General features: G+C 42.7%; 1 protein-coding gene across 1 annotated transcript; it reads right to left on the bottom strand.

Moving 5' to 3' along the window:
* Positions 1-27,011: 27,011 nt before the first annotated feature.
* On the bottom strand, positions 27,012-62,241 carry Emb (embigin). The gene is made up of 9 exons (XM_051183088.1): positions 61,965-62,241; positions 52,544-52,633; positions 42,310-42,502; positions 42,018-42,106; positions 34,462-34,589; positions 31,145-31,424; positions 29,221-29,254; positions 27,887-27,941; positions 27,012-27,250 (listed from the first exon to the last, which is right to left on the bottom strand). The coding sequence occupies exons 1-9, from the start codon at positions 62,071-62,073 to the stop codon at positions 27,236-27,238; spliced, it is 993 nt and encodes a 330-aa protein (XP_051039045.1). The 5' UTR covers positions 62,074-62,241; the 3' UTR covers positions 27,012-27,235.
* Positions 62,242-72,089: the final 9,848 nt, after the last annotated feature.

Here is a 72,089-nt window from a genome sequence, read left to right as displayed (position 1 = left end):
AAGAGGTTCGAAAGCGAATATGCTCAGCCATCTCCTCTCTTTTCTGCTACTCAGCACTGCAGAAAAATAAAAAGCAAGCAAAGAGACAGTATGCAAATCAGTGGGCTTGAACATGTTCGCATAAAATTTTATGAAAAAAAAAAAAAAAAAAGCAGTGGTCTGAACTAGACCCCAGATCACAAATTGCAAATCTTTGGCGACACACACACACACACACACACACACACTTATACGATACTATATATAACAGCATATACTTTTCTAATTAAAGAGGGTAGGAGAGCGCTAAGCATCCACAAAGGAAAAGCCTCAGAACCCCGTGGAAAAGAGGGCCGATTGGCTGAAGAGAGGTGAGCCTCACTCAGTTGGGAGAGCCTGGGGGCACAGTAGGGGATCTTAAATTTAAGCCAGGCAGACTCTGACAGCCCAACCCTTGGACAGACCACGGCCTTCGCGTGCCTCTGACTCAGTTAAGGTTTGTAGCGAGGCAGTGACTCTGCTGCGTCTCCACCAGCAAGCGGAACAAGGAAATCCCATCCTGCCACTCCAACCGAGGGCGGTGGCTGTAAATCTTCAGAGAGAACTTATTGTTACAACCTGCACAGGGCATTTTGAAACTGCAGGACTGATAACCACGCTGCATCTTTCCAGTGGGATAAGTGATGCTCGGGAGGTCTGGGAAGTGCGAAGATAGATCCTCCCTCTGTACAGTTTGCAGAGCTGTGGTTGAGCATGGCTGATTCCCCAGCTAACGCATTCGCCACCACAGAGAGACGTGGGGCAAACATACTGCAATACTAAGTGTGCCCAGCAGAGGCTGCTGGTGCGCAAAAGAGAGCTGAATGTAACCAGAGGTCCAATTTGCAAGGAATCAGAAATAAGCTACTTTTTAAGAACTGTGAGACTCTCTTTTAACTTTCCACTACATTTAGTATTACTTTACTTTTGTAATTTTATATTTTATTCGTTATTCTGCTCCTCATAGTCTTCTAATTTTATGCATTTCCTGTCATTTGTCATTTTTTTTTTAAATTCTTCTTAATCATACACATATTCTTTTTCTGCCTCCTGGGTTTCCCCCTTTCTCCCCTATTTATGTTGTGTGGCATTATGACTTCCCTTGCTTATTTTTATTTTCCTTGTAGCCTGTACATTTACTTTTGACTTCCAAGAATTTCTTTTTGTACATTTTTTAAACTTCTTACAATATAATCACATTATTTGTAAACGAGAACATGTTCTTTCTTCCTTTCCTCCTGTAAACATTTATTCTTACCTTGCTGCACTGGCTGCAGCACTTTTATTTTTTCAAAATTTCATAATTTTAATTCATATATACATCAATTCACCAATTTTTTTTCAGAGTTTTGTAATTCTACCCCAATTCACCAGTCTGTGAGTTATATCATTTTGTGTACTTTCAAATCCTGTGTCACGGCTGACTCTGGTGGGAAATGCCTTCCATGGGACTAAAATCTAGAGATAGCAAACAGCTGACCTTTGACGGGCACACCAACCTACCCTACTTCCCCTTAAGCTACACACACCACCCCTTTGCCAGGTTTTAACACTTTGGGTTATCATCTGCCTGCCTTCATCTTCCCAGAGGCAGGGATCACCCAACTAAGAACATTCTAGAACTCATGGAAAGTTGTTGTTCCAACAAGCCTATCCTGAACGTGCTTTACGCTGCCTTACCCGGAACCACAATAAAGGTTATTACGTATGTTTTCCCATCCTATCTGCCTCCTGACCGCCCCTGCACCCCTGTGAGGCCCTCCATGACAAGGCATACACGCTCCTCTTGGATCTGCAAGTTTAACAAGCTAAGCACTTTTTGCCAGACTTATTTTCATTTGTGTGTGTGTGTGTGTGTGTGTGTGTGTGTGTGGTTGAGTGTTTCATTCACACGTGTGTGCATTTAAGGCATCTGGTAACCATGGAGGACAGAAGAGGGGGTTGGATCCCTTGGAAAGGGAACTACAAATGGTTGTTAGCCATGGTGCGGGCCCTGGGAATTGAACCCGGGTCCTTTGGAAAAGCAGTCGCTGGTCTTAACCACTGAGAAGTCTATCTCCCCAGCTCCTCAAACAATTCCAGTGGCAATTGTCTTGGTCAGCTTGCCTCCCCGTGTCCCAGCTATAATAAAATCTACCTTCTACAACAATAGACTTTATTGGTGATATAGACTTTATTGGTTGTTATATCCTACAACTAAGTTTTGGTTTTATTTCATTGTTACAAAATGCTTATTTAACTATAAGATCTACATAGTTGATCTTTTTACAAAGGCCTGTTATATACTTACAATCATTTTAATATTAGAGAGTTTTTTTTTAAATCCCTGATTTTTAGTATGTATCCATTGCTTATACTGTCCATTTTACACAAGTAGTAATTTAATGCACATTGGTTCTTAACCATTGTAGCCCCATTTCAAATTCTAGTCCTGAGGTAGAATGTAATTTTTATTCCATACCTAACACATTTTTACTTGAATGCTATTTGTCCAACGTCACAATCTTCTTCTAGTGTCTGACCTCCCTGGAACCCTTTGCTCAGATGTGTCATTCAAAGCGTCACACAACAGAGTCTTCCTTGCAACTTAAGCTGAAAATCTTTTTCTTCCAACAATTACGCTAGGTCCATGGGCACTCGTTGAAATGGCTGACGCGCATAGATTATTTTCTATATGATTACTTAGTTATGCTTCTATATTTGTTATATTTACTTTCAATATAGCTGCTGCTTCTTGGCTTACTTATTTTTAAAAAGATGAATAATTTTCTATGTTTGTTCTAGTGCCTATCTTTGTACTTTTTCAATGGCACCTATTGGCCAACAGTGCTTTATTCATTAACCAATATGAGAAACATATTTACAGGATGACATCTCCCATCAAACGTTTGTTCTTGCTCCCTTTACCTGTTACCATCTGGTTAAAAAATTTGTGGTGCTGTTATTTGACCATAGCTTCTGTCAATATATACTACTCAACAATTACTGAGTGTGCTCCTTCCTGTTCCATTTTCTTGGTTTTAGACATATGATTTAAAGACAAAATGCTTATATATTATAATTATTCTTTAAGCCTCATCTCCACTTTTTTAAAAAGATTTATTTATTTATTGTGCAGACAGTGTTCTGCCAGCATGTATGAGGGCATCAGATCTCGTTATTGATGGATGTGAACCACCATGTGGTTGCTGGGAGTTGAACTTGGGACCTCTGGAAGAGCAATCAGTGCTCTTAACCTCTGAGCCACCTCTCCAGCCCCTCTCATCTCCACTTTTATTTTAGCCTTGGCTCATCAATTAAAGTATTCAATATAAGGGCTAGAGAGGTAGTCAGGATATATAATGTGAGAAAAGAATCTATTTTCAATTAAAGGGGAAGATAGAAATAATCTCTCAAACCTTGAATATTTAATTTTTTTTTTTCACCAACAGGCTCAACATTTGAAGTTCGTCTATATCGGTGGTTCTCAACCTTTCTAATGCTGTGACCCTTTAATACAGTTCCTCATGCTGTCGTGACCCCCACCATAAGATTAAGATTATTTTCATTGCTACTTCATACCTGTGATTTTGCTACTGTTACAAGTCATGATGCTAATATCTCTGACATGCAACCCCAAAGGACTTGAGAACCACTGATCTAGATGGTGAATCCTTTGATCCTATGTTCTTTTCCCAAGTGTCCTGACAGGTTTATTTCTGTCTCGACTTACATACTGCCTTTGATAAAAACTGATAGACCAATTTCATGAAAGAGATTCATGTATTTACTGCCTGGTTGGTGTGTTTATTAATTGGGCCTGGAATCTGGGGCTCTTTCTTTCCTTTATCTTTAAAGTGTTATGATTTTACTGAATCCCATCAATGGTTTGATTGCTCTGAGTCAGTTTTTCCAGGACTTGGAAAGTCCTTCTGATTGGTCCATTCTGTTTCACGACTTGGGAAGTCCTTCTGATTGGTCCATTCTGTTTCACGACTTGGGAAGTCCTTCTGATGGGTCCATTCTGTTTCACCCCTGGCCCTCCTGATTGGTCCATTCGCCGGGAAGTCCTTCTGATTGGTCCATTCTGTTTCACAACTTGGGAAGTCCTTCTGATTGGTCCATTCTGTTTCACGACTTGGGAAGTCCTTCTGATTGGTCCATTCTGTTTCACGACTTGGGAAGTCCTTCTGATGGGTCCATTCTGTTTCACATTTGGGAAGTCCTTCTGATTGGTCCATTCTGTTCCACGACTTGGGAAGTCCTTCTGATTGGTCCCTTCTGCTTCTGGACTGTAAGTGGTACTTCTCTTTTACCGCTACGCCTTTCTTCCTCTGCAACTTCAGTGTGTTTATCTAATCTTCTTTCTCTCCTCGCTCACCATCACTCTCATCCACTTCATTCTGTTCTTGCCTAGATCTCCATTCCCTTGGATGGCTTCCTACTTTCCTTGCTGAAGCAGCTTATAACTTAATCTTTTATTTCATCGTTTTCTTTTTCTTACTTTTTTTTTCCCTTGAAATAAAATAATAGTCATTTCATTTCTTCAGAGTGGAGGGACATTCCTGTCTCTGTTAAACTTTGTAATTCAAGATTATTGCTTTTCATTATAACCACAAAGGAGGGGAAAGAAAAACATGCTTGGGAATATTCATATCAAAGCATCAGTCACAGTATCATTCATGGTGTGCAGTACGCAGGGCAGAGGGAATGTTTGTTAACTATTGATATTGTCATGTTTATGTCTTCTTACAGTACCTTTGTGGAGGTTAGGCTGTCTTTCCTCACATTTCAAGGACAGGACTACTACTGGATTTCTTTAGCTGATGATACCTGAGGACAGTTTTTTGCTTGGCGCCCTGTGGGAGCCTCTGACTTCTTTTATTATAATAAATTTCTCCTTACCTTACTCCTTGGTTTCTTCCTTCGGCTTCTGGTCTCTGCTTTTCGAGCCAACGCTGTGTCTTCCTTTTTCATCTAAAGCATCGCCAGAAGAAGAATCTTCTAGAGACAAAGGCAGAACACCGATATACAGGGCTTATTTTCAATATGCTAGCACTTAAATATTCATTTGCTGATAGTAATTTTATTTCAGTCTTAGTTTTCTCAAGAGGTCAACCCATCTCTCTGATGAAGAAGAAAGAAGCCTGAGAAACAGCGTTGGGTTATATTCTGTGGTCTGTTTGCTTGCTTGTTTTCCACTTACAGGTGATTTGAAGCGGCGGGGACCACGTCCCTGTCCTTGGGCTGACTTCTCACTCTGTGTGCTTCTCCTTATAGCTCTTAGTCATTCGCGGTGGTCTCCAGAATTCGTGGGGAAATTGGAATCCAGGTGATCACTGCTACTTTGACACTCCAGAGTCAATCATCACAAATAAATCATTTAAAGGGCAGTAGCTGGGTGTCATCTATGAAAGTGTACGTATACACATATAACATCTTACGATGTGATTGAAAACCCTTCATTCACAATGTGGCACCCGTTCACTTCTGGGGATTCACCAGGTATCATCTCTCACTGACTGTCTTCCGTCTCAATAATGCATGCTGAAACATATTTTACTCTTGCCTAATGGTTCTCAACTCTGTGTCTTCTGCCCTGCCCAAATGCCCTCCCTTAACTTACTTAATGGATTAAAATATTATTTTTCCAGTAGGCCTTCACCTTTCCCCATAGTCCAGAGTTCTTACTCTGAATTAGAGAAAAAAATCAAAGCAAGAGTCGTTTCCCCATCTTGAGGTTGGAACCACTTAGATATGTTGACTGTGAGTAACATAAAGGAAAAAGAATACCATTTCCTTTCAAAAGATAATTAGTAGAGAAGGAATGAATTCAACTAAATCGCTCATCTATGACTCATTAAAACTGAGCTCCCACGACATTTTGGAAACATATGGTGCCTTCTTCCTGGGCAAACACTGTGATTATGAAATTTCAGTTCCTGCAACATTTGACAATCTCCCAAAGAGAAATTTTAAAGATGCAGAGAATTTCAATATCTAAAAGGCCCATTTTTTTTCACAGCATGAATATTTTTCCATTCTTGATGACCCACTAATGCACGATATAATTTGGAGGACATAAATTTCAAAGTTTCAAAAGAAGACACTCTTTTTTAATAAAGTAGATTAGTCTACGTTTTCTAGCTTATGACTCTAGTGTGCTAGGAGTCAACTCCACCAACTCTTATTTCCATAATCTTTCGATGATGCCTGGACAGCTATACCAGAATAAGGAAAAGCAGTGTTGAAGGAGTCTGATTCGCAGACAGGCCAACCATTCCCTAAGCAGCTATTGAATTTCATTCCTAACCATTTTTAGAATGAGAAGCCTGGCCTCTCCCGCTAAAGTAGATGTGTGGCCACAGTGAATGGATGCTGTTGATATGCTAACGTAAATCACAGAAGGATTTTGTCATATGTGTTAACTGTTGGTCATCTATTTTACCACCCCTTCTTGAAAACACTGATGTTTGGCATCCTTTGTGTCCGTCCCACTGACCCGTTAACGGTGCCACCCTGAGCTAACTGAAGGACTGAAGGAAACATAATCACTTTGATTGTCCCAATACCCTTGCCACAAACCTGCATGGTCAGCCAGCCTCGATATCAAGATACCAAGCATATCAAGTCATCTTGGAAATCAGACTTAGTGCACTTTAACAAATGAAAAATAAGGACCTGCTTCCTGGCCTCTTTTTCTTCTCGTACTTTTCCTTTTAATCTGCTTTGCCCTGAGGCAAGCATAACACACCCCTCATTTGCATAGCCAAGTGGGAAGATAGCTCTTCAGAAACAAAGCCTGTCTGTCAATTCTTTTCTGAATACCCGGTACTTTATTGAGGGGACAGATTAACCTGGAAAATTTATAGGAAATAACCAAAGGTGTAAGTAACATCACAAGATTATCTTTCTGTTTGGCTTCAGCTGTAAACCTCCTCCTCCTCTCCCTCTCTCTCTTCCTCTCCCTCTCCCTCTCCTCCTCCTCTCCCTCCCTCTCTCTCTCTCTCTCTCTCTCTCTCTCTCTCTCTCTCTCCCTCTCCTTTTCTCTCATAGTCTCATTGGAGAGATATTTGTCTTAGTTAGTGTTGTCATTACTGTGATAAAACACACTATGACCCAAAGAAAGTCAGGACAGGAACTCAAAACAGGGCAGGAACCCAGAGGCCAATGCTGACGCACCGGCCGGCCTCGGAGAGGTGCTGGCTGCTGGCTTGCTCCCCGTGGCTTGCTCAGCCTGCTTTGTTTTAGAACCCAGGACCCCCAGCCCAGGGATGGCTCCACCCTCAGTGGGTGGGGCCCTCCACATCAATCACTAGTTGCCGCCACTCCTATCTTATGAGGACATTTTCTCAGTTGATGTTCCCTCCTCTCAGATGACTCTAGCTTGTGTCAAGTTGAGATAAAACTAGCCAGCACAAGTGGAAATTGTGTTTCTAAATCTAGTCTGTGTAGACTGCCAGGAAGATGTGGAAATGTTTATCGTGAGGTTGTGCCATGCAGCAGGCAGCACACTTTCAAGTTCAGACTGATTTCTGTTAAGGTGGTAATATACTGACATGTGCTAACTATGTTAGAAGTCTGTGCAAGCGTTATATTGAAAATACAAGCATATTTTCCTTTTAATGAGACTCAATGAGAATCTCAGTGTAACAAGAATATAAAAAGAGTTCCGTGTCATCAAGAGACTTTCTAATTTTTTATTTGCAAGCAAAGATTAAGTGTATAACTAAGGGAACAAAATATTCAGGATGCAACATCTGATTGTGTGGCTACTATCAGGGTGAGCTTTGTAACTAAGAATCTATTAGACCATCTCTAGAGTGGCGTTAGTAGAATGTGGCTTATGGCCACGGACTGAGAGCTAATTTCCCTGCTTCAACTATTGGGTCCTTTTGTACACTGCAATCAAAAGGATAATTTAATAATATAAATCTATATTCCATGTTCAACACTGTCCAATGACTTCTCACAACTTCAGAGCTGACTGATAATGCTCAGTGCATACCCACTTGGAAACTGAAGCCCTGATGTCCACAGATGACTCGAATAAACACTGTCTAGTTTCTCTTAGAGGTAAGGGTCACCATGTGGGCCAATTCCACACAGTGGAATTTAAATAGAAAACCTTGAGCTTGTTCAAAGACTGAAGTTTGCAAATAAAGGAAACTCATTTCTCCTGTGTGTTTGTGTGTGTGTGTGTTTGTTTTGTTTTTTGTTTTGTTTTGACACAGGGTTTCTCTGTAGCTTTAGAAGCAATCCTGGAACTCGCTTTCTAGACCAGGCTGGTCTAGATACACCTGCCTCTGCCTCTCGAGTGCTGGGATTAAAGGCATGCGCCACCATCGCCTGGCTTCCTGTGTGGTTTCTGATGGTTGGAACATCCAGGAGATACCAGAGCCACTTCAGTCCCCAAATCAGAAGTCACATTCTGACAACTGACTGGAAAGCCCCAGGATCCTGATCCTGGGTTATGAACCTGACCGAGATACTTACACAGTCATGCCTTTTTAAATTATATATTCATGTTTGTGGCTATGGGGTATTGGGCCAGGATGTATGTCTGTGCACCAAATGCTTGCAGTGTCCATGGAGGCCAGAGAAGAGCACTGGATCTCAGGAGCGGGAGTTATATACAGTCCTGAGCCACCTTGTGGATGCTGGTGATCCAACCCAGGTCCTCTACAGCAGCAGCCAGGGCTCTGGAGTACAGAGCCATCTCACCCAAGCCCATCATGGCGTCTTTATGGGAATGAAAACTCAAAGTGTGCCTTTCTTAAAGTAGACTACACATGCAATTTTGTTACCTGAAAGCTATACATACCTCGATTTTTCATGAAACTGAGAAGAAAACTTAAAATCCTTTCTGTGGCTTGACGTCCCCACATGATTCTTCCCTCCTATTTCCAGTCTTCACCATCATTGACGTGTAGCTAAACTGGCCTTCCTGGTGCTACTTAACAGGCCATGTAATTATGTCTTCGGTATTTCTTTACTTTGTCCCCTCAGAATGTAATCTTCTCTCCCTAGATAGTTCCAGGAATTTGATATGATCTCTGTCTAAACCCTTGCCAGAAAAGGTTTCTCATAACTCCATCATACACAAAAGCACAGCCCAGCCATGCATATCCTACCTTAACTTTTTGACGTTAATATAGTAACTGACCCAGTTAATATAGTAAACATTTATTTGGTCCTTCATTTATCTATCTCCTCTTCTAGGTGGTAAATTTAATCGGGGTAAGTACCTCATTTTGTTTAATATACTACCTCTCATACTGAAACTGTTCCTGGCAGAATTAAACTACATAGATATAGAAAGATAAGGAAGGAATAATAATAGCGCTGATAGATTCTGTAGAGACATAGATAGATGAAAAATGACAGATAGATAGATGGACAAATAGATATATAAATAATAGATATAGATGATGCCCAGATTAGATAGATGTATTGATATGTATATAGATTGATGGATAGATAGATATCAAGTAAACATATACTTGCCTACATAATTATACTTTAAAATGGGTAAATGGATAAGGAAAGTATATGTTCTACTATCCTCATAGTATCATGTACTATATATCCAAATTACAAGCTCTAGCATAATATGATAAAGTTTTCCTAAAGGTTTTTTTTTTTTTCAGATTTCCATTCGGTAAATTATTATATTGCTGACTTAATTTTTACATACAAGAAACAGGGGCAAGATTTGTTTGATTAAACCTTAAATTTAGTTCCATTTGATTAGGGTATTAGAGGTGTCGCTATTGTTTGGTTATGTTATTTCTTAATCTGGTGGTAAGAGAGTGAATGGGAAATTCATTGGACATTTTTGACGCAACGTAATATGCACTTCGGAATTCTACAATCACACTGACCCTACAAGACATTAAGGTCGTTTTGATATGGATATTTCATGGACAGGAGTGTAATTTTTGCTCAATGGATCTTCCCATAATCAAACACACAAGAGAGATGTCACTATTCAGAAAAACAAAGAGCCCAGGGGCATGCCCTGGGCTGGTAAGAACGGACTTGGTTCACAGTGTAATTAGTTTTGCATACTTGTTCTACAGCCTGAGAGTGACACTATTGGTTCTCTCAATCCTGGAAACAGCCTGGATATAAATAGAATAAAAAATAAAAAACCACAACGACAAAGGAAAACTGCCGTGTAGGGCTGCGACTCTAAGATCATAAATTATCTTCTGTGCTGTATTTGTTCCCAGTACAGTTAAATCTTGCCTAGAATCTCCACCAGTGTCCCTTATTTCGTGGATTATTAAAAGAGAACAACTCCCACATGGTAGGATTAATATAGGCGAGAAAAAGCATAAACCCCTCTGAAAATCCAGAGGGTCCATCTCACTGTGGGTTTGTATGGCCGCGCCCTAGGGACAGTTCACACAGGCAACCTGGTTAATGATGAGATGGTCAGGGAGTCAAACCCAAGGGACCTGATGCTTAAGAGCAGTGAAAAAATGCTGGGCATGGTTTTAACTTGAGATTTGAGAAGCTGCTCATTCAGAAGCCGCTGGGGAGAGGTCCCATCTTCAGATGTACAACCTATATGAGAAGTTAAATAGTTCTTCACCTTTCTACCCAGCACCAGCCTGTACGTTCTTTGAAGGAAGAATGGCTTCGTTTACATTTGCACTTGCAACGCCTAGCCTGTTGCTGAGCAAGTGAGACACAGTAACCATCTGCGGAAGACATAAACAAAGCTTTTGAATCCCACCATCCTCATTTCTGTGAATGGAAAGAAATAACATGTACAAAATATACCTTAGTTATGCCGGCTGAACCTCAAGTGGTGGCCAAGGCCTTACAAAGCGAACGCTCAAATGCATCAGTATACTGTTATTGCCAATATGCCTGGCAATGAATGAAGTGCGGAGAAGGGCTCTACATAGTTTAAGTTCACAATTCTCCTCCCCACATTTTTGCCATTCCTACTCTGTCTTTCAAGATTATTAAATTAGGGTTTGGGGTAGAAAAGAGTCTAGGAAGAAAGAGGAAAGAAGTCCTGTTCTCTTGACTAGGTTATTATCTAATTCCAGGGAAACAAGGTAGTTAGTTTCCCTTATAATCTCTGTAAACCTCTGAACTGACATTCCCAAGTGTAAGTTCCCAGGATGGCTAAGGCTCTGACAATAGAAAACACTGGCTGATGCTCATTAGATACCGCTCAGCACTTGCCACATGCAATTTACTCAACTCCACCACACTCCATCGTAGTATAAGAGGGAAATTGAAAGAAAATGAATATATAAGTTCCTATTTATGATCTCGGTTCAAAGGACTTAAAACATTTTGGTGCAGGTTCCCAGAATCTGAAAAAAAAAAAAGAAAAAGAATGAAAGGGAAAAGAAAAGAGGAAAGAAAGAAATCACTGTGCCATGGGGGTTCGTTTGTTTGAGATCACACTTTGTAAGTCAGTCAAAAGCAAGGGCATCCAGCTCTTGGCTGTTAATAACTATCATTTGGAATGAGAGGCTCCAGCCTAAGTTCAATCCTGTGGGCAGTGGTTGCCTTTCTGAAACATATTATTATATTAATTTGAGCCCATTTAGTCTGTGTGCACAACTGTAGGGACAGAGATATAAAAGAATCAGACCTCTGAGCAAATCGATGTAATTAAAATGGAAAAGCTAGAGTGACAGTTAAATTTCACACGGCTTAGAGTACATTAAGAGCAAAAAAAAAAAAAAATTAGGTAATACCTATTCTTATTATATGAGGAAACATCTGTCGCTTCTTCCTACAACCCGCTTTAATGAACAAGTTTGGGGATTGTGAACTAATTTCCATTCCACTGTTAAAGCAAGAATGACATCATAGGACACAGACAGCAATGACCTACCTTCTAAGTGCCAGGACAGAAACTAAAGCTTAATGGCTGGCGATCTGTTTTCTTAATTGTAACTTTACCCACGTAAGTAAATTTGGATCACTTCTGCCACATTTTTGCGCTCCTTTATAAGGCTGAAGAAATGGGGGCCTTGATATTAGCAAGGCAGAATAAAAGTCGTCATCACCGTAGCCTTTGAGAAACACAAACCAACAAGGATTCCTGCATGCACCACGATAGCGCGTCTGCACGTGTAGGTAACATGTCACAAGCCAGAAACCGAACTATACTTTACCTGCCTCTTTCCAAAGCTGGCGCAGCTCAGCACCAAAAAGAGGTTTGCTGCTCTCTGACTTCTGCTAGGGGCAGGCAGTGAATCTGTCACTGGGTCCTCAGCTTGTCAGTGTGTCCTTGAGTGGCTAGGTTCTAAAGGAACTGCTACCGTCCAAACGCCTAGAGCAGCAAGCAGCAAGTCTTAGAGGCTGGAGCATGTACAGAACCGAGGCTCTCCCCGCACCCCGATAAAAGAACAGGATTGCTGAGGGACTCCGAAGGCCACCGTCTCTTAGGATCCTGATAAATTGTGTTTGTTTGTTTGTTTATCTATTTATTTATTGCCTCTGTTTTTGTTTCGTCTTGTTCTGCTTTTCTACCTTCACCCTAAGCAGTAAGGGAACTGACAAACTCAACCACCAGAGGGCGCCAGAGATCACCGGCTCCAAGAAAAAACGGAGGAAAATCCGCCTAGGGCAGCTGAGGAGAAAGGCTCCAAAACTGGTCAGACTGATCAATGAGGATCGATTTATTAACCATCTTGATGGGCTCCGTTGCCATGAGTAGGTGAGACGCTTTCCAAGGGCTGGCACTTCCAGGGAGTGAGTTTGTGCATCCCAGACCTTTCTTTCATCTCAAGGCTTGGCTGCTCTTCGCAATACTTGCAGAGCTGGACCTGAGGTTTGTCTTCCCCTGGTTCATCACCACCTTCTATTTTATTTGTTCTTGACTCTCTACCATCCCTCGCCTTCTCTTAACTATCGCCATCCCCCGTTGTTTCTACTGTCCTTGCTCCCCATCATGAGGGGGATGTCTCTCCCGCCTCATCCCTCTTCACCGTTGACGCATGCACCCCTGCTGCTGCAGCCTCCACCATCCTCACTGCATGTCACAAACACAGCCCACCCTATTGCTGTCGGGATCAAAAATAAGCAAGTAAAGGCCACTTGGAAGAAGCGTTGTATGCTTCTCATATCGCCAAAGGGCAGCAGGAGAGTTTCTATCAGCTGAGTTGCAAACGAAACAAACAGCCTTTTACGGGGGAGTGGGGGGCTAAGACAAGGGTGTTTGGACCAATCAGACATGCAAATAAAGAACTATGTTTGCACCCATCACAACATGAAAATGGAGACTGTGTCTGCTTCCCTTGAAGGCCTGATCCTGGCCTAACAAGGAAAGAGAAAACGGCTGTAGCATCGTTTAGTGATGGCATGAGTCTGGCATAAGCTATTGAAAGTACCCGTGGCTAAGACAATACCATCTAGGGCTGAACTTAGGCTTCAACAGTAAACAGCTGTGGCTGTGATGTAGCTTCCTCAAGGCATCCACAGAGCATCCAAAGCAGCAGAGGGCAAAAGCACAATTTGACTCACTCTTGCCCGTGGAAACTGAAACTCAAGGCATCACGGTTGCCAACACTTTAGTTAACTCAAAAGAAATGTACACTGGCAAGATGGCTCAGTGGTTAAGAGCAATGGCTGCTCTTCCAGGGGACCAGGGTTCAATTCCCAGCACCCATACGGCAGCTCACAACTATCTGTAATTCCAGTTGTAGAAGACCCAACACTCTCACGCAGACATTCATACTCCAGTGAATGTGAAATAATAATAGTAATTCATAAATAAATTAAAAGAAATGTACACATTAAAAAGGGACTTACAAGAAAGCCACCATTAACAGTTACTTAGCAGGATTTACTAACCTTTAGGTTCTGCCCAGTGTCAGAGGTAGAGGTGAGTGCCTCTAATCCATCCCTGGGCTTGGGCTTCAAATGCGTAGAAAACAATTGGCAAAAAAACGGAGAATTAGGAAAGTATGACCGAATTAGAAGAACAAAATGTACCTAGATAAGCCTAAAAGATGTAAGTAGGCCTGCCAAAGAATCCTACTCAACTTCAAAAAGGCTCATGAGCACAAACAGGTAAATAATTTGCGAAACAAAATGGGTGTTATCAACAAAAATAAGTGTTATCAACAAAAATATAAAAATTATTTTAAAAAGAGAGAGTAAAAAAATAAAAACTAACTGAAAATTCACCATTACTGTACTGGAACAGACTTGATTAGAATCTCATTCCCAGCCCATAGCAGATCACTTGCAGAAGCCTGTCCTCCTCTGCCTCTATTCCCTGAGGACTCTGCAGAACCTCTGGCAGACCCAGCCCTCCTCCCTTGCCCCATCCCTTTGTGTCAGCTGCCAATACCCTGAGGGACTCTCTGCCTGGAACCTGCTGGCCTCTCCAGCCTGGGAATCAGGTAGGCTTCACTCTCCCTAATCTCCATTCTTCCTGCCCTCCAGTCTGTCAGTCCTGCAGTAGAACACATACAGGGACCTGCCAAACCTCATAACAGACTCAGATTTCCTCCTGCCTGTGGACCCTCTAAGCCTCTTCCCTCATGTATCCCCTGACACAGAATCCCTTTTTTCCCAGGACCCCTGGAGACCACACCTGGCAGTGACTCAGAGGCACTCATCCCCACCAGGCAACCCACAGCCGGGACTCTTTCCTGAGGTCCAGAGACGGCAACCAAAACCACGAACAGAACAGCTACTCAGAAAGACATGATGAGCGATAACCCTTACAATTACAATCATCCCAAACCCAGGTGCCTAGACATCAATGCAAAAACATCACCAGTGCCCAGAAGCCATCAACCCTACTACTGTAAGACTTGAGAAATTCAATATAACTGAAGCACAAGACGTGGACATCACAGCCATTATGAATATGTTCAAGGCCTTTAAATTGGATATAAATAAATCCCTTAACAAAGTCTATGAAAATACAAGTAGTAGAATGAAATGAAGAAAACCATTCACGATGTGAGAGTACAAATAACACCAAAGAAACCCAAGTTGAGGGACGTTAAGAGTAGTTTTTTCCACCAGCCTGGATCCAGTGTGGTGCCAGCCACAAATAACACACTGAGATCCTGTATTAGATATAATGCTGTTGGCCTATTACTAGTTTCTTATCAGCTAGCTCTGTCTTAATTATTAACCCATTTCTATTAATCTAAGTACTTCCACGTGTTCTCATCTTCCCGGAGAGAGGGCGTGGCCATTCTACTCTCTCTGTCCTCCATCTTGAAACTCCTCCCTCCAACTTCCGGAATCCTCCTTGTCTCCTAGTCCCGCCTATCTTGCTTTCCTATTGGCCAACAGTGCTTTATTCATTAACCAATAGGAGAAACATATTTACAGAATGACATCTCCCATCAGAGGTAAAACTCGAAATGAAAACCTTGGTGATAAGGCTCACTGACAGAGTACAAGAGATGGGAGAAGAAATCTCGGACAATGAAGATAAGATAGGAAAAAAAAAAAGAATACCTCAGTCAAAGAATATGTTAAATCTTAAAAAAAAAAAAAAAAAAAAGAAAGAAAGAAAGAAAGAAAAAGGGAAAAAAAAGGTAAGAAATCTGGGACACTATGAAAAAAAATCTACAAATAATAGGAATAGAAAAAAGGAGAAGAAACTCAGGTTGAAGACACAGAAAACGCTTTCAACAAAATCATAAAAGAAAATGTCTCTAACCTGAAGAAAGAAAGGGATGCTTATCAAGGCACAAGAAGCATCTAAAAATGCTTAAAGACCCGTTCAACATCCTTACTCAGCAGGGAAATGCAAATCAAAACTACTTTGAGATTTCATCTTACACTAGTCAGAATAACCAAGATCAACCAAACAAATGGCAGGCAGGTGGTGCCGGGAAAGGTACAGAGTAAGTGGTCCAGTAATCCAATGCTGGTGGGGTGCAAAACTGTAAAGCCATTATGAGCATGAGTGTAGCACTTCCTCAGGAAGATGGGAATTGATTTACCTCAGGATCCAGCTATACCACTCTTGGGCATACACCCAAAGGATGCTTCATCCGACCAGAGAGACACTTTCTCAACTATGCTCATTGCTACTCTCTTCATAGTAGTCAGACACTGGAAGCAGCCTAGACGCCCTTCAGCAAATGAACAGGTTTTTGAAACATGGGACATTTCCACAATGAAATATCACTGAGCTATTAAAAATTAAATCACGAAAGCTGTATGTAAATGGTTGGATCTAGAAGAAAAAATAATCCGAAGTGAAGTAATCCAGACCAAAAGGAGATAAATGTGGCACGTACTCACTTACGTGTGGATGTTAGCTGCCAAGTGTTCGATGAGCAGGCTACAATCCGTATAACCGTAGGGGTTATTTATAGAGAGGGTCCAAGTGAGATGAGAGGGAAGCGTTTCCATTGGAATGGGGAACGGAACAAGTAGTTATGGATGGATGGGAGGCAAGAAGGACTGGAAGGGGGATCTGTTGGGGTGAAGAAGGAAAAATAGTAGCACAGCTTTGAGGGGTATTATGGAAACCCAATACAATAAATACATCTCAAAAATGCATGCACATATGACAGAAATCTAAATGGAATCACCAAAAACAGGGGAGACAGAGACCCAAGCGGCCATCTCTCCCTACCAGATGAAATTCCCAGTGCCAGGAATGGGTGACATCAAATTGAGTTGTAGGCCAAAAGGGATGCCATGGAACCCCCCCCCCCAAATTAATGCACACTACTGCCAAGGCTATGGATTGGAAGACAACACTTATGTAATTCACTGAACACAAGAAGTAGAGCTGGTGCCTGCCTAGAGCCTTCGTCCCTAGTACCTAGTTTTCGTGGCGCTGCAAGGTATTCTGCGTGCTACCAGAGGAGAAAGATACACATCAACCCAGGTCCAAACCCCGGGGTCTATAATGGTGACCTGCCTGCAAGTCGGCTTGCTAATACCATTAAAGTTGTGGCAGTAACCAAATCTGATTGGGTTTAAAGCCCACTCCATGAGGTGGAACCCATACCCAACACTGCCCTGACGGCCAAGAACCTGAGACTAGATAGGCCATAGACCTAGGGTAAAACCAAATACTACCCTGCTACAGTCATAGATCAATGCCTTGTTCGGCCATCATTTGAGAAGCTTCCTCCTGCAGCAGATGGGAGCCAAGTACGGAAACCCACAGCCAGATGATATGCACAGAGCGAGAGAGACTTTGGAGCACTGGGTCTTAAATGAGCTATCTCCATAAAATCCCTCCCCCTGCTGCTTAGGAACTCTGCATAATAGGAGGCAGAAAGAACGAAAGAGCCAACGAGGAAGGGATGCGGCAACGAACCGGTGTCTTCCAGACACAACAGCACAGATGCTCACCCGGCAATCACAGAGACGCGAGCAGCAGTCACAGGACCTGCACAGGTCCACGCCAGACAGGGTACTAATGCTGATCAGCAAAGGGGACACAGGTTCTCATCCTGAAGCAGAAGCTGTTTCCAGTTCATAAATGTTTTCAAGAGAAAAATTAGTTTTCAATGAAATATCACTGAATATCCAAACCATACAATAGATGGCCAACACAAAAATGAATTCAGTGGCGTTCTGAGAGGTGTTTGGTTTTCTGGGTTTTGCTTTGTTTTGTCTCAGAATGCTTTGTATGGATATATTTTTGTAACCCTGTGTGTCTTTTGCTTAAGATGTTATGGTTTCTTTTGTATATATTTACATAATTTCTGTATCTGCATTTATGTGTATTTCTTGTGCTTTTGGGGTTTTTTTTCTGTTTGTTTTGTCCTATTATGTTTTGTTTGTATCTTATTTTATTATTTTTATATGCCTATTTTCTAATAAGAGTAAGAAAGGGTTTGGATTTGGGTGAGTAAGGAGACAGGGAGGATGTGAGGGGAGTTGGGGTGTGGGAAACTGATTAGGATATATTGTATGAAAAAATATTTTCAATAAAAATCACAAAACATATATGTACGTATACCCAAACTTGATTATGAAAAAAAGAACCAGTTAAAAGACAGGCCATTCAAAGTTAGCCTGTTACCATGAGTAGCCTGTTTGTTATCATGAGGGACAGTGGTATAGGTTTGTCATCTCAGCTACTGGGGAGGCTGAAGCAGGAAGACCAGAAGTCCAATGCCTGCTCAGCTTTTAGGTGAGTTCAAGTCTAGCCTGGGCAATTCAATAAAACTGTCTCAAGCTAAAAATTACTGTAGCTCAACAGGAAGGATGTTTGTTTACCATTAGCAAGGCCCTGGGTTCAGTTCCCAGTCCAAAAACTGTCAAAGAAATAAGAAACAAGAATTTCCAAAGTTAAAAGATCTAAAATGTCTATAGGACTTCATCAAAGGGAAATGTGTTCATTCTGGACATATCAGAGAGGGATAGAAATGAGGAGAAAACTCTACTTTAAACATTAGTAGTTAAGGAGAAATTATCCAGCTTTTAAAGCTGTGGTGGTTAGTTTAAATTTTTTGAATTATATTTTATTTGTGGATGTGTGCGGAGAATGGAGAAGTCAGGGGACAACTCGTATGTGTGAGTTATCTCCTTCAGCAATGTAGGTTCTGGAAGTTACATACTTGCATGAACTCAGGTTGTTGGGCTGGCCAGGAAGCCTCTTTACCTGCTGAGAGGTATGGGCCATAATGGGTAGTGTTTGATTGTCGGCTAAGGACAACATAGAATTACCTGGGGATCAAGTCATGGTGAGAGATCATCTAGATTAACTTTGGTATCGAGACATGACTATGGGTGATTTTCTTCATTACTTGCCTACAGTAGGTGGCACCATTCCCTAGACAGGGCAAACTAAATTGTGTAAGGGCGAGAAAGGTCAATTGAGCAGTCACATGCACACGCTGCACTGTTACTGATTACAGGTGTAACAGGAGCAACTCTATTATCCTGCAGCTGTAAATCTTCCCTTCTGGGATGGGCTGGAACCTGGAACCAGGAGCCAAAACAACGCTTTCTTCCTGGGTTACTTCTGTCAGGGTGTTTTGTGGGAAGCTATCTGTTTTAGGGCTGCAGCCAGAATCAGCCTTCTTGCCCACAGTTCACACTGAGAGGGAGGAGATCGGGAAAAGGCTAGCTAGCTAAAGACGTTAAAGGAAAGGCAGAGACACAGGAATAAAATCAGGAGGGCACATTCAGTCAATACTGAATGCCCCGGAGTTTACTTTTCACCATTCTTAAATACTTTAATCCAAAAGGGGAACATGGTATCTTCCTCAATTCTCCCAAGGATTTGGTAACCGCACCTTATAATTTCTCATTATCTGGCCTTGAGGGTCAAGAATAACCACATCTCAGACCAAGTCTGTTGTTATTTAGATAAGACACCCAAGGTCAAGATCAAATGCCCTACTGGTAGTTTGCCAATTTTATTCGTCTGTATTTCTTAAATGAGTTTTTTTAAACTATCATGTCTTTTTTTTTTTTGTTTTGTTTTTTTTTTGTTATGGCCTTTGTTTTCAACTTCATTGATTTCTCTCCTTGTGTTCATTATCTGCTCCTTTCTTCTGCTGCCTTAGACTGCCGGGCAATGTTAAGAGTGTGGCCATTCCTGTCACTAGCGGCAACGGAAAACCCGTTGCATTTGACTGTATTCTTTTTAGTTTCCTTAAACTAAGGTCGATGTGAGACACCGTCTCTTTCCTAATGTGAGAATCTAAGGCCGCAAATGTCTCTCTTGATGTGGCCTTTGATGAATCTTACAGGGTTTTTATGTAGTGTGTGTGTGTGTGTGTTAACACCCACATGTGGGGTTTCACATTCTCTCCACTTTGTTTCCTTCCTTTGTTACTGTTGCTTCAGCTTCTCATAAGCAGATAATTGGGTTCTTAAGTATCTATGTTCTGAAAGGCTACTGAGATTTACAGTATTAAAGGCAGAGACTGCAACATTATTTCTTGTCTTCTTGCTGTAATTTTTTTCTCTCTCCTATATTACAAGGCATAATTAGAACAGCTAGAATCGATCATTTTGTTTGGCAATTTCATACATGTACATTACCCATACTGTCTCTGCTCCCACACACCTTTCCTTCTCTGCCCCCATCCCATCTCATCCTCTAATAGTTACACTGAAATTTGCCATAGGCCTTCAACAGCTCTGAGTTATGTAAGCCGCTACACGATAGGTGGTTTAAATCTACTGTGGACATTTTACCAGCTGGCATGAATTTTGTGTTCTTCCACTGGTAAGAACTCTCGGCGTTTACATTTGTACAACACTGACGAGCAGCGCATGCCTGCAATTTCTGCGTTCCCAGGTAAGCACAACAGAACCACGGAAATGTCGGTTTTATCGGTGGCCACTGTTCCTGTCTACTATTCCTCCTCTCTCCTGTTCCAAAACTCCCCACCGTTCCCTTTCCCTAAAGAGAACTTTATTTAGACGTCCTTTCCAGGTCGGCCTACTAGTGATGAAGGTGCCCCTTGTGGAATTTCAGTTCTTCCTGCGGAGCTGGGGACTAAGTCCAGGGATTTTACTCAACTGGCCAGCGCTCTGCCACGGAGCTTCGTCCCCTCTAGTCCTGCTCACCTTTGCATTGCCGAGGTTTCATTTCAAGACATACAGAATTCTGAATTGCCAGTGTGACGTTGACACTCTTGCTAGAATGCCATGGCCTCTGGCCACAACCCTGCCCTTTGTTCAACTTGTCCTTTCCCAATAGATATTGGAGACCGCCTCGGTCAAGATTATTGTCTTAGGGCGGGAAATGCGGCTCCCTAGTTCAAAGTGCCTGCTGCCCTTTTCCACAACCAGAGCTCACACGCCTTGGACAAATCACACACACGTAACTGGCTTCCTCGGATTCAATGTCGTCTTCTGGCCTCTGTGGGAACATGAATGCATGTGCACTCATAGAATATAAAAATCTCTGAGAGATTATGTTGTTTCCATGGTTTTGACTACCAAGTATCCTTCTGTCTATGCTATTCCACTGTCTAATCCTCTGAGGTTTCCTCACGTTTGTGAATATGTAAGTAAATACCATCGGCTCAATGTGTTCATTTTACTTAAAAGTATGGCTTCGTTCTGCTTGGGGAACAGGGTCCGCTAGTCAAGACTGGCTTCAAACTCACCATCTTCAACTTCCTGACAGCAGCTTTGCAGTCATCCACGCTACGACAACCAGTTTGAAACATTTTAGTAGTAGTCTTTGATTAAAGTGAGAATCACTTTGTTTAATAAGGCCTAACGTGATCAGCTGCAATTACCAGGAGATAAGTAAATATATAATAGTAAAATTGCTCAAATGCTATAAATTGGCCTCATATTCTAGGGATGATAAGCACTTGTCTGTTAGCTACTCATCATGCTGATATGTAGTCACTTTGATAGATAGGAACCAAATATAATATGTGATAAGCTAATGCAGTATGTTGCTTAATATTTAATCTTTTATGTATTAGATTCATCAATTTGCCCCAATCAAGTTACTTCTATAACATTAGATATTTCCACAGAATATTTTCAAAAATTTAGCTTAATATAAAAATCTGAAGCATTTTGCAACAATTTTTGCTGAGTCAACCTAAAATGATAATGAAAAGCAGAAAGGAAATTACCCAAGAAAACAAGCAAATTTAATCTGTTCAACAATTTCACTTTAAATGGTTTGGTTTTTTTTGTTTATTTGTTTGTTTTTTGTTTTGTTTTGTTTTAAAGTCATGGTCATAGTTGCAACTTAAACTTTCAGAATTTATTGTTTTGAAAATTGCTTTCTGGTTGCCTTTCAACTTAATGCGTTAAAACAGACTCAACTTAGCCTTCTTTGTGCGTTAGTCTTGCGAACAATTAGCTGTTTAATAGAAACCTAATTTCTTGGTTCACAAAGGAAAATGATCTGTGTTTTCTATTGTCTAGTATCTATATAACCACCTTTAAATCCTTAAAAATGAAAAGGAAAAAAAAAAAAAAACCCACTGGGCTGGAGGTGCCTTAGTGACCAGGACTGCTTACTGCTTGAAGAGAACTAGAGTTCAGATTTCAGTGAGCTCCAAGAGATCCTAGGTCCTCTTCTGGCCTCGACAGGTGCACACGCAAAATAGATTCCCCGACACTTAAATCTTCCACTGAGAACACTTTATTGAACTTAACTGTATGCTGAATCTATATGCAACATGGAAATTTTTACAGTGTTCCTGTACTGACATTTTTGGTGTTACATATTGTACAAAGTTGGCGGTGAGAATCTAAACACACGTGTAAAAGAAACGCAGCTATTAAAATATATATAAAACCAATGGCCCTTGATTTAAGCAAAACTAAACACTTAAGGTCAAATATCTATTTTTAAAGGTAAAAAAATATAAGTAGCTATTCTTTCTGCAACATTAAGTAGCATCACAGCTAACTATATTTGTAACAATCTATTATTTTCATGATTATCAATAAGCTTTAGAAAATGTGATAATTTTCTAAAATGAGAATCACATTAAAAAAAAAAGCTTTAAAACCGAACATACTGGACAGAAACAGCACTTTTAACCTATAGCCTAAACAGGTTTCCATAACATATTCACACTGCAGAGCAAAGGAATGGGAAATCCAGACTGTAAGTCATTTGTGGGACTCTAAGTACTTTACATCCATTCTGCTTATGTGTGACTTTCAATTATTTCACAGGCAGATTTGGTAACAAAGGCATAATCTGCCATTCTTGACTCACTGGACTCACACAAACACAGCTACTACACCGCACGACCTAGGAGGTGCACAAATGCGAGGAAACTGGCCAGTTCCTCCACACGGCACCAGAAGCAAACTTCTCTCACAGCCCGTTTATCCGTCTTCAGAACCCAACAAAGCAGTCATACTAAGACACAAAACTTTAAGCTGTGTAAATGGCCCCATTATAGGTACTTCTCCACGGTAGCACTCAACTGACATTTACTGAAAATGGCGATTTCCCTGCATTAGCTAAAATTGGCTACTTCCTTGAAAGGTAATTTCTGTCAATCATTCCAGTGGGCTGCTGCCTCCAGGACAGAACACACACAGAGCAGCCTCTTCCTCCCCAGGGGCTAAGTGTGAGACCACAGGGCCTGGTTTCTACAGGTCTTGGTGAAGTCACACAGTACAGCCTTTTTGTTTTCAGTGTCTGGATGGTATGTTTTATGGTCATTCTCACTACCGACAAACACAACCAGGAAAAAGGTCTTAAATATGCGTCGATGCACTGGTACGGAGACTCGAGACCAGCAAAGTGTGGGTCCCAACTACAGTAAGATTATGGATCTTGTGCTATGAGTGAAATTAAAAGAACAAAGAGCTCGGAGGTGGTGGCTCACACCTTTAATCCCAGCACTGAGGAAGCAGAGGCAGATGGATCTCTATGAGTTTAAGACCAGTCTGGTCTACAGAGAGAGTTCCAGGATAGGTTCCAAAGCTACTCAGAGAAACCCTGTCTCAAAAAACAAGCAACAAAAAATAAGGATAACTGATAATGACCATTTCCTAGCCAGCATTCAGAACTATGGAACAAAGTAGGTCAAGTCAGCTAAGGATGAATCATGTGCATGGGGGTGGGGGACATTGTATGGTTTTCTTAAGGTCTCTGACCTTAAATTTGTGCATTGATTAAATTGATTTTTAAAAAGATAGAGGACTGTTTTTATGACATGAGATGGATTGATGATCAAACAGAACACAGCATGTGTTAAAATGAGTGCCTGGAATGTGCCAGTGCTAGTATTAAATAAACTAAATGGGACGATTTCCCTAATCGGGGGATTGACTGGTAAACAAAACAAGCCACTATCAGACCCAACACACACGTCAGTTAGTTGTCTTTCTCGCTATGGCAGACTAGGATGATCTCAAGGGTTAATAAGCTGTCCATAAGTATTGTAACTTAGAATTCCAAAGTAGTCAAGCCTTTCTTCTACTTTCAACCATTCAATAAATCTCTCAGTGCAAAAGAAGAAAAACCATATCTCACTGCATAGTACACCACGACATTCTATTTAATACCAGAGCTCGAGCCCAACCCCTCACAGGGAATTCTCTAATTCTTTGCCTGGATTTACTTAATGACAAAGGTCCATTTTTCATATGGGGGAAGTGTAACAGGTAGCAAAATAACTCGAAAGAAAAACTAAGGGCCTCGAAAATGAGGACCAGAAACAAATAGGTAGAAAAAGACAGGGCTTGCTTTTTCTAGTCCTTATTTTGATCCATTTCAAGAAAGTATGTAGTAACAAAGTATGTCCAAGATGTAACAAAGAACTCTTTTTGTAACATGCTGCTGTTACTGTGAATTCTGAGATGTTCAAAACTTGGCAGAGTGGAATGGGTAAGTTCGTGGGATGAGCATAAATGCCACCTCTGTGTCGTACAAAGGAATATAATCACTAAAAACCCTGTATAATTAGAGCCAAGTGTTACCACCTTATTAAATAAAGGGAAAAAATGTAGGTCTTTTTGCATACTGACAATGGGGTTTTAAGGGTGGCGGGTGGGAGTTAAAACCCACCAGAACAGGTGTGATGTACCCTGTACAACAGTTGAAGGATTTATACAACCTGCTTTCCTATACATTTCCTTTTGCAATTCTACGTGTCATAATTAAAACTGGCTTTCTAAAAATAGGCATACACATTTTTTTACACCACCTATAACATTCTCCCTGTACTAAACACAGGGCACAGAACTAGAAGGCAGAATCCAAGCAGGAAACCAAGCACAAATAAACATGGAGTTGTGAGCCCATGAGATGGTCCCTACCCCACTGATATGAGAGTTTCCCCTAAACCTTAACACACTGAAGGCTAATATTGAGTTAGAGGGATTGGGGGGGGGGGCATCAGAGACACATTCTGAACTAACCCAAGACACTAGAGGGAGATTGATAACTAGGTGACGTGCAATGAGGTTTGGCCTGAAACCTGACACATCCATCACATGAGATCTTTGTGTTTTAAGAAGGCTGAGAAGCACCGTGAAAAATGGGGAGATGGACAATGAAGCCAGGCAGGGAATCCTACACCATAACCTTGCAGATGGTGAAGGTGAGGTGGGGGTGGATTAACAACAGACTGAGGAATAAAGAGGGATTCCTAACCAACAAAGAAAAAAATAAAACAACTTCAGGCTTGAGCCTGAAGGACTAGCTATGACAAAGAGAAAATTTGCAAAAGGAAACATTTTAATGTAAACTAAAATTAAGATTATCTGGAAATTTTATGGCATCATTACATCTAATTATTATGTTGAAGACCCCTCAACTGCAACGATGAATAGAATTTCCCAGGTGTCTACTATATAAAGGCAGGGTAGTTTTCCTGTGTTAGTTGTTTTGTTTAATCTAGAGAGACCCTGAACTGCCAAGAATCAACTTAAATATTTGAGAACTTTTTCTACCTAAAGTTACTGAGAGAACTCATCTTCATTAGAAAAATAACTAGCACACATTGCCCATTAACATTTCCATGTATTATATAAGCATTTCAAACTATTTTACCTTTGGGTAGCATCTTTTTTTTTTTTTTTCCATGAAAACATAGTTATTGGTAGCAAAGCAAATGGATGAATCTTGCAAACAAAGTTACTTGTTGGGGTTTTGAATGTATCCAATCACAGTTACACTGTTTTTAGTGGGACTTGCTCTTTGAATTAAAAAATGTTTACACTGATTATACTGGTTGCCATGAGCTCATCAAGATGATCTTGTCAAATTAAGCACGAATTAAAGCAAAACAAATGTGTGGTTAAATGAGACCAAGGGGGAAAAAACAGGACATCTACTACCAAGAGGTGCATTCCAGTTCAGTAAAATCTACATGTGCATTTAACATGTATTAGAAAACACTGAATTTTGTCGCATCAGCAAAACAGAAAGCAGCTGCCATAACTATTTTACATGTACTATTTTAGCTAGTAATACTGGTAAACATCAGTGAGATATTACAGAATTGTCCCTACCCGAATTTGATACTTTCCTTAGTGCACAAGGCATACACTTCTAGTTGCCATTGTTAATCAGTGGATTCTTTTTACACAACCTCCAACCCCTCAGTCCCCAAGAACCATGGATCTCTCTTCCTTCCACCCCAAGTTGGTCCCTCTTTCTCATTGTCCTTAACCCTGTTCTCAGGAAGCAGTGTGTCCAGAGAACCTTGAAGCACCAGGGACACCTAATCAATCTACTACTACTTCTTTTTTATTTCATGTAAAGCCACTGACAACTGCCTACGTCCATTCGAAGTTGTACTGATTTGTTTGTATTGAGTTTGTAAAACATCTCAGTCATGTCTGTAATGAAATCCTTCCATTTTAAAGTTGAGTCCCTAAGGCATTTGCAGCAACTTAAAAAAAAAAAAAACAAAAACAAAAAAAACATACACTAGTACCCCTGACTATTAGTCAGAAGAAAACAATAATGCATTTCTATACATTTACACAGCTATGGCAACAGAAACCAGGCAGCAAATAAAGACACCCAGAAACCATGAGCTACAAAGGCACGTGGATAGCGGTGTCACACTGTGGACACAGGGAACTACACTCTGAAACATCAACACCAGGAGGCCCAGAGCAAAGAAGAACAAGGAAAATGTCCTACGTGAGACCAAGGAGCACTTTGGCTTTGAGCAGAAAAGGCGGTAATGAGTGTGATAAAGATGTGAATGAAGCGAGGCCCCGGTGTTGATACTGGCTGTGGGCAAGCATTATGGTCTGCATTCCCTCATTTCACACCATCATTTATGAAGCAAAACCATATCTTAGCACAGAGACTGCAGAGTAGCCGCCATTATCGAAAGCATAGTTTCTATTTCTTAGCAAACACTTTCAGTACCACAGAAGGATACACTTCACATAAAAACTGTTATAAATATGTCTACGGGTAGGTATGCACGATTTGGGGGAAACACTTTTAACACAACCGGCTGAGCTTCCTCTTCCATAAATTCTTTGGTAATGAACAGGTCTTTAGTGGTAATTATTTGTGGATTACTGACTGATTTTGCTGGTGTCTGTTCTCTGCCCCTGATCTCTCAGACCAGGATAAAATTGATTTATCTACGTTACGGCTCACAGAACACATTTGAAACTTGCTTTAATGAAAAGCAATTACAAAATTAAAATACATCTTTTAGGTAAGAGATAAACCTATATTGTTTATAAAGCTACTGTTGTGCGTGTTGAGGAAGTCTTTTTGTCTTTTTTTTTTTTAAACTAAAGTTTACATGTTCTTGAAAGGAAGCTGAAATACAAACTGGTTGCATGTCTTCTCAATGTGAAACGTTCTTTTTTATTCACTTTTTTATTCCGTCGACTCCTGGGGTAAACAAAACAGAAATGAATCAATTACTGCCATGCTGGTCTATAATAACTTAAAGCAAAGGAGTGATAGAAAGCGAGCTTGCTATCTACTAGCAAAGCAAGTTCTCTCTAACACTGACAATTATGAATCAATACGGGAATGAACTATGATGGATGAATTCATTGCATCGGCTATAAGGAAGTATGAGAATAAAATCAAAGGACACAGAAAGGATGAGTTGAGGATTTAAAAATTACATGAAAGCCTTAAAAGAAACTAACCCAAGGTAATAAAATACATACATATGTATATTCATATATGCATATATTTATTCATATAAATGTGTATTATATATTACATGTGTATTATATTGTGTTATGTGTATATTACTTATGTATTTACATAAATATAAAGACTCGTGAAATAAAGAGAATGGTGTTACAATCCTGTAATTCCAGGACCCAGAGATGCAAGAATTACCACCTATTCTCTGTAGAAAAGGACACCATTAATTTTATAAGTCCATATTTTTTCCTATTACTGTGTAAACAAGTGCACAGTGAACGAGGTCTTTCATGAATCTGATGAAGTGTAAGGTTCAATAGCCTGGTATATTGAAGTTCACCTTTCCCTATAATTTAAGTAACTTACAGTTTTTCTGAGCCTGGGGGCATTGTTCTCTATACCGTTGCTATCATCAGATTTCCTGTGTCAAAAATAAAAGGGCAATTACCAGATGTTCATGACGCATAAAATTAAGTCAATGTAATATTTACTCGATTGCTGGATGTGAACTCTTAAAATGTCAGTACACACTGAATTCATCCTTCCTCATATCTACTCGTGATGCTGATCTTATGCCGTGGCTACTGCCATGGGTCTGGTAACAAAGGCTTGCTTGATCCAAGCAAAGGGAGACCTGATCTACTTAGGTTTGGGGATGGTAGAACGCTTCTTCCAAACCCAAGAAGCGTTCCACCATCCCCAAACCTAAGTAGATCCCTGGCCATTTTATTTCCAGCTAGCTTCGTGCTCTAAAGAGATCTCTAAGAGAACAAAAAGGAGTTCCCTCAAAAGTAATTCTCATAGAATCCTAGGCGAGCAATTTTCATCGTGAAAGCAGCAGAACCGCTTGAAGATGTATTTAGAAAATTCAGATGCCTAGTCCCAACCTAAGCGGTTCTGATCTGGGGGAATCTAGTGAGGCCTGAACATTGTAATCTTTTTTTTCTTTTTCCATTTTTCCTTGTATGGATCTTTTACCTGCCCGTATGTGTGCCACACATGTACACATGCCTCCATAAGGCAGAGAGCACATCTGTGACTGTTGGTATAGACTGCTGTGAGCTGCCATGTGGCTGCCAGAAACTGAACCCATCCATGTCCTCTAGAAGAGCATCCAATGCTCTAAACCACGAAGCCATCTCTCTGGCCTCAAGAACACTGTACACCTAAGAAGCCACATCAGCCATCAAAAATACAAGCAAGGTTAAAAAGAATCGTCTAAATAAATGTATACATCTGGTTACTATGTACCAAAGTCTGTGCCAGGAATTCACACATATCAAGTATCACTAAGTCAACAAATGTGTGTAGGAGCGCCACGATGAACCCACGTTGCAGAGATGAAACCAGAAAGAAGCACAGAACAGTTATTGATGGAGGAGCAAACTCTGGGTACCACACTGCATCACCACACAGATGTATCCAGAAAACAAAAAGCACATCTCCCTGTTCTTGTGGTCTCCCTTCCTTCCTTCCTTCCTTCCTTCTTGTTTCTTTTCTTCCTTTCTTTCTTTTTTTTTGTTTTTTTTGAGACAGGGTTTCTCTGTATTGCTTTGGAGCCTCTCCTGGAACTCGCTCTGTAGACCAGGCTGGCCTGGAGGTTTTTCTTGTTTCTAATTGCAAACATCTCACTTAATTTCATACTTAGCTGCATTTTACCCAAGTGAGAGAAAAAAATAAAAAATATAAAAAATACTTACAGCTGTTCAATTTGTTCAAATTCTTTCCCATTATCTGTATAAAGACAAAGAAAAGGGATCTTCACAATAAAGCCTGTAATGCTATGTTTGTTTACATGTTCAATTCAACCTACTCCCTAAATTCCCCATGAACAGGAGAGAAGCGCCACCTTTAATATCTGTGCCTCCCTCGGCTGCCACTTACAGGATGCCAGACTCTTCTCTGATCAGAACGGTTTGACACACTGGGATCTTTTTCAAAACTATGATGCCATTTAAGTATAAAACCAAAGTATGGAAATCAGAAAAGAATACAGAATAGTGTACTGGCTGGTTTCGTGTGTTAACTTGAGACAAGTCAGAGTCATCAGAGAGTAAGAGCCTCAGCTGAGGAAATGCCTCCATGAGATCCAGCTCTAAGGCATTTCCTCAATGTGATCAATGGGGGAGGGTCCGGCCCATTGTGGGTGATGTCATCCCTGGGCTGGTGTTCCTGGGTTCTAGAAGAAAGCAGGCTGAGCAAGCCAGGGGAAGCACCCCTCTCTCTGCATCAGATCCTGCCTCCAGGTTCCTGCTCTGCTTGGGTTCCTGTCCCGACTTCCTCCAATGACTATGTGATCTGGAAGTGTAAGTCATATAAACCCTTTCCTCCCCAGCTTGCTCTTTGGTCATGGTGTTTTTGTCACAGTAATAGAAACCCTAACTAAGACAATGGCACAATTTCTGTAGGGTTTCTCATCCAATAGCCCAACAGACATGGGTTTAAAACAATACTAATGCAAACTGGACTTTATGAGGACCTAGGATACTTGATAAAAACCTTTTAGGTGGAGAAGGAGAGAGAGCTTAGTCAAGCAGTGCTTGCTGCAGAAGAATTGAGGCCCAAAGCTCAATTACCAGAACCCACATGAAAGGCCAGGCGTGGTGGTGCACATTTATTATGCCAGGCAGGCAGAGGGAAAGGAGAGCTTCCATGGGACTCGGTGGCTGCCAGTCTAGCCTAACTGGTGAGCACCAAGCCACGAAAGGATCATACATCATAAAGGAGTGTACAGCATTTCTCAGGATGACACTCAAGATTTTGCTGTGACCTCTAAATGCGTACGCATGCGTGCAAGCACGCATGTGCACACATACGCATGCACACACACATACACACGCACACCACACGCACATACACATACCACACGTACACATGCACGCACACATACACATACACACACACCACATGTACATACGCACATACACACACATGCGCACACACACACACCACCCCCTCAAGACAAGTGATTAAAATGGATTACTTAAATGGAAAAAAAATCCGAGATAATTTATATTAAGAAATATGTGTTTTCCCTAATATTCCAATGTTAACACACATTTCTGAACTGATGCATAGTGGCATCAAGAGAAGAAATACTTCTAACACAAATGTTTTTCAGGCAGATGAAACAAAAGACCAAGAATCCCGGCTCATAGGCCATTACCATTACAGTTACAAATATAAATACTATTCCAAATATGACAAACTGCGTTTCTTTACTTATTCTGTGTGCATGCATGTGTGTATTTGTTATGTGCACCTTTACGTGTGTGAATGCCTGTGTGCACACCACAGCCTGGGTGTGAAGGTCACACAGTATGATCTCAGGTGTCGGTCAGTCTTTGACTTCTCCCTTGATAGGATCTTTCTGCTCTTTTCCACTGACTATGGCAAGCCGGTTGACCTCCAAGCCTCCAGGGATCTGCCGCCTTTACCTTCCTCCTTTACACAGAAGATTTCAGATGTTCATGCTAGGCACCTGGCTTCTTACAAGGGCTCTGGAGTTCCTCACACTTGTGCAACAAATGCTTTTTACTCGATGAGCCATCTTTCTTCCCAGCCCTTCCCCAAACTTGCGAGTGACTAAGCGATAATGTAATAGAAAGACGTAAGAAATCTCACCTGTGTCGCTCTTTTTCTTCTGGGTGTACACTTCACAAAGCAGAATGATAGCCACTAAGAGAACAACTTCCGCAATTATCGCGAGAAATGGCTTCAGGGGTACCATGAAGCTCAGCACAACCAGCTCGACGTGTTCCTCACTCTCACCCAGCGGGAAGACTGCCCGGCACCAGTAGGAGCCTCCATCTTCCTCCAAGAGATGCTTTACCCTGAGTCGTGTTTCATTAGCATAGGAGCTGTTTATAACATACTTATCATTCTTGTGAACATCAATAGGAACCTAATGCAAGGAGACATTAAAATCCTTACATAATGCAGAGATGCATGTCCCATGAGATCTAATTCTGGGCAGAGCTATTAAGACGGAGCCAAGGAAACCACTTACTGGAAAGGGGCATATTAAAATTTATGAGTCAATTGTAGAAGGTTGATATTCCAGTAACAAGCAAGGGAAAATGTTTACTCCACTGTGAGGACTTAGCCCTGAATGTCTGAACCTACAAATAGGTCATCATCAGCGAATATTAAGTAAGAATTCAAGGCAGAAAATTTCCTGTCTTCTTGCTTTCCTTTCTCACGTATGAGTAGCTCTCCACAAGTAGACACAGGCACAAAAGGAAACAAAACACCTCTGAGGATATTATTCTGGTCACTCCTGACAATGGACCACTAACCTGACAGCGTGAGTTCCCTACTCTGAAGCTGCAGCTGAAATCTTAAAGGCTTCTTAGCTGATGACCTCCCAATGACCAGCTCCCTCGTCCTAGACCCCTGCACCTTCCTTTCATGCCCCAGAAGATGGGCTCCTGGGAGCTGCTGCGTTTTCCTCAGGCTCATAAAGCCATACATACTTGGAAGCTGTTACACTTAACCTAAATTAAAGTCTCAAGACATTTGACACCTACACTGATCTACCACTCGACCGATGCTCAATAAATGCTACTCTGCATACAAATGTTCTCACGTTATCCCAGGAAGAATTCTCAGCAAATGTATTGGGGGGGAGGGCACAACATGGCCGTGACCTATTTCTATGTCCACAGGCAGCCCAGCCTGTAATATTCACTACACCAACTTCCCTATGAGTTAAAGGCAATAAATCAAAGGGCTGAATTATTAAGAAAATACAGGCCAATTGAGATACAGACGATGACTTCCATTTTGAAATGGTACTTGACCTAAAATGTTGGTTGACCTGTGACCCGTTCCCTGGCCCTGTCTCACAGCTGATTATGACCAGACTCGATGCCAAATGATGAGAGAATCATGACGCACACAGAAAACAACTTTAACATAAGCTGACTTGGGCTCTAGTCTGCTTGCTAACACACATGCATGAATAAATTAAGCTATGTGTTCCAAACATCACAACTGGTATTTGTTTTGACAATCCATTATTTCGGAAACATTTGTAGATACCTGTCCTACTCATCAAGAAGACAAAGGGCAGAGAGGATTCATTGTTTAAGTTGAGCCTTGAATGATCTAGAGCTATCCTTGAAATATTAAAACAATATTATCACAGAAATAGACCCTTCTTTCCTCCCTCAATAGCTCACCAAAGCACCAACTTTGTTTCGGCTGCAAATTAATAACTCATTGAAAGGGTTGTTCTGTTTCATGTATACAGCCTTTCTTCAACAGGACTTTAATTTGAACACTCAGTAACAAGGAGGCAATAAAAAGGGTACCCCACACCACCATGCCCCAAGTTTCAAGCTCTTTGATGCTATCTGGGAAAGGACAGGAAGTTAGTGATAATTTACCCATTGAACACTCTTGCTTTCTTCATATCAGCTCTAGGAAACCAAATGTCTTAGGCATATAAGCCTTGCGATTCACTTCTTACCAATGTGCAAAATACCCCAAAGAGCTAATGACATTTAACAAAAACAAGACCCAAGTTTAAGCAAGCAAATTTCCATTCACTGTTTTCAAATGGTGCCAATACATTGTACCCCGTATCAGATATTTCAGGAGACAGACCTGAAAAAGAGCCTGGGATTTTGTTTTCTTGTTTTCCTAGTCACTGGCAACCAGCAGAAGCGAGGCTTTTCTGATGAAATTATTTGTAACCTGATCATTTAAAAATGTTTTGGTTTTGCCTCATTATGTAGTCTGGGGTAACACCAAAACCTCTATTCATGCCTTGAAAAGACAACGATGACCCTGCTTCAGCTTCCCAGGTCTGGGATTACAGCACATACCATTAACCAGGTAAAATTCTCTCTTTTGGTTTTTAATTTTGCTTTGTAGCAGATATGCCACGTAGCCTTGGCTAATCTGGCTTTACCTGGCACCATCCCTTTGATTCAGGTTTGCCTCAAACACACGGCAATCCTCCTGTCTCAGTTTCCTTGGTACTGAGATTACAGGCACACACCTTCATGGCCATCCTGAAAATGAATTTTGATTTTCTTTCAAAGAATTTAAATAAGTTGGTGGCCCAGTAGGACACTAAAGAGCTTCTTCACACATATCCAGTGGCATCTCCATTTGTCACTGTGTGCTCTTGTTAATTATACATTGTAACAGAAGTGTTAGTCACCCTAGGAATTTTGAGTCAGCTATAATCTTATTTATGAACTAAAAGGTTTTTTGTTTTGTTTTCTTCAAATCAGAGAAAAAAGGTTTATTGTGTATATACACAAGTATACATGTCTGGATGGGTGTCTGTGTATATACACAAGTATACATGTTTGTGTTGGGGGGGTGTCTGCGTATATATACATGTACACATGTTTGTGTTGGGGGGTGTTTATGTACACAACATGTATACATGTCTGTTGCTGGGTGTCTGAATATACACATGTACACATCTGTGTTGGTGGGTGTCTGCGTATGTACACATGTACACATGTCTGTGTTGGTGGGTGTCTGCTTATGTACACATGTACACATGTCTGTGCTGCTGGGTGTCTGAATAGACACATGTATACATGTCTGTGTTGGGTGGGTGTCTGTATATACACACATGTACACATGTCTGTGTTGGTGGGCGTCTGCGTATATACACATGTACACACGTCTGTAGGTGTCTGAGCACATTTATGTGTGATGTATGTTTGGCTGGAGATACACATCAAGCATCTTTCCTCAGTTCTTTTCCACTTTGATAAGAGACACACAGTCTACTGAATCTGGAGTTCCAGGCAAGACTAGCCTGTCTGGCTCAGCGAGCCTCTGGGATCGTCCTGTCTCCATCTCCCTAACGCTCAGCTGACAGGCACGTCCACTTCTGACGTGGGTACAAGGTATCCACACTCCGGCCCCCTGCTCAGAGGGCAAGCACTCCGACCCAGCCGATATGATCTTACCTGTACACTTCCATTACTCGTGTACCAAGTCCAGTTTAAAGGAAGACCATCTTTACATTCGCACTTCAGGACGGTAGAATCCCCCACGTAAGTGATCAACGGCTTGTTTTTTCCATGAACGTTGGGCACTAAGGAAAGTTTAGAAAAATGTTTATTACTGAGGCTGTTAAAGCAAAAGAAACGTAGTAAACTGAGGGACATTTTCCACTTCATTTGCTTACTTGTAGTGATTAGGAGGCAGCAGTGGGAGAGAAGCGATTGGATAGCCCCAATACGGTCTCCATCTGCAACCACTGCAACCAAAGCCTCCAGTGACTAACACTATAGCCACTCCAAGTTAGCAACGAACTACGAAAGGCCTGAGATACGAAAGGGGCTTCCTGTTCCACGCCTGTTCTTTCCTCCCCCTTAATGTGATGGTGGAACACTTTTTTTTCACAGCTTCACCAAATAATGCACCAGTAAAGAGGCAAAAATTTCAGGCTAGACAATCTTTTAACTGATGCAAATTAGTTCAGAAGCCAGCAGCGTTGGAGAAAGTGATAACAGAAAGGAACATCAAGGGGGGAAGAGAATGTGGCTCCAAGGCAGAGTGTGAAAGCTCGGTACTGCACAGCAGCACCACCAAGAGGAAGGTTAAAGAAAAGCATAAACCACTGAGATTCTGAATGTATCTATCATTATGTCAAAAGGACACATACTAACTACATTAACTATGGTAAGTTTCTTAGTCAAGAAAGTGTGACAATTAGTAACAATGGCAGAGAAGACAAAAATCGCAGTTTAGAAGCTGGGCGGTACTGGCGCACGCCTTTGATCCCAGCACTCGGGAGGCAGAGACAGGTGGATCTCTGTGAGTTCGAAGCCAGCCTGGTCTACAGAGTTCCAGGACAGGCTCCAAAGCCACAGAGAAACCCTGTCTCAAACCCACAGAAAGGAAGGAAGGAAAAAATTTGGTCACGCACATTTCACATTTCAACATACAGACACAAGCATTCAATAAAAAGTCATGAGGCTTAAGATTAGACATGCGAGCACCGGCTGCTCTTCTAGAGTCCTGAGTTCAATTTCCAGCAGCATAGAGCGGCTCACAACCATCTATAGTGGGGTCTGATGCCCTCCTCTGGCATGCAGGCAGAGAACTCATACATAAAAAATTACATAAGTAAATAAACGACAAGGTGAAATCACCCCTCACAGGTCCACACTGACGGAAGATGGAGCAACATGGATACCTTGGTTTTCCTAATTTTAAGGTTTTTTTCCCCCCTCTAAATTTTGTGTTTCCCAATCAGCAAGGATATATATAAAAAATATCCCAGGTATGGGTAGAGTTAATCAGCCACAGATGAAACTACAATGTCTAAATGCCATTATCTGATACCATACTATGGTGTCAAATTTATAGGCTATTTTAACTTCCAGGGAAGAGATTTCCAACTGTGACAGCTAACTCTAGATTGAATGTGTTGTCCAGGGGCTGTTACGTTTTCTCCTACTGATATAACTGAGCATTTGTACAATGCATGAGCTGCAAAGATCCAGACAAGGATCAAAACCAGTTTCTTTTGTGGGTTTTATCCTTACGTGAGCACATCTATCATGGATATCCCCTTCGGGGCTCCTGATCAGCAGTGTGCAATGAGGTAATGTCACTGGTGAAGAGAGGCATGGACGATGGACGCCACCAGTGAAGACATTATTAAATGCTTCAACAATCACATAATGACAGACAGAGCAATCTCTAAGTCAGTAGGCATGAAGGTTTGGATAACAAGTATCTTCCAAAGTCTCTGGAATTCTTGGACCCCGGTTAGTGGCTGTTTTGGGAGGTCCAGGGTGTGGCCTTCTGGAGGAAGTATGTCACTGGAAGTAGGTTTTGAGAGCTTAAAGACTTAAGCCACTTGTTTGCTTTTCCTGTTTCCTGCTTGAGGATTAAGATGAGAGCCCTGATCTTCTTCTCTCCAGCCGTCATTGCCTGCTGCCTGATCCCACACTTCCCAGACACAATAGACTCCCAACCTCCGAAACCATCAGCACAAATAAACTCTCTGTACATTAGCTGTCTTGGCTGTGGTGTTTTATCACAGTGACAGGAAGACACTGGTCCTCACACTTTTCATAACTACAGAAACATCTTTTGATTAAACTAAATGGCCTATAATTTTGCAGAAAACAAAGATGTGAACTACTAATCAGGCATTGCAATAGAAGCGAGCGCTCTATGACATTACTATGGGACAGGACCAGAAGTGAGTATATATGACCAGAAAAGAGTACTTGGATTCCAATTATCCCACCCAGAAGACACTGGTGAGCTGACCCCACTAAGAGCTTAGCATTCCTTTCACTAACTAACTCACATGTATACCTGTGTGACACCTGACAACCAGTCCTATGATTATCTTCAAAGATCAGGTATGTGTGTCGGAAGTCAGCACAATGTTCTAATAACGTGATGAAGACTCAGGACGAGGAAATTCCATTTGACACACAATGACAGCTTTGATACAAAGATATCTGATGGGAAGTGAGTGCATCATACTCCTGCTATGTCGTTGTAAAGGTTAAACGAGAGTTCAAATGGAAAGTGCTTGGTACACAACTGCCACAAAGTTCCAACCTTTATTGGGGTTATGCCATGGCACAGCTCCCTCAAATCAAGCTTTCCCATAATTAATGGCTGTGCCCTTTATATGTAATGTCATTAGTTAGCCATCGCAATAAGAACAATTACTGTCCTGTGTGATTTTAGGGTCAGCCGGCCTTTTGGAGCAGAGGAGAGATGAGTTCTACAGGGGAGAGACGGAGAACTATGGCTCATCTATGTATGTATGTATGTATGTATGTATGTCTTAGAACTGTGTCCATGTCTGAGGTCATCCAAGAACTGAGTTTCTTTTCCAGTCACCTAGACCATCTGGAAAAAGTGATGACAAAGGCAAAAAGAAATGAGTGAGTAGGAGAAAAGGGAAGAGAAGAGTGGAGAAATATTAGCTCCAGACGCTGGCGAAGGCCCTCGTCCTCTCAAATACCTCAAATACCACAAGGGAGACAACTCCTCAGTGAACTCTTATTGTTCCGACCACACAGCCAGGCGCAAGGTGATGAATGCATGTTGTAGTTTAGCATAAATTATAACAACTTAATCAGAAGGCCAGCTATGTCCCTACCAAGAACAAGAAATCAAACTGCTTAAAAAGATCAAAACAAAGCCGGATGCTGGCAGCACACGCCTTTGATGCCAGCACTTGGGAGGCAGAGGCAAGCGGATCTCTGCTGAGTTCAAGGCCAGCCTGGTCTACAGAGCTAGTTCCAGGACAGGCTCCAAAGCTACACAGAGAAACCCTGTCTCGGAAAAACAAAAACAAAAGCAAAAAAAAAAAAAAAAAAAATCACTTTATGCATTATTATCAAACCTAAGAGTAAAAAGGAAATACCCCACTTACAACATGCTGTTTATAATGAGAAAAGGCAGGGTTAACAAAACAGATGGTAATTTGATAAAACCAAGAACTAAAACTTTGAGAATATTTTCAATGTAAATCTATTTAAATGGAAAATGGGGTCAGGGGAGAGGCGTCTCTCCCTTAGGTGTTCTGTCCCAAGTCAGGCTACAATATGCCTCAGAAGTGGAGGAAAATAACCACCATGAGAAAATCGAAAACCATTCTCAGATCTAAGAAGAGGAGCAGACCATCTGTCCCAGGACTGACGTAACAACTGCGTTTCTAAGTTACCAAGGAGAAGAAAATGATTGAATGTCAAAATGTTAAAGGCTCAGTTGGGTGGGATTTTATTCCAATATGTTTCTTCACCAAAACACTGATGGCGGGAGCTGCCAGAGGCTGTGCAATAACGGTCTGTGGCCTGAGGTCTCTGTTAGACGCTATATAAATAAATCCCTTTCTTTCATTCCACATCTGTAGCCGTAGAGAGCAGACCTGGCAATTCTTGATCATACTGTAGCACACAGAGTGGTCTGTTTTCTGGAACTGGGAACTGAGATATACAAATAGTTCCATCCCTGCTGACTGTTTGTTCCCCAGTTGGAAGGAATGTACTTCCTTCTTTAGAGTTATAAGCATTAAACTGAGTTCGGGTTGTGGAGGGGCAGATACTGTGATTGAAGTTAGTAAGCCCTAGCTGGGAAAAAGGAAAAGAAACAGGTGACCCACACAGTCACCTCCTCCCAAGATTTGATACAAGTGCAGTTTAACCTCCTGGCTAACTAATAATCACATGCCTTGGCTCCTTTCTTACGCATAGTTCCCTAGCTGTGGTTTTTGCCATATAGAGGGGAGACTGGGAAGCGAGGGACTAAGCTTTCCCTGGTGTCCAGACAAAGCACTCTCTACCCCTCCCCCCCCAGTTTCACACCATCTTCTCACCAGGCTTGACAAAACCTGCAGCACTTGGTGAGTTCTATAACTGATGTGAAATATGGTAACGCCCCAATGTCTGAGGGCTGGTGGCTCACTTTAGGGAGCAGAGGGCTCACCACTGTTTTGGAAGGTGTCAGTTAAAGATCCTCAGATCAAGCATGGATCAGAACTTGTCTATCTTTTCTGAAGCCACAAGACCCCCACCCCCAACCCCCTCCAGACCTGAAATGGGTCAGTTGAGCCACAGTTCTCAAGGCCCATGTGGAGAAGCAGCAAAACCCTGGTTCACAGAGTTTGAACTGCTGCCAGGCTCAGCTCACCGTTAGGTAGACACAGCTCTGAAACTCAGAAAGCCCAGAACTAGCCAGGGCCACAGTTCCTGCTATCACAGGCTCTCTGTCTTCTGGACACTTGATTTCTCAAACTCGGCATGTGTTTTAGTTAGGGCGTCTGTTGCTGTGATTAAAAAGCTGTGACCAAAAGCAACTTGGGAAAGAAAGGTCCCAAGTTACAATCTGTCAGGTCACTCTCCATCAGGACAAGAACCTAGATAGTGGAAGTGACTGCTGCCAAAGCCACGGAGGGATGCTGCTTTCTGGCTTGCTCAGCTGCTTTCTTATGGTACCCAGGACCACCAACCCAGGGCTGAAAGCCTTCTGAATGCTGCGACCTTTAATACAGCCCCTCATGTTGTGGCGACCCCCCCCAAACTATGAAATTATTTCCTTGCCACTTCATAACTGTAGTTTTGCTGCTGTTATGAATAATGTATGACCCTCCCGAAGGAGTCTTGACCCACAGGTTGAGAACTCCCGAACAACAGTGAACTGGCCCCTTCCACATCAACCACCCATCAAGAAAATGCACCAAGTTAGATCAGGCAATGGAGGAAAGAAGCTAAATAATGCTAAAAGAGCCAAAGAGTAGAAAACAACCAACTACACGCCTAAGCTGTAGGTGAAGCTCTCAAGACTAATGAGAAGTCATTATTTGGGAGCTGGCTAGCAGGGTACAGAAAGACTCCTTTCCAGCGCCACATTAACCTAAGAGCAAAAGAAGCAGAGTAAACTGTTCCAAGGGCTTATGCTCATGAGCCAGGCTTGACTCATGCAGTTTATGATAAAAGTAATCAAAAAGGAGAAAAAGGAAAATAAATGAATACCAGGACTGTGGTGGCGCACGCCTTTAGTCCCAACACCTGGGAGGCAGAGGCAGGGGTGTCTCAGAGTTCGAGGCCAGCCTGGTCTATAAAGGGAGTTCCAGAACAGCCAGGACTATGCTGTCTCAAAAGAAAAAAGTATAAAAAGAATAATCTGGCTCAATTTAATGCAGAGGATGAAACTGGCTTTTAAATTTTTTTTTTTTAAAAATTTAAAAAAGAAACTGGCCTTTTACCCATATTTGTAATACTGATAAGAAAAGATCATTTTCCCTATGAAAAACCATTAAGCAAGCCATGTAGATAACATTTATAAAAATATACACAATGACATAAGCCTAACAAACCTAGTAAAATAATAAACTGTTGTACAGATGCCTTTAAATTCTACTCAAGTAAATAAAATTATTTCACCAAACAATAATCAATCTCAAATGAATTACAGAGTTATTTTTTAGCAAGGAATCTCTGAAAGGACCCAAATTATTAATTTTATGAATGTCTTCAGGACATAGTTCATACTTAAAAATCGCATTAATGTTAAGTGGGCATTACAAACAAATGAGTTGAGCTGCTTCAAGCAAATTTTAACAGTAGATATGCAATAGCTTTTTGTAGCCCTGAAAGATGGTTAAAATCTATGATGGTGGTAAGCTTGGTGGCTCATGCCCGTCATCACTTGGGAAGCTGCAGAAGGAAGATAAGTTAAACATCATCCTTGGCTACATAGCAAATTTGAGAACAGTCTGGGAAGAACACAAGACCCTGTCTCAAAAATAAACAAATAATAGCCACGCCTTTAATCCCAGCATTAGGGAGGGAGGCAGAGGCAGGCAGATCTCTGTGAGTTCAAGGCCAGCCTGGTCTACAGAGCCAGTCCCAGGACAGCCAAGGCTAGGAGAGAGGTGACAGGCCCTGGAGAGGAACCTCTCATTGCAATGCTGAACACGTACGTGTGTACTTTGAAGCTGCCATCTAAATATCTACATTTACACACACACATCAACGCTGCTGCCAGCCTCGATAGAGATTCCCTTTACAATGCACATTGGTTAATGCAGAGGCTAATCACTGAAAATAAAAGACTTTTTGCATTCTCGACTCGAAATTTCTCCATCAACCCCTCCCCTCCAAGGCTCTAGGAATAAATGCCCCCTCTAAAATGGGGAGGGTGTGAAAAAATGTAAAAGCCAGAGACTAGGACGGAACGCCGTAAAACGCAACCTTCTACTCATAAAAGCACAGGACTTATGGGGGCCTGCGACAGAAACGCTCAAGATTGGGCCCGCCAATGTTCCATCGTGAACAGGATACAGATATTATATTGTACCTAGGTTACTATACTCTACTTTTGCCCCCAACCATCCTCTCCCACCTCTCACCCACTTCCTGGCTAGCCCCTTTCTATCAATCTCTCTCTATCTATCTCTCTCTCCCTCTCTCAGTCCTACTTTCCTGTTTCTAGTGTCTGGCTGGCTAGTGACTGCCTGGCTTCTGACCCCAGGCATGCCCCCTTTTCCTCTCCCAAGCCTACATTTCTCCTATTACTTAATTCTCTCTGCCTGCCAGCCCCAGCAGTCCCTCTACTGTTACTAGCCATTCCACTTTTTATTAGACTGAAACAAAGGAAAATCTTTACATAATTTATTAGGTGAAAGAAATGAAAACCTTTACATAAATAAATGCAGCATAAACGAACGTAACATAGTTAAAGTAATATCCCACAACAGAGGGTTAACAGATAAATTTTAGACATTTATAGAATTTATGAAAATCTTGGCAGCTGGCCTTTTGAACTAAAATCTGTATTTAAATTAAGAGGTAGAAGGAAAAGATTGAAGAAAGAATGGGATGGGCTGAGAAAGGCTGGACCACATTCAAGGTTACCTCTTGGAACTCAGTGTAAAGTAAATGATTTTCTTTTCAGCTGAACCACATTTATTCCTATAGTAATTGCGTAAAACACAAGAGACATAGAAACCTAAGGATGTAATGCTGTTATAAATACTGACCTTTGACATTAAATGTTCCTCTGAGCTCCTTTTCTCCATCAAAGAAACAAGAATAATTTCCCATTTGTTTGCTATCAAAAATGATGAACCTGGAGATAATTAAGAGTTATTAATACAAGCTTACTTCTCACAAATACCTAATAAAAATGAAGTCAATAGTCAAAACTTTAAAAACAATTCTGTAAACAGGAGAATTAGAATATTAGCATAACATTCAAATTGCCACAAAGGAAAAAATGCTTAATCAGCAGAAACGTGCAGTTAAACTGGCTATGGCTGGCAGTGTACATACCTGTACTTACTGGACAAGGTGTTTCCCATCTTAGTTGTGTTGAAAGCATCGATATTCTCAAGAAACTTATTGTCTTTTTTCCAAGTCACATTCACGGAGTTCAAGTCCCCAGATGCCGTGAACTGGCACATGAGCTCCAGGTCAGAAGGCCTTTCCAAAGTAATGTTTTTTACTACTGGTGCACTGGACTCTCCTGTTCATTACAAAAGAACAAGGAGATGTGTTGTGAAAACTTACATTTGCCAGCAAATTCAAATTCAATATATAGTTCTGTATGTATACCAAACACTTAAAATTTCAACAGTGGTCTACTGACAGGTACTCAATGCCCTTCACACATCCGAAGAATAGCTCTTCTGCCATACAGACCTGGTTCCCGTCCTTACTGGCCTTTATTGACAAAGCCAAAGACAGGTTCTCATGCAGCCAGGCAGTGGTGGTGCACGCCTTTGATCCCAGTGCTCAGGAGGCAGGGACAAGCAGATCTCCGAGTTCGAGACCAGCCTGGTCTACAGAGCAAGTTCCGGGACAGGATCCAAAGTTACACAGAGAAACCCTGTCTCAAAAAAGAACAACAAACAACAACAACAAAAGGTAATAGTTCTCCTACAACATTAATAGAAACACAAAAGCCTAAGGGCTGCCTTATCTGTCTCTAATTCTCATCAGCTGAATGAGACAGAGCAAAGAGCTTCTGAGAAACATTCTGAAGATGCTGGAACATGCCAGCCAGGGTTACACAGAAAAACCGAAAGGAAAGGAGGAAGTTTCTTTTTTCAATTTCTGTGAATAACTGCATTGAAATTTTGATGGGAATTTCACTGACTGTAGACTGCATTTGCTAGGATTTTCTCAACATGCATCTTACTAAACCATGAACGTGGGAAGCCTTTCTACCTACTGGCATCTTCAATTCTTTCTTTAGTGCCTGCAGATTTTCTTGTAGAAGTTGTGCACTTCCTTGGTTAGATTTATTCCAAGATATTTTAATTCTTTCACGTTAATATTAATGATATTATTTCCCTAACTTTTTTTTCTCAGCGTGTTTACCATCAATAACACAGGAAAACTATTGATTTCTGCTTGCTTTAGTTTTGTATCCTGCTACTTTGCTTAATCTGTTTATCAAGTGTAGTTTTCTGGCAGAGTCTTTATGTTTAAGAATCATATCATCTGCAAACAAACATACTTTGACTTCTTCCGTTCCTGTTTGTATCACTTGACATCAAGTACTGTGTTGAACAGAAGATGGGGGAGTGTGTGTCCTTGTCTTATTCCTGATTTTGGTAGAACTGTTTTGTCTGTTTTTCTCTGTTTAGGATGATGTTGGCCCACGTCAGGTATAGTTTACCTCAATTGGAGTGTTGGCCAGTGAGGTCACATAGGCCCTCAAATATGACAGAATATTGCCATTGCTCTTGGTTATGCTACAGAGCTTGACAGTAAAGCCCTACTGTTGAAGACATAATATATTTGAGTCACAGAATTTAAAACAAAACTGGCATTGACCTGGACTCTTCACCCTTACTGGCTAGCTTCCACAGTGCTGAAAGGTGCTATGCATGCTACTCAGGAGAAAAGAAACCAATCAATCCACTCTAGCTGTGGAAGCCTCGAACTAAAATTACAACCAGCCTGGCGAGATACACCAACTGATACAACAGTGTGTATTCTGTGTATTCTGCCATCCTAACCCACGATACCATGTAAAATGGTCTCCCTCACATTAAAAACAGCCTAGCATCAGCGAGATGGCTCAGTAAGGAAAGGGCTTGCTATCAAGCTGACAGCTTGATGAAGCCTCCCACAAATTGTCCTTTGGCCTACACAACATGGTATATGAACACATACACACACTGAATGAATGAATCTTAAAAATCTAACAGTTAAATTACTTAATGATTGACTCCCCAAAATTTACACTTTTAATGTTTTATGCATGAGTGTTTTGCCTACATAGATGTAGGTGTACTGTGGGTATGTGTGGGACCCTCTAAGCCAGACGAGGGTGATGGGTCCCCTGGAACTCAGGTTACAAGCAGTTGTAAACTGCCATCAGGAGTGCTGGCAATTGAACCAGTCAGGGCTCTCTACAAGACCAGCATGTGCCCGTAACTGTGGAGCCATCTCTCAGTTCCCCAAAGCTGACACTGACCGTATCTGTTGTCTACAAAGCATCAGATACCGCCCAGGTCTTCCATGCTCCTACGACCCCTATGCTTCTATTTCAGTCTCAAATGTTAACATGTGCATGCGTGGCACACCAAGTCCTTTCAATTTCCTCCTTAAGTATTCACGCTCTGGGGGAATTTTGCTTTCTGGTCCTGTCCCTTCTCAATTTGGCACTCTTGCTGAATTCAATGATTAACCTCTAATACCCTTACACATTTTACTTGAAAGAATCAGAGAGCCTTTACCTGTGAGGAGGAGCAGACTGGGGGTGGGAGGGGGGAGAGAGGTAAGAGGGCAAGAAGGAGGGGTGGGAAGGAGAGCTGTGGTTGGAATGGAAATGAAATTTACAAGAATAAATAAATTATAAAAAAGAAGAGTTCCACACCCACCCCCAAGCATCTCAACCCGGATACCCAACGGAACTTCACACCCGGTCCATCCCAGAGTGGTCCAGTAGCTTCCCCTTCCCTTGGGTACTAACTGACTAAAACACACCAACTAGCATTCGCTTAGTTCTACCTCTGCAATGTCAACCAAACTTGTTGCATTTTCTCCAACCTCCTTCCCCACCGTCAGGGCCCGGAGAATATGATCTCTATGTGGGGGAGTTTCTGAGATGTTTTCACTGGAAAGGAAGGGCCAGTCTGAATGTGGGCGCTGCCACTCTACGGTCTGAGGAGCAAGCCCGAATGAAGAGAACACTGAGCCCAGCATGCATTTCCACTTCCTGACTACACACACGACATGAACAGCAGCCTCCTGCTCCTCTTCCATGCCTTCTCACCGTGAGGGTCTGTACCCTCAAACTGTGAGCCAGACTAAATCCTTCTACAAGATGTTTTTGACAGGGATTTTATTATAGCCAAAAAAAAAAAAAAAAAAAAAAAATCAACTGATCAAACACCTTCCATTTTTAAAGCAAAGGGAATTTGTAATGAATGCAAATTGTAGTTGGTTTCTTTTTGTTTGCTAGGTGTTGTTCAGGGTGCTGTCTGTCTTTCTCTCTCTCTCTCTCTCTCTCTCTCTCTGTGTGTGTGTGTGTGTGTGTGTGTGTGTGTGTGTGTGTGTGTGTGTGAGACGCACGCATGCTGGAAAGCCAATCCAGGTCCCTTACATCCCAGGCTGCAAGGCAAAGGTTGTAACACCAGCTATATCCTGAGCACCGCAGCCCAGTTTCCTCGCCTCATGCCCTTGTTTATCAAACTGTGCTGTTACACAGGAAGTCTACGAAAGGCAGTACCGCTGCAGGGCTTCATAGTGTAACAAACGCCCATGTGCGATGCCGAAAGTGTCTTCATGACAGCGTCTATGAGGTAAGCAACCACCCCTATATTTCACAGATGAGGTAAAGAGGGAGGCTCTCTCGTCCAAGGTGACATCAAGATGTACGCAGCATTGACCTTCAAATGTGAGTGTGGCTAAGTCCAGGTTCTCCCCAACCAACAGGACACACAAACTCTCAAAGATCTAGAATCCTTAGGGAAAGCCTTACCATCAAACCACCCAAACCCAACCTTTAAATGAAGTATCAGCAATAGACCAAAGCTGAGCAAAAGTGATAGCTGCCTGTCGAGATGAACACATTGAAAGCACTTGTTCTTAACTAAAGGATCCTCCATGGTGTAAACTAGAAAGAGCGTAGCCTTTCTGTCACAGGCCACCCTCTGCACCTGTTAGGTCACTGTCTCCTGTGACACTTTTGCAGCTTGCTTCCCTTCCTGTGAAAGAATCACAACATCAGATCTACACAAGAAACTTTTGAGGGTTAACCAAGAAACTGAATGTGAGCTTAAGAAACAACATTTCAACTTCCGTAATATTGCACAAGGGTGATACATCTCCGCTGTCTTGAAATTTTGCAAGAATGCCCATGACAGCTGCAGTGTGGAAATGTGCTAAGTTTCTGAAATTTTTAAAAAATTCTATGACTCCAGAACTTTGGAAGCTGACGCATAAGGATCATAATTTTAAGGCAACTCTAGGCTACATACCAAAAATTTATCTCCAACAAGAACTATAAACTAAAAACACAGTTCTTGTTATTATTAATATGAATCCAATAAAACAATTCATTGTTGCCTAAATATCCTCTTGTATTCATATGGTCCTGGTAGAAACTTTTAGCAGCTTGTCATCTTAAGAGGAATGATGGGTGCACCTACTCTGACTGTTTAGAACCCAGTAACAGTATCTTCAGCCAAATTACTGTAAATTTCTACATAAGACAGTGCTTTTGAATATGCTTTAAAAGTCTAATAAACTGAAGCATACCCTCCTGGAGGGAACAAGGCAGCTTTATAAGACTTCAGAAGCCAGCTGGACAATGGTAGCTCATGTCTTTAATCCCAGCATTTGGGAAGCAGAGGGAGGTGGATCTCTTGGGAGTCAGAGCCACCAGCCTGGACCACAGAGCAAGTTCTGTGACAGCCAAGGCTTTGAAAAGTCCAAAGAACTCAGAAAGTGAAAAGATTCTCTCTCTCTCTCTCTCTCTCTCTCTCTCTCTCTCTCCCTCCCTCCCTCCCCCACACACACACCACAGAGAAAAGTTATGAATGCGGTAAGCAACTGTTAGGTATGGTATGACTTTCATTGGAGAGCTTTTCCAACCTGAGCAGAGAGCTCTCTCCTCCCTCTCTCTCTCTCTCTCTCTCTCTCTCTCTCTCTCTCTCTCTCTCTCTCCATCCAGGAAGGAGGAGGGCAGAGGGGGAGGGAAGCCATAGCAAGCTTTGTGGGAGAGTGTGTATGGCAGGTAGAAGGTCTGAAATCCAGGGCTCAGAACAACACACCCTGTCCCTGGACCCTGCGCATCCCACCATTTCTCCTGGAACACTTCCCCCTCTTTGCATTTACCAATCAACAGTCTCCATGACACCCATGCTGCAGAGATGCTATGTGTAGACACAAGTGAGGGACAGTTGGGAATGTGATAAACACGCTTCCTGTCACTCAAAATATTAGTTCTTGGTGACCTCACCATATGCATACACGCTGCTAGATTTTTTCTTTACTTGTACGTAAGGTATTAATGGACTAGTTGGCTAGGATATTTTCTCTCAATGAGCTTGCTCCCATATACTTTTCTGTTATAGATCAGCAACAATCAGCACCTACAGATAACCCCAGGGGTATCGCTTTGCACGCTCTCCATAATGAATAAATGTGAAGCACAACTGCTGAGTTAGAACCATGTGTCCTTTCGATAGATACTGAGAAACTGTCCTCCAGAATAGCCGGACAGCTCGTTCTTTGCCATGCATGCCCACGCTGAAGCCTGGTCTTCCCTGTGTCTCCACGCATACAAGATGCTATCAGACTCTTTGAACTTTGTGAGGAGAAGCTGAAGCACTGCTTTCGTGCATGGCGTTTTGGATTTGGCAAGGTGGGCTTGTGTTTTTGGAGGACTTTGTGTTTTATTCTATGACAGTGACAGGAGCCTCATGCTTCTCAGCACTGAATGGGGCTAAAATGAAGAAGCCTGTAGCACAAATAATAAAAACCCAGAGACAGATATTGGGGTTCGAGCTGAAGATCAGAGAAGTAAAGCAGCTAAGCCGGGATCTCTTAATTCTACCAAGGGCTGGGGAGATCCTGTCCTCACCACGGCTGGAAACTAAATCTCAGAATGCAGCCTGAAACACTGGGCTCCTGCCTTTTATAAACCTCTCTAGTTCTGGGATTAAAGGTGTGAACTCTGTTTCTCTTTTAGAGGGATTCACTCTCATGTGTAGCCCTGGGTGGACTTCAACTCACAGAGAGATCCATCCAAGTCCTGGGATTAAAGGTGTGCGCCACCACTTCCCAGCTTCTGAGGCTTCTACTTACTCCTATCTTGACTCTAAAAACAGAAGCATCATGGCCGGAACAAAAGGCACCAAAGGGGCGGTGGGGGGGGGTCTTCTTCCCAGAACACTTAGAATTCACTTAAGAGAACAGTACACTTCAGATATGCCAACGAGTGGGAGAGGGGAGGGCTTGCAATCTTCAATTTACTACATTGCTGGAGAGGATGCTTTAAAATGAACTCCCTGCCACAAAGTGAAAGCAATAAATGCCCGCTGGATACACAGAATCTACACTCCCCTGCTTTCCTGAGGATGTGGCTTTTGATTTAATTCTCTAAGAAAGACCGAGCCTGAACACCAGAGGAGGAAGAAAGAGGTACGACTGTGGCTGGCTCTGCTCACTGCCCCCGCCTACGCGATGCCCTGTTAGTTAGCCATCTACACCTTCCCATAATGCAGCTATGAAACAGCTTCAGGGGGCCTTAGCTCGGATGTGGGATGTCAGCCCACAGGTCCATTTGCTGGAGACTTGGTCCAAGAGAGTGTTAAGATGGAACTTTTAAGGCAGTGGTGGTGCCCGCCTTTGATCCCAGCACTGGGGAAGCAGAGGCAGGCGGATCTAAGTCTGAGGCCAGCCTGATCTACAAAGCGAGTTCCAGGACAGCCAGGGCTGCACAGAGAAACCCTGTCTCAAAGGACAGCAGCAAAGAAAAAGAGGTGGGACCTGATCCGTGGTCCTCAGATCACTAGGGCCACCGCAGTGACATTTGGTGGCTCTTGACAAGACTTCAGAGGTCAACCAGCCAGCCTCGTCCCTCAGAGTTCACCCTGCCTCCAGTTTCAAGGCTCAGACATGGTTCCTGACACAGGGCTTCAACTCCTCCTGGGGGCAACTTTGACTAAATCATTCTCAAGAGTAGCCAGCCGGCTTCAGGAATTCCCCTGTAGTGACAAGCTAGGCAAGACACTGAAGTACCCTCATTTATCCCCCGTGAACAAATGGCCTCACATCTTGAACATAAAAAAGGCCTAGGATGCCAATACACATCCTACCATGCCACAAACAGCCCTCCCCATGCAACAAAGAACTATCCAGGCCAAAAGTGTCCTGTTCCTGAGACCCCAGCTAGAGATCAAGGGCTGCCTGCTGCTGCTGCTGTCCTGTGTATTACTACAGTAGATCCATGTCCTGTCTCCTCTTTCCCTCACTAAGAATGCTAATGCTCACTCCCATTTTTCTACTTTGTACATCACCAATTTTCATGTCATCCATAAAAGACTAGATCTGAAACAGATCATGAACAGCTTCGGGCCATTAAGGAAATGTAGGATCTTCCACGCAGCAGCAAACAGTCCCGGAGACCAGATGTGCAGGATCTCCCACCCGCCACCCCCCTTCCTCTTCTCCTGACCCTACAACTCATGAGGTCCTGCCTGCCTGTGGCTAGGCAACAAGGCTATATTTCCTCATCTCCAATGACATGACCAAACCTGACAGCAGCTAAATTAGCATATGTGTACCTCCAACTTCTGCTTCCTCCTTCATCCTGGGGACCTTGCCAGGTCAGCTGCTAACACCTCAGCTGGCAAACACAACATGGGTTGGGTCAACAATGTAAAAGCTCTCCTCGGCCTTGCCTTCCCGTCACCAGGCTGACCAAGAGAGGGGCCAGCTGATGTTTTGATTTTCATCTCTTTGTTTAAGGAACAACATTGATACACTAAACAGTACAATTTGCAGAGGAAAAGAGTAAACACTGAAAGTAACAATGTAGAAACATTGTAATTGCAGTGATGGAAGCAATGACTGCCAAATAGTCCATTATGAAAAGAGAGACTTTAAAAGTCCAGTGACACACAGAGAGAGGAAGACTTTTCCCTCCTAGGTAACATCAATTGCACTTCCACAGACTTGCTACTCATGAAACACAGAGTCTCTCAAATTAACCTAGTTGGGGTTAAAGCATTTACTATGACCTTATTTTCATACATTTTTGGACATATCACTTCAAAGTTACTATCATTCACCTTAAGCAGGCATAGTTATTTTAGCAATACTGCTAAAAGAACTGAATGATGTCACATCAAAGAAGTATTTGGCCCAGAAGAGACTCTGGCATCAGACTGCCTGGGTTCAAAACCCAATTCCCAGTTGGGAATTTCACTCTGTGCATGTCTCTGTATTCAACTACATATTGAAATAATAGTGCTCACCTCCAAAAATTGTTAACAAACATTAAAACCTATAAAGAAAAAAAAAATAATACACATGGCACACAGTCAACATAAGTTTCTCAAGTAAATAAAAACAATTTGTTAAAAAGTAAACACCCAATTTTTGTTCTGATTTTAAACCAAAGGCCATGTTTTTACATTCTCCCAGGCACACGGCCCACATGTTTCCCTTTCTCACTAAATAAATTTTTTGAGTGCAGCCAAAGTTGCCCTTCTGATCCAGATTTGTAACTAAGGTATTATACTTGATCTCTCTCTCTCTCTCTCCCAACCCCCCCCCCATACAGACACACTAGCCTAGTAAAACTATCAATTTCCACAATGTCCAGAGGGAAAGAGAAAACAGGAAACCAGAAATAGGAAGATGCCATGACTACCAGTTACAAACAGGGGTGATGTTGAAATCATTATTGGCAAAATGGGTCATTCATGGAAAACGTAAGTGTGGCCAGTAGTTAGGGATGGTGGCTCACACCTCTAACACCAGCCAGCACTTTGGAGATTAAACAAGTGAAATTTAGGACCAACCAACTTCATGAGACACTCTTATTTACAAAAACAAAACAAAACAGTCCTGGCAGCAAGAAAATGCCTATGGTTCAAATTTAAAATCCATGTACCAGTAAATGCTGCTTCCAACACGAGAATTTCTGACAGGGTGGCAACCAAAGCCAAAGGGTTACAATGAAAACACAGCCTGAAGAGTCGGAGTTCCAAAACGAATGTGAGATCTTTGCTTTTCTTAAATAAACACCAATTCAGACCTTTATAAATGCTTTATTTCATAAGATCTGCTACAAACCCAAACTCTTCAAGTGTGTCAATGTCAAACAAGGATTTCTTTTTATGGGGGAGACAGGTAGACGGGCCGAAACTCTAGTAGGGGGAGTGAACAAATAACGAGGTACACAGGGGCCTAGGTGCCAGTGATTTTGATACCTATTCAGACTTGAAGAAAGCGAAGTTCAGGGTTACAAGGAAGGAGAGGCCAGACTGCCGTGTGCACAAGTCAAGGCAACAGATAAACAATGAGCAACCATGAACAATCAGTTCCTTCACAAGGGCAGGAGTCTGGTTCCAGTTGAACGATCAGATAGAGTAGCTAAGAGTTAAACCTTCTGCAGGCCAGGTAAATACTTAGCACAGTATTAGTTAATAAGGTATTTCTTGTTGTGGCCCTGAGCATTAATCCTTGATTCCCAGGCATCAGCCTGGGCTGAGTGGAACCTGTGCCCTGCAATCCACTCTGCCAGCCTGGCCAAACAATTTGCAAACTGAGACTCTCACCCGAATCCCCCTTCAATAACTGAGTCATCTCCAAGAGGCAGCCGACAACTAGAATATGTACAAAAACAAAGGGCGTGGCAAGTAACAACACAGGAATACACAAGAATACATTTCAAATGTTGGGATGAGAACATCTGGGAATAAACAAGAGCTGCACGAAGTTTTGTTTTGCTTTTTAAAGTTCTACGAAAAAAAACAAAAAAAAAAAAAAAAAAAAGCAAAAAAACAAAAAAAGCAAAACAGCATAGTCATTTCACTGGTATTGGTTTGGAAATTCTGCCACACACACTTTCTAGTCACATGAAACAAAGCAAGAAACAGTTCAAGACAGGGAAACAGTAAAAAATGGCCTGGGGCGGGGGAGGGGGGAGGGAGAAAGTAGAATACTAGTTACTAACGTAATAAACAGTCTGACAGAGTTCAGATTCTAATTGTGTTACCAGAACCGACCTCTCTTACCAATTTAAAAGTTCTGTAATCATTTCACATATTGAAAAACCAAAGCTGGGCCGGGCTATGGTGGCGCAAGCCTTTAATCCCAGCACAGGAGAGGTAGGTGGATCTCTATAAATTCAGGGCCAGCCTGGTCTTTAGAGAGAGAGTTCCAGGACAGCCACCCACGGTTGTTACACAGAGAAACCCTGTCTGGAAAAACCAAAAAGAAAACCAAAGCTAAGAGAAAGAACAGAGCAGCGAGTTAGTTTAAGACCTTTTAAAAACTTAGTTGGCACTTAACTATTTGAGATGTGACCACTTACCAGTCAGTGATATATTGTGGCTCTCCAAGGAAAGGTTTGAGTACTTTGCCATCATTTCGTCTCGAACAGGAAGACTTGTAAAAGACGAATCTGTAAGACAAATTACACGAGGTTACATTTCAGATATCCTCACCAAGACTAGATAGTTATTCAAAATCCAGCTTGGAACTGGCCAGATAGCTTAGTGGGTAAAGGTGCTTGCTGCCAAGCCTGGTGATCTGAGTTTGGGTGTGTGTATGTGTACACCCACACATATGCGTGCTAAAAGGGTCTGGTCAGCATTCTCTTAATAATAGAAATGACTTACTTCCACTGCTGGGCATAAGTCATATAGATTAAAGCAGTAACACAGTAAGTCTGAGGCAGACGCCACTCACTCAGTGCTGTTCAGGATGAGAAACATGGATGGAGAAGAGCAGCTATTGTGACTGACGGCCATCTGATCTTGAACACTGCAAAGCATACACCCCCTTATCTGGGAGCCCTCCTTCCTTGGCCTAGCTGATGACTGTGACATTTCTCACCGCACACTCTAGTCCTGAAACAAGAATGACCAAATGTCGCCCACTCTCGTGGCGGCTCAGCCACAGGAGACTTGACAACAGCTGACATCAAGTGCCCGACTGCACTTAAGGAGGGATAAAAAGTAACCTGGTGTACAGTTTGTGCTGCCAAGGAGTAGGGAGTGGGTGAAACTGAACCCTGAAAATCCAATGTGTGGCTTGGGCCACAAGTGCTTGAGTCATTAAAATTTCAGAGAAGCACTCATTCCTGGCATCAGTGTCCTGAGCCTGGGTCATTCATACAAGCCAGCACAGGATCTACAGAGGGTGAGCTTCACTTTGGAAAGGGCATGAAGGTAAAGGGTACTGTGGGAGACCAGGGCTGGGGTGGTTTTCCTTTCCTAACCTCCAGGGACTAGCTACGGAGGAACCTATGGAGATCTCCTCTACAACAAAGAAGAGGAAGGGATCCAAAGGCTGGAGTTCAACAAAATCTCAGCTCACGGCAGGTGAACCGGGAGAAACAAGACCCCCGATTCAAGAGAATCTGGAGAATGCCAGAATACTAGTGTTAATCTTTTTTCTTATTCTGATTTTTGAAGACAGGTTCTCCATGTAGTCCCGGCTCATCTGGAACTCACTCTGTAGACTATGCTGGCCTCAAACTCACAGAGATCCGCCTGCCTCTGCCTCCTGAGTGCTGGGATTAAAGGCGTGCACCACCACTGCCCGGCTAAAGCATCAATCTTTATCAGGCTCCACTTTCCACTGAACATGCAAAACAATTCCTTTAAGAAGCAACAGGAACTAATACTATGAGTATAAGAGCAGATGAAGAGATGCTAGAATAGTAAAAGTGAGTTCTTTGTTTGGACAAGATATTCTATAATCAAAAAAAGTGAGACTGTAAACCGTATTGCCTCACAGCTGGCAGTGAGGGGCTGATTTAGCAAACCTGCTTATTATGCAAAAGAAACTGACTGGGGGAAGGCTCGGGGACTGATGTGGTTCAGAAAGTCCTTGAAAAGGATTAGGCTGAATCACAAAAAGAAATACAAAATGAAGAGGTAGGAACTGTGTGTTCCAATCCAAGTTGGGCCAGTGGCTTGTGACCTGAACCGTCACCACGTGACTGATAATCGCTCAGTGCTTTGATGACAATGTCTCCACCATAAATCTCAGTTACTAGAGAAGGGGCGGGGGAGGACTGGGAAGTCACACAGAGTGATGGTGCCAAGTCCAGAACATGCATTCTTCAAGGTATTACAATCGCTCTCTTCTTAATCATTTCTGGACACTTTCCACCTGGCTTGCAAAACACCAACATAAAACAACAGCTAGTGGTTGTGCAGAGAGATTATAGGTTTTTCCCTGCTCCCTCTGAGGGGAGACAGTGCATGAAGATACTGCATCAGAGAAGTGAGTGGCAACCTAATTTTCAACCTACAGTTACCTGATGTGGAAAATGGATTTCCATTAACAGTTTTTAAACAGGTCTTGCTAGAGGGGCTTATAATTATGGTGTTCCACTATCAAGTGAAACAAATGTTACAGTGTCTTCTATTGTTACACACACCTAACTCTGTGCTTTTGATTACGTGCCTTGGTGGCCCACGCCTTTAGTCACAGCACTCGGGAGGCAGAGGCAGGCGGATCTCTGTGAGTTTGGGGCCAGCCTGGTCTAGAGAGTAGAGTTCCAGGAAAAAACTCTGTGCTTTGTTTAAAAGAAGCAAACAGGAAGGGTTGTAAGAAAGAATGCTAGAAAATGGGGCAGAGTCTTAAAACTTGCTTTTGATTATGTAAGGAGAGAGTCAAGTGCATCTCCTGTAAGAATAACTACTTCCTCTAAGCTGGACCTGCTGGTGCAGGCCTGTAATCTCTGTGGGTACTCGTGCGGCTGAGGCAGGACTACAAACCCCAGGTCTGTCTGGGCAACTCAAGGAGATACTGCCTGGTTTATACCCCACTGACATATCTCAGCCCTCTTCTATCACTCTGAGGCAGTAACTCATTGAGTAACACAATTATAAGAACACTACAACTTAGGAACAGGTAAGGTACACTAATGGTAAACTCTAAGTGTGAAAAATTAGTGTATTTCTTCAATAACATATACAGGCACAGGACTGCAAATATTATGGCTTACCTTTAGCTCTAAGACATCTTATTACCAGGCAAAATCCTGCTCAGGAACAATGCATTTAGAGTTACATTTCTGGATTCTAGGCATCTAGTATTCCTATCCCCTTTTATAACTGTTGTGTCGTGGTGTGTCGCCAGGATGCTTGGAACTGTGGGCTTGTTCCAGAGTTTGTGAAGAAAATAAAGGACTGCCAAGAAAATGTAATGAGTTGGCCGGATGGAATCATGTACTAGTCAACTTTTAAGAGTCAAGACAAAGAACGTTCCAGGCAGGTTACTAGCATGCTTTCAGACAATATGAGAATTACTGGACAGGAAGGCCGTTTATCATTGAGTTTTAAAAAAATAAAACTAATGAAAAGCACAGTGTGTACTTTTACAAGGCCTCCTAAAAACATCCCATAATAACTATCCCCACAGCCAAGCATTATTCAGACCAAAAAGTAAATGACACAAAGACAGAGAAAACTTGGTCTGAGCAGATAGAGCCTCAACCCCCATTCTCGGTTTGGTATGGATGCTTTCTGTAACCTTCAAATATTCCTGTAACTTCTTGGTCCTGTTCTCTACAGTTTACACACAAATACTTCAAAGCACAGACATCAGGCCAGCATTCACTGGTGACTAACAGCCCCCCTGCCCTGGGTCTACTCTGAGGATGGTTTTAGGAAGAAAACTCATGGGGGGGGGGGTGAGGGAAATCGCTTAAGTGTGAAACAAGAAACCGGCTATGGCTTGCTCCTTGCCCCTAGATATATTACAAAGGTACTTGGGAGTGTTAAGATAAATCAAAATTCCCTTTCAGGTTCTTAACTTGTGTAACTAAAAGGCCAAAAAAGATTTTATCTTGGCCTGGATGTGATTGTACACGCCTGTAATCTCAGCACTTGGGAAGGGGATGAGGGATTCAATTCACCCTGGGCTACACAGTGAGTCTAAGGCCAACCACAGATGTATAAAACCCTGTCTCAAACAAAACAAAACAAAAACAGAGAAGACTCTGTTAGGGGATTAGGAGGGATACATTAGTTATGTTAACCTCAGTAACTTTAAAAACAGAAAAAAAAATGCATTCAGTAAAACAAACAGCACCGTCTCTAGAGTCAATGTCTCTCATTTCTATAATAACATTAAAGAGATGTTGTTATACCTGAATGATGACAGTACCTTGAGCTGTTTACTTTTAACAAAATGTTGCAAAGGAGTCTTTTCTTTCCTGTCTATGTAGTGTATGTGTGCTAAGTTATTTAGTCACAAGGTTGCCCTTTTTATTGCAAAATAGAAGACAGCTGATGGGAGATGTCATTCTGTATATGTTTCTCATACTGGTTAATGAATAAAGCACTGTTGGCCAATAGGAAAGGAAGATAGGAGGGACTAGGAGACAAGGAGGAAATAGGAAATAGGAAGAAGGAGTCAAGATGGAGAGTCTGGAGAAAGCAGAATGCCGGCCGGCTCCCCGGTAAGAGAAATACATAGATCAACAGAAATGCAGAAATGGGTTAATACTTAAGACAGAGCTAGCCGATAAGAAACTAGTACCGGGCCAACAGAATTATATCTAATACAGAGTTTCAGTGTGTTAATTGGGGCTGGTGCGGAGGCGGGATAAGACCAGGCAGCGGGAGGAAAACCCGTACTCCTTACAGACAGCAGCACACATCTGACCATTTCTGTTTAAGGACATGTCCTTTAGAAAAACGTACCAGGAGTTGGAGGGACAGCTCAACAGTTAAGATCACTTAGTGGTCCCGCAGAGGAGCTGGGCTCAGTACCTACCATGCACACCAAGTGGCTCATAACCACCTATAATGTAACTCAAGTTCCAAATACTACAACAAACCCCTCTGGCCTCCACCAGCACCTAATGGTACATATAAACACACGCATGCACACGCTCACACACACTTAAAAATGGAACCAAACACGCTGGTAACCAGGTCTCAGTTGCTTTAATGGAGCCCATGGTCAATGAAGCTTTCTCTGAAAATGCTAACTGTTTTTCTTCAAATAATCTCAGGTTCATATGAAATGTCGAAACCTGGCACTCCTTCCCCTGATCTAAGTGAACGGGTTCATTGCTGACGTGATAAATCAAGCCTCTCTAAGGCATTATGGAACATTTCCTGCAACAGAGATATCCCACATCATCCCAGACTGCACTGAAATAGGGAAGCTGCCATTTCTGCATGGCCAGCTCATGCCACACCCCTGATGATGATGCGGATCTATGTAACCTAGGGTGGCTTTACGCTTATGACCCTCTTGCATTAATCTCCTGAGTACTCCATCAATGGATTGTAGCTAATTGACACAGAAACTCATGAGTGCAGACTGATAATTAATTAAATTAGTGGACTGCTTCAATTTATTGTCACCTAGTACGATTATTTAATCGGATGCTCAGTTTGTTTCCCAGATCGGTTCCATGTGGACCCCTTACACTGCCTCCTGACTTTCAGACACAGCTCATTACTCTTGAAGAGTTTTCTGGAGGAGGATGTCCTCTTCCACTCACTGGAGAAATCTGTCATTTCTCCAATATTATTAAAAAGAATAGTCCTGAAAGCCAACATCTGGGTGCTAAGTATACCTAATCAGTGGTCAGGGCTACCAATATATGTTTGCAAGCTCAAACACAAGCACAGCATACTTGTAACATGAAATACACACACATATAATATGGACATTTATATATATATATATATATATATATATATCACATATATTTGTACATATGTGATTTGTAGTCATGCATTCACACTGATAACATCACAAAGGCTTTTCCCTCCCCAGCTCCTCTTTAGTTTCTTCTTGCCTAATGGAAAGCCTGCACCCGCTTTTCTTGATAGATTTCCTTATTTGATCAATTCCTGTGTATACAATAACATCCCCCAGAGTCATTCCCCTTGTCCGCTAGCTGCCTTGGAGCATGGGTGAGACATTACCTGTCTACTTGCCCCTGTCAGTAGCCCTTGTCACCCTGCTCAGCTCTGAGTCCAGGGCTGAGCTAATCTTTGCAGAAACGTCTTCTTCACTGTGCTGAGCCTACCCTCCCACCCTGATCCGTCTGTCCTCTTACTTGGAAGCTCCTCCAGCGACTACAGGACCCACCACTCAGGAAAATACGGAAGAGTTAAAAGCTGAGTCAGGGTGTTTAAAAGTTGGTTGTACATACTGTTAACATTTACACAACCAAATTATTGAAATATCCCAAGTAAAGATGGGCTTATAATAAATCTGTCCATTTAAACAGGTTAAACACCTTCTAAAAGAGCATTCTTATTATTATACTCTCATGTGCATTGGTGTTTTTGCCTGTGTAAGGGTATTGGGAGGGGGTCCCCTGGAAATATATTCAGACAATTGGGAGCTGTTCGTGTGGTGGCTGGGAATTGAACCTGCTTCCTCTGGAAGAGCTGTAACTGCTGAGCCATCTCTCCAGCCCAAGTGTAAATACCTTCAAAGACAAAAACTGCTAGTGTTTTCTACAAACACATTATCATGCAAATGTGGGCATTTAAGAAGATTTATTCACACAAATATTTGTTGCTAGGCAAATATGGAGGGACTAGCTAGTCGGGAAGGGAGCTAGTCAAAACAACACAGAAGCTGTATCTTTGGAAGTTAAGATGCTAGCTGCAAGCTGCACCACTGAAAAATGTTTCAAAACTAACCCATTACCTCAGTTTGTTACCTGTGATAATACCAATAATGACAGCAAATAGTCCTGCTTGCATAATGTTTCTTTTACAAAGACATTTTTATATCTCTCATTTAATTAAAAAGGGGGGCAGCTGAGATGACTCAGCAGGCAAGGGCTCCCCAATGTGAAGCTTAACAACCCGAGTTCAAGCTCTAGAACTCACATGGTAGAAGAAAAACTACTCTCAAGTTTTTCTCAGATGTTCATGAGCATACCGTAGCATCCAGGCATGAGCACATATGTATGTTCACAAAATAAATAAAACAATAAAGAAAATTAAGGAAAAAACAAAGAACTTGAAAAAGGCAGTAACCCTCTCCCCACACCTTACCACTGACTTCATCCCAGGACTGAAAACTGTCCTTCAGCCCCTATCACATGCTCAGACTGTTGCTACACTCTTGGTCTGTGGTTCCAAATTCTCCAGGGTACACCCAGTTTCTCAGAGAGCTGCCCTGAAGAGAACAGGCTGTGGAGTCAGGCTGACAAACTTCAAACTTTCTTCCGCTCCAGTACTAAACACGGTGAGCTCTGGCAATTGCTTAACTGAAGTCCCAACTTCCTCTTAGAAAATCAGGGAGAATAAAATCTAACTCATCAGCCTACATAGTACATACAGTGGACTGACACACATCCCTTACAAAATGTAAGTACAGGAATTTATTATACCCAGTTTATTATTGACGTTTGCCCCAACGTCTTATTTAAACAGAACACCTATCTCTAAGTAGTTCAAAGGATAAACACAAAAAGCATACGGTAAACCTTGCAGTATTCTTTTCTTAAGCAAAGAATAAGATGAATTTCATTCAAATAGCAAATCTAGAAAGCTCTGTAGACCTGATCAGTGTGTGAGAGTGTGTGTGAGTGTGTGTGTGTGTGTGTGTGTGTGTGTGCACGCGCGCTCATGAGCACACTTTTTCCCTACATCTGTGTCTGTACCCAGAGAGGCCAGAAGAGGGCATCAAATAGGAAACCCTGGGCCTTCAGTTACAGATGGCCATGGGCTACTGTAGTGAGATATTCACTTTGTCCTGTGGCACAGACCACGCCCATTGGGGGTGGGCACAGGGGCGGATGTTACCTGGGGGAACTAGGTCTGAGGAGGGGACTCCCAGGAGCTCTCTTGCTTGTAGCACGGGGACAGGAGAGCATGGAGGCATGCTGGTGTTCGTCTTGTCTATGTTGTAAGTTATTTCTCCCTGAATAAACATCTATTATTCAGCCTGTTTCTCCTGATCCTTATTAAACCGCAATAGGCTACCACTGTGGATGTTGGAAATTGAACCTAGGTCCTCTGTAAGAGCAGCCAGCTGAAAGTATGACCACTTTGGAGGTTAGCTTCAAAGCAGATGCCGATGCCATGCCTTTCAAGTGCACTATTGTTTCATAGCTTTCATCTGAGTGGAGGCTGTGAGCAAGTCCCATGTTCCCCTCTGTAACTGTGCACAATCATTGACAGCTTCATCTGCTTCCTAGCTTCCTCCCTTTAGAAGCCAGGTGTGGACATTAACTTCAACACCATGCCAGCAGAGTAGCTAACGATAGACCCGCAAGGTCTTATGTGATGTTAGCCTGCTTTGACTCACACAGAGAATTTTCAAAAACTAATAAGGCCCAGACTGACATCTATGCTAAATAAGTATGGTTTTTCTAGGGCCAAGACCTGGGTATCAGTCTTTTTTAAAACTCCTATAGTTTCCACCCAGTGCCAAGTGGAGAGCTAAACTTCTAGGACTGACCAAAACACACCGATTCTCAAAGCAACAGTTGAGGCTGGATTTGTAGCTCCATTGTGGAGTGGCTTCCTTCTGTGCAGGAGGACCAGAGTTAGACACCCAGAACTGAGGAGGGGAGGGGAATGGAGAGGGAGAAGGTGGACAGGGAGAGGCGGGAGGGAAGGGCAGAGAACAGGGGGAGGGGTGGTGAGCCACAAAGAGGAAACAGTACTCAGAAGCACATGGTGGTGGTTAAGGACAGAAGAATCTGGTGTGGCTAGGAAGGGCGCGCGGTCAGAGAGTTCATGTCCTGGACAATGACTTCTTCTAAGCCTTACTTACGATGGAAAACAGCCGTGGAGCAAGAAAATCCACGGACTAGCGGGATGCGAAAGATTTTACCCAAGTTGTGTGTGTACCCTTTGAGCATTTTCCTTCTTTATAGTATATTCGACCAGTCGACATGCTCATGAAAATACTCTGTAATAGCTGAGAACCTTCTGTAGAAGAATGTGTGGCCTTAGTTCCCAGTGGGCCAGTCTCTCAACTGTCTGAGCGCTTGGTTAGTGAGGTCTTAAATGGGAGCTCACCCTTCAGACACTGACACCTGAACAACTGACTGAAAAGCAAGTTACACAGACCGCTTGCAACACAGAAAGTATGAACAGGTGAGCTAAGACTGCAAACGCGATCTCGACTTGAGGCAATGTTTTTCCACATAAATCCTTCTGTTGACATGCCTTAAGCACGCAACCCAACACTCTATCAAAACAAAACTTTTTTTTTCATACTAAAGACCCCGGTGTAAAAGACAAGACCCACGTATAATTTTCTTATCTGGGCTTGATTGAGTTGGCTGGGAGTGGTGAATTTTACCATCTGCTCTAAAAAAACATCCTCAAAGCCAACACCTGCCAGGAGGAAAGTCGATCCGAGGGCCTCGCGGTGGCCTCTAGTGAAGGGAGCTGGCCTCGGGGAATGTGGGCTCAGAATGCCACAGTAGCAGGAGCCAAACCCCAGCATCCCACGCACTCTTATTAGCCCGCTTGGTAGGAAAAACCCGACCCTGTCCCAGTACCAGCTGCCGGGATCAAACTGGGCTCTACTGGGACCGGAATCACCCCTAGACCAGGCAGACCGGGAGCCTCCCCTGCTCCCACGTTTCCTCCTAGGGTAACCCGCGCCCATCCAATGAGAAGCCACCTCCGCTCCGCGGCCGCCTGCGCCCGCATCCCCGCGTCCCCTGCGCGGGCGCCAAGGGATGTATGTCCTCGGGCTGGAGGGTCGCGGCCACTGCGCCCGTACCCGTGCTCCTAGAGCCCTCCCCGGTGCCGCCCCGGTACCCCAGGCACCTGCAGGGTCGCCTTCTGCCCGATTCCGACTGGTCGCGGCCAGAAGGCACAGAAGCAGGAGCGGGCATCCGGGCGCCACAAGCGCCCTCAGGCCAGTGAGCGAGCGCATGGCGCGGGCGGGTCGGTCCTGGAGGTCGCTGCTGCACCCTTGGCTTGCTGCTTTCAGCCTCCGATCCGTCCCTGGGCGCACTTGCTGGTAACCGGGCGCCCACTGCCAGTCCCGGGGCCAGGACACGCGAGAAAAAGCGGAGTGGGAGGGGCCCGGCCGCCCTGGCCTCCTCCCCCCTGAGACGCTCCCAGCGCACCCGAGGCTGGCCCAGCCTAGCGCCGGCCCTTCATCAATTATGCAGCCCGCAACCCGCTGCAGGCGCGCCCGGATGTGCTGTGCAACGCCGGCGCCGCATCCTCTCCCGCCCCCACCCGCTCGACTTGCCCGGGTTGGAGAGGCAGCTAGCTAATGGAAGCAGCCAGGTGATGTCTCAGCCCATCACCTCGGGGACGCGTCCCAACTCCCCACAGACTGTTCTTTGCATCCGTTGGGTGCGTTCGCTTATTTAACTTTGATGAGACAGGTGAAGGTGTCAAGATACTTATGCCCCTGTGCACCTTTAGATTTATTTTTGCCAGACCAGAGGCGCTACCCAGTGTCCCCGAGCCCTGAAATTCATGTTCCTCGGAGCTGCCTATCAGTCATGCACACCCTCCCCCAATCTCTGAAGGTTTAGCTAGTTCCCTCCGGGGTTAAGGTTTCAGAATCCCAAGGCCCCCATAGTGTGTTTCCTTTTGTTTGCTCGCCGCAACAGTTTTCCTGGCGCCAAAGAGCTCAAGTAAACAAAAACTAAGTAAAGAGAGTATTTCGTAAACTGCAGAAGGCCAGTCACCTTTATCAAACGTTGTGAAAAACAATGCTATCTCTTATCTATGAGGTACCTGAGTTTGGAATTTTCTTAACTCTCCCACCAAATAAATTAAGTTAATGAGAAACGATTGTTTTGCTGGTCGGGGGAGAGGGATCCTGTCGTCGAACGCAGCAGCCTGGCTTAGCAGTCCTTCAGTCCTGTGGGGACATCCTCTCTGTTAACTTTGCAGGAAGCAATTCCAGAATGAGACTCACACCGGGGTGAAGCACAGCTGCAGTTAATTACAAAGGAGTTTTGCTCAAGGTAGATTTAAATGTGCTGGTTAATACAAAGAATAAAACGCACGGGACACCACATGTGTGGGTTTCAGAGATGTGTCATAACAGTAACCATACGTACCACTTTGGTGGCTATCAAGTTACAGCTCAAGGGACTGCTAAAGAAACTTTTCTTTTTTTCCTTTTATCCCGCTTTTATTGTTAGGTGAAATTGTAGGGTGGCTGGCTCCAATGGTGCCTTAGGCGGAATTAAAATCTGATAAGATTAAATAATGGGCTGCAAGCAGCCTACTGGATAGTTAAATTACTTCTTTGTGCTGTAAGGAATTTCATGTGAAATTCCTGGGAAACTTCAGGTTTGTACATGGAAAGTGAGAAAGGTCATAAACACTGAGGCGTTAAGGGCGATGCATTGCTATTTTTACGTTTTTATTTGAGGTGTATGAAGGCTCCTAGCAAGCCCAGGCCTGGCAAACATGGCTCTGGTAGGCCATGCCCTCTTCCCTGTAGATTGCAGATTACAACCCTAAAGCAAGCCCCCAAAATCTATTCCCTTGTTTAGCCAATTCCTCCTCCTGAGGCTGGCTACCAAGGATCCAGCATTCAAAAGCCCCCTTTGGTTCACGTAATTAGCATGTCCAATCAAACATGTACTACTGCATCCTATCCCATCCTAACCCAGACCTCCCCTTTTTCGCTTCTTAAGAATGGCACCTGCAAGGCCATTTGCTGCTGTTTTTTCTGCCTGAGTCAGAAAGCAGCCACTTTAACTCCCCTACCCCCTTAATAAAGGATTTCTCTGCGAAACCGGGTGTCTGGGTGCTGTTTATACCTAATCCAGGGGTGGGGGAGCCCACACTGTGCAGAGGATTTTCTTCTGTATATATGAAAACAATATGTTCTGTGTTAGCAGTCTTCACAGCAAATGTTAATTGTGCAGAATTCTTGATAACTGAAGAGGCAAGGTTTTATCAAGACTCCAATGGCTTCCTTTTCCTTCCCTCGGCTGGCTAATTTGCTCTGTCTTCCTACCTTGGCTCCCTAAGACTTTGTGGGATATTATGACACAATGAAGATTTAGGGGTGGGGGGCATTTTGGAAGTTTTTTTTTTTTTTTTTTAGACATCACCTAGCTGTGTTGCCGAGGCTGTCCTCCAATCCCTGAGCTCAAGCAGTCTCTCAACCTCAGCCTCTCACCACAGCATAGCATCCACAGCAACTGTGTGTGTGTGTGTGTGTGTGTGTGTGTGTGTGAGTGAGTGAGAGAGAGAGAGAGAGAGAGAGAGAGAGAGAGGGAGAGAGATTTTCAGGAACTGTGTTCCTCCTCTCCTTGCTCTCTTTTGGAAATGTTTATTTTGTGTATGGGTGTCTGGCTTGCATGTAGTTCTCCACCACGTGTGTTTCCCCAGCCTATGGAGGCCAAAAAGGACAACGGGTCCCCTGGAACTGGAGTTACAGATGGCTGTAAGTGGTATGTGGATGTTGAGAATTACACCCTAGTCCTCTGGTAGAGCAGCCAGTGATCTTAACTGCTGAACTGTCTCTGCAGCACCATGACCCCTTACTCTAAAAAAAAAAAAAAAGGTAGGTTTGATAATCATAAATACACTTTTTGCAGAAAGAAACTGATCGTATAGACTGAACAAGAGACTGTTAGCTCCAGAGAGCCACCATTAATTTTTAATTGGTATATGCATATAAAATATGCATGTTCTTGTGTTAATATTACTTTAAAAAAAAAAAAACTTCAGGAAATATGGCTTCTGGCTGGCCTGTGGTGGCACACACCTTTAATCCCAGCACCACTAGGGAGGCAGAGGCAGGTGGATCTCTGAGTTCAAGGCTGTCCTGGTCTACAGAGAGAGCTCCAGGACAGCTGGAGCTACACAGAAAAACCCTGTCTCAAAAAAAAAAAAAAAAAAAAAAAAAAACCAACATTTCAGACAGACAGATGATAAATAGATCTTCTTCTGTAAGTTGTTATTAAAGAACATAAATGAAACAACTCACTGAACAGTATTAAGAGCTATTTGCTGAGTACCAGGTGCTGTGTTTAAAAGGGACAGACATAGAATAACACACACACACACACACAGAGAGTAGACATTTGCCTGTGAACTACAAACCCTGGTGGCCTCATAAAGATAGGCCCGGCCTCCTACCTTCAATAGGTCATTTAAAGGGATAAAGTATGCCAAAGGGATCACCTTGGAAGAGGAAAAACAAGTCTAGAGATCCATCCACATCCATTTCAGGTTCTGACTTCAGGTTTGGGGTTAAATAGAAGGCAGGAGGTATGCAGAATTAAGATGCTCCCCAATCTCCCTTGCAAGGTGGTCTTACAAGTTGTTAAAAACGAGTAAAATCTCTTTCCAGGACACAGGTTTCTTCTCCTACCCTAAGAATCCCAGGAAAATTCCAATTACTCGATGATCATTACTTCCATAGTCTGTTAGCCCCAGGGAGGATCACAAGGGTATTTGTTCTTTCCTGAAAGGGCGATTATAAAGTCTTATAATGCCCAGAGGCCTGCACCTTACACACTGTGACCTTCTCAGGGCCTGGGGTGGGCTAGCTAAACCCAAATTTCCTCAGCAATGACTGCCATTTCACACCAGTCAGCTGCCCTACAGTGATAACTGTGGCCACTTCCCTGCACCTGGGGAGCTTTTAATTGCAATCCTTTCTCAGGCCTGACCTCGGCTGACCTCTCTCAATTAGTCTTACAAAATTCATCTCAAATTCACCCTTCCTCCAATGAGCCGACCCTACCTAAGGAAACTTTTTCGTTACAGTAGTTGAATCTGTCCCTTTATCAACAGGCAGCAGTGGCTTGCAAAACCCGGGTTTAATTTCTGTGGTCATTTTTGTCCTTCTAGCAAAAGAAGTTGAGGAAGAAATACAATTTTTGTATTGAGAAGCGGCTGGAGACTCTCTTGACCTTTGGTACACCTTTACATATATGTATACTGTGTATGGTTTGGTTTTGTCTCTCCATTACACGTCTTCAAAGGCTTGGCATCTTTTACAGCCAGATACTGGGCTAATCTCCCTGTCCAGCTTTCCTGGCCTTTCTATTTAGAATTGCCCTTTCCCTGCCTAATAAATGAGATGTGGCCACAAATGCTTCTGTGATCTCTTAGTGTGGTGAGCAAGAGCACACAGGTCCTGCCTGCTTTTCCCTGAAACACTTAACTGTACAGGCGCCTTCCTTTCCTTTCTCTTTGAGGAGAGCTGCCAGGTGAAGTGCGGTTTCTTTGAGACCCACCACAGAGTAAGAAAGGCAACCTTGGGATCTGTACAGATGAAATCACATCGTGTTTAAAAAAACAAAAACAAAAAAACAAGAGTGCGTTGAACACACAGGAACAGCTTGTGACTGTGAGAAGCCAACTTGTGCTGTCAAGAGTTACTGCTCCGTTTATAAAGCTTAAGAAATTCACTCAAGTCTCTTCGGATTGGCCCTAAAAACATGTATCCTTTGGAAGCAAGTGGAGCTTTTCAAGCTCGTTTGTCCAACGCCAGGTGTTTCAATTTTGTCATACTGGCAAGGAAGAAAAGGCTTCAGTGTGTTTGTGTAGGACTTGCATTTCAAGGAAGCTAAAATCACTTACTTTCTGTTCTGTGGCTATGCCCAGGGGTTGGCATGGCTAGGGCTGCACCAAAGTTGGTTCCCCCCACTGTTAACAATATTATTAAGTCTTCTCTCTGGGTTGATCTGAGAAGGTGACCAGATTATAACCAGTTCTCTCTCTCCACCATCTGTTTCAGTTCCTTGCAGATAGCAAAGGGGGATGTTAATAGATCTTGCCAAAGTGCCCCTACCTGTAGGTTTTGTTTGTCAGTGCTCCTGAGGGGATATTTGCTGAGCCAGAGGCTACAGACAGGCATTCAAGGCTGTTAAGAGACCATGGTGCTCAAGAAATGTTATCACTAGAACCAATAGGGAGATAGGACCAAGACACACAGTATCCCAAACCAACATCCCAAAGCCAATATTTAGCCAACCAAAGAGATAAACGAGTGTGCCTTCCTGACTCTGTGGGAGATTCGAATCTGATCTTTGAGCTGTCTCAGATGTGAGGCTGGGTGTTTTTCCTGCATGTGGTGACTCCTCCTCGGGTTTGTTCCTTTCATTCACAGGCAAAATAAAGGATTTAGAGTTGGGGAACCCTAACACAGGAGGACTTTGCAAGCTGTCTTTAAGTTTATCAAGGACCTTCCTGTGTTTTGTTTCCTGAAGAGAAGCTGACTGTGTGTTCTTTTCCTATGTGGATTGATCAATACAACTTAGGGACAGAGGCCCCAATGCACTTCACGAAGCCCAAGGTATCTCCCGTTGCTGTCTGAAGATAAAGTTGGATTGTTTCAGGAAAGTTTCCTGAAGACTGACTTCCTTTACTGATGTCAGGGACTAGATCAGGCACCATTTCTCCTCAAAGTGAGAGGGGCTCATCACAGTGAGTCTTAAACCCTGATAAGCCAGTTGTAACAGAAACAGAGTCAAATGCTGAGTCCTTCATTAATGAAGAATTAAACAGTAAATCACCTCCAAACTTAATTAAAATAGACTTTCTGAGATTACAGAGTTTAAATCAAGAGTATGAGGAGGAATTGGTTAATTTCTGAGGCATTACTGTCCAGATAATATATATGGATGTATAACTACATATTAAACAATATATAATTACATATATTATAAATATATAGTATTCAAACAATACACTCACACACACACATAAGAAAGACTCACTATTATAACCCTGGCTGACATCTACATCCAGCATTTATGATTTATATTTTGAATTACATTCATTAAATGGTCTTATCTACAGGAATACTTGAAGAAGAAAAACATACACTCCTGCTACTGTTAACTACCTGGACTCAGCTGCCATTGCTAGCAAAATGTTTGGTTTGCTACCACTGACAACCTTGCTATTATAATTTTGCAAATGGCTCTCGGGGCCTGTGCAAAACTCCACACACACCCCTCATTGCTTTATTGATAGATATGTAAAGAAGGTCAAGGATTAGAGCATGGAATGGTTAGTCTTTGATTAGATTCTTTGAGCAGAGTGGGGCTTGCATTGTTTCGGGGATCACAAGCTACTGCGATAATTTAGGAAGCAGTTTCAAGGTTCAGTCAGAACTGCAGTGGATTCAGTGTTTCTGACGCCTCCCACATCTGTACAACACGAAGCCTTCCTGTGAGGAGTGTCAGGAGCTTCGGAACAGTGTATGCCTGAACATCTACGCAACTTAATAGTTTCCTGTAGACAAATCTGGTGTCCCAGTAGCAGATGAGCCTTGGACTTCTAAGCTCATGTCTCCGGAGGAACATGTTATGTAGCCCTCCGTTTGGACAGTGGAAGTTCTCTTTGGAGATTGACAGGGGCAAAATCTCGAAGTAGCAAGGGAAGCTGGAATGCTCAAAGCCAGGCCAAGGACAACAGTCACAAGCCCCAGCGATAAAAACCCTTGAACTGGATTTGAAATTCTCACCACTGAGGTATCTTTACTACTCTGGGAGCTCCTTAATGTGCAGTGGCAAGGTTCAAAAGGGAAAACAGAAGTGCTGTGCTATCTATCAACACACATAATTCTGTCCATTCGCATTTATTTCTTCCTGGTTGATGCATTGAGATGGAAGTGGCTTACCAGGTGGTTCCTTGTAACCTCATTAACACAGATTCTTAGAAGTGAAGGTTATTCCAGCTGCCTCTTATTTAGCAAAGAACCCTTCACCCCACCCCCACCCCAGCCAATGCCTACCTATTCCAATTACAGTAACCATTGGCATCTCATCAATAGGGCATCGCTGAGGATAGGTTTTAAAAGTTAGTCAAGGCCCCTGCAAATGCTGTATAGTTATAGGGCCATCACATTCCTTGTCTGATGGTTTCTTTTTGATACCATTTTCTCTCTCTCTATCTCTAGATCTCTTTTTACTTATTTTTATTAAATACACAGTGTTCTTTCTGCATGTATCCCAGAATGCCAGAAGAGGGAACCAGATCTCAAGATATCAGTTGTGAGCCAACCATGTGGTTGCTGGGAATTGAACTCAGGACCTCTGGGAGAGCAGTCAGTGCTCTTAACCTCTGAGCCACCTCTCCAGTCCTTGATACCATTTTCTTAATAAGGGCTTTACTAGCTGTTGAAGTTTTGTCACCTCCCACCCCAATTCATGATTCCTTTGTAAGTCACTTATTCCTAGGTACCATCAACTAGCAAAATGGGCTGATCATCCTTGCCTTTAAGATGGGTATATCTTTCCTGAAGACAGCCCACAGCTGATTTATATTTTCAGGGTCAGGTTAGGACCCAGTAAGGCTCTTCGGGAACATTCAGGGGAAAGTTCTGGACAAGTTGTTGACCCATTTTCCTGGCCCATCTTATCCTCTCTCAGCGCATGCGTGGTAACCTGGTAATTCTGCCACTCTCCACTGTGATCCCGGGGAACGATAAGTATTATTTTCTAGACAAAGAGGCAGCTTACCGAGACCTTTTAATATAGAACATGGACAGTATACAGAATGAAGCCAAGAGCTGGAGCTGTGGGGTTGAGCCATGTCATAGACATTTGCTCAACTTTATTGTCAGCAAGGAAGCAGGGACTAGAAAGCTCTCTGGTTACCGGTATCCATCCAGTCACCCTCTGTAGCCTTGGTGCTCAGGGAAGGCCTCTTTGCATCTTCCCTCTGACACTAGACCCCTTGAAGAATCAGATCAGATGAAGTAGAGAAGAGTAGAAGACTACAGCTGTGCACACAAAGGACTGCTCTACGAGCTGGGAGACATTCGCAGACTTGCAGTGCTATCAAGCATGCGTGGCTTACAAGCATCACAAAACAAAGAGGAAGTACGTCGATGCCCACAATGACTGACTTTAAAAACACTTTCAGGATGAGAGGAGCTGTAGAAAACCGTTTACCTGCAACTGATTGCTCCAATCCTATGTCAGTGACACAGAGAGAAATGTTGAGTTTTGTTTATGGTTAGAGCTTGCGCTTTTGAGTCGCGATAGGTTAAGTAAGTACTGATGACGAAATGATGGATGTTGGCCTCTGTTTTGATTTTTGAAGTAGCCCTAAGTGACGTTTCCACATGAGAGGCAGAAGAGCAGTGAGGTACCAGCTTGGTGAGGGGCCCCAGGGGAAGCCAGCTCTCAGCTGAGCACGGTGAAGTTAATGTTCCTTCCAGCAGAATCTTGACCACATCCCAGCCCAGAGCACAGTGAGCTGCTCCATTTTGAAGTAGTTGTATCATCACAATAAATAACCCAAGCCCTCTCCTCCAAACTCACAGTCTGTAAGATTAATTTGATGATTAATAATTTACAGCCTTCTGGCTAGAGCTTTATGTTGCCTTGAATTTCAATCTAAATATCTTACTATTACTCAGCTTGTTGTGATTTTTATCTTGTTTTGCAGGTAATACAGAATTTTTTTTTATAGTACCAGCAAATGTTGTATAAATAACATTCTTGGCTCTTGTAGACAAGGCTGGTCTGGAACTCACAGAGATCCGTTTGCCTTTGCCTCCCCAGTGCTGGGATTAAAGGCGTGCACCACCAGTGCCTGTTAAATAACATTATTGGCTAATTGTGTTTTTAAAAAGTTACTAGAAAATTCATGTACGGACACATTTTATTTTATTTTATACCTTACCATGTGTACTGGCTAGTTTTATGTTGACACAAGCTAGAGTCATCAGAGAGGAAGGAGCCTGCCTCAGTTGAGAAAATGCCTCCCAGAAGATTTAGCTATAAGGCATTTTCTTAATTAGTGATCAGTGAGGGATGATCCACCTCATTGTGGGTGGTGCCATCCCTGGGCTGGTGGTCCTGGGTTCTATGAGAAAGCAGGCTAAGCAAGCCATGAGGAGCAAGCCAGTATACAGCATCCTCCACAGCCTCTGAGTCAGCTCCTGCCTCCAGATTCCTCTGACTTGAGTTTCCTGTAATGAGTTATTTTGGTGATAAACAGAGATATGGAAGTGTAAGCCAAATAATCCCTTTCCTCTCCAACTTTTTTTCATCTTCTTTTTTTTTTTTTTTTTTTCTTTTTTCTTTTCTTTTTTTTTTTTTTTTCCTGTGTTTCATTGCAGCAACAGAAACATGTAATTCTAGTTGGCCTGGAACTCACTATGTAGACTAGAAGACTAGAATGGCCTTAAACTCACAGAGATTTGCCGGCCTCTGCCTCCTAGGAGCCCAGATTAAAAGTATGTGCCACCATACCCTGTTCATGGGCTTGTTTTGTGTTTTGTTTGTTTCTAGACAGTTTTTCTGTGTATCCCTGGCTGCCTCGAACTCTGCCGACCATGCTGGTTTTGAACTCAGACTTCTGCCTGCCTCTGCTTCCAGAGTCCCCAGATTAAAAGTGTGCACCACTACCACCAGATGCACGTTTTCTTTTTCATATAATTTTCTGTTGTGCTTGGAAAATAATGTCATAAAATTTGCTTTTGTATTTCCTTGTATCATATAAACTGTCAGTGAATAGAATGTGTGTGTGTCTCAGGAAGATCTGAAAACGGTAGTGGGAATGGGAATTACCTATACTGATAATAAAGACAGAACTTATTTAAAAGACTTATTGATGTGTTATGTGTACCTGCACACCAGAAGAGGACACAAGATCTTGCTGCAGATGGTTGTGAGCCTGTAGCATAAATTCTAACTGGTCTTAATGATAAAAACTTGGAGTCCGCTATCGGGAGGTAAAAGCTGAATGATCAGAGAAGCAGAGCAGCCAGTCACTAGAGTTCTTACCTCTCCCAATGCTCAGACCAAAGGGGCGATCCTGACCTCAGACTGCATCCTCAGACTGATTGCTGCTCAGGCTTCATTGAGCTCCTGTCTCCTCCATCCTTATATTCCTCTCTCCCCCAACCACATCACTCCTATCTCTACCTCCCTAGCGCTGGGATCAAAGATATGTGATCCCAAGTGCTGGGATCACCTTTGTATGAGCTGTTTT

This window comes from Phodopus roborovskii, unplaced genomic scaffold (assembly GCF_943737965.1).
Source record: "Phodopus roborovskii unplaced genomic scaffold, PHOROB, whole genome shotgun sequence".
Lineage (NCBI taxonomy): Eukaryota > Metazoa > Chordata > Mammalia > Rodentia > Cricetidae > Phodopus > Phodopus roborovskii.
This window is presented reverse-complemented; position numbering and strand designations above follow the sequence as displayed.

What these genes read in the sequence shown, in the direction of transcription:
- Emb (XM_051183088.1), bottom strand. Translation starts at nt 62,073, where the DNA reads ATGCGCTCGCTCACTGGCCTGAGGGCGCTTGTGGCGCCCGGATGCCCG. An exon ending in AGGAACATTTAATGTCAAAG is followed by an intron (nt 34,590 to 42,017) that starts GTCAGTATTTAT and finishes AACTTTCCTTAG; the next exon opens with TGCCCAACGTTCATGGAAAA. An exon ending in TTTGAACAAATTGAACAGCT is followed by an intron (nt 27,942 to 29,220) that starts GTAAGTATTTTT and finishes TTTTTGACACAG; the next exon opens with GAAATCTGATGATAGCAACG.